The sequence below is a fragment of the Lepeophtheirus salmonis genome, chromosome 4, assembly GCF_016086655.4.
Source record: "Lepeophtheirus salmonis chromosome 4, UVic_Lsal_1.4, whole genome shotgun sequence".
Lineage (NCBI taxonomy): Eukaryota > Metazoa > Arthropoda > Copepoda > Siphonostomatoida > Caligidae > Lepeophtheirus > Lepeophtheirus salmonis.
Window position 1 is genome coordinate 21,920,933 of NC_052134.2, and position 72,089 is coordinate 21,993,021.

Genomic DNA, 72,089 nt, shown 5'->3' on the forward strand with positions numbered 1-72,089 from the left:
CAACTATGTGTTGACCAAAGATGGTGCACCCTCACACACATCGGCCAAATACAAAAAGTTATGTACCGACAACATGGCGGATTTTTGGCCCAAGGACATGTGGCCATCATCTTCGCCGGATTTGAACCCGTTTGACTTTGCTGTGTGGGGCACTTTGGAGAGGGAGGCTAGCCAGACATTTCATCCGAACGTGGACTCCCTGAAGGCTGCCATTGTGAAGGAGTGGAACAACTTGTCCGAGAAGTTCATCATCAACTCCTGCAAGGCTTTCCGCCGCTGTGTGGAGGCTGTAATTGCTGCTTAGTGCGGCCATATTGAGTGAACATGTTCACAAAGGTCGTGTCTCAAAATTTTGTTAAAAATATTTCAATATTATTTATCAAAAAATAAAATTATTCACATTTTTCTAAAATCAGTAATTCCATCCATGTTGTGCTTCCAAACCCTGTATATGTATTTTTTTGTTGAAATTATCACAAAATATATTTTATTGTAAGTTTAGTAAGGTCCATTTATTGTTTTTACAAAAGATCTTTAATTTGGTGTATATGGACAGTATTTAAGCAAATACTCAGTCTTTTCTTTAAAAATGTAAATTTTCAAAACTTTAAGGGACATTGAGCTACCTCTAAATATTTTTCAAAACAGTTCAATCTTTGATTAAATGTTTTTTGTAAAATTAAGAACCATTTTTTAATCTAAATCATTTACTTTTCCAAAAAATGATATTATTTTAGCCGTAATTCTCATGTACTTTTCAATAGATATCATTTTAACATTTAACAGTGTAATATTGTTAAAAATTTAGGAAATGATGTTAATCTATTTAATGTTGCTCTAATGAGAAGTGAGAATATTTGTACTTCATATCTTAATAATACATAGTCAAACTTATAAGATATTAGCAGTTATACCTGGCATAGACCGATGTCATTTGGAGATGGCTAAAATACTAATTTTGCTTATATAGTAAAGAAGATTCAAGGAATCTATAGATTTACTCTATGTTTTTAATGAGCACAATTACCCTTAACTACTCAATACTTATACAAATTCAAAGGACGTGTTTTTCCCTCAAGAATTAAAAAATAGTAAAAAGAGAAGGAATAAATGTAACACTATAATGTTTATTTATACTCAATCAGTGGAACTCTATCTGACGAATTAATGGAACATTAAAAAAAATACCGATATACATTATTAAGCTAATAGAATAACGCGGAGTTTTTAATGTATAATTTTCAAGTGAGTAAGTTATGCAGATGGACAAATGAAATTTTTATGATTATAATTTTTGAACACACCACTATTCAGCTAATAATTATTTGATAATACCTTTTAGGTGGGTCAATCTACTTGAAAGAAAATTAAGAACAAAACCAAATCCATCTCAAGTGTGTCTCTTTTGAAGTTGAAAGTTGATGGATAACTCCATTTTAAGGATCATAAATCAAAACCCAAAACTTATGAACACATTATAAAATATATTCAACGAATTTTATTACATGAAACACATTCAATAAATATTTAAGACTATTTAAATTTGTTATATTTGCACTCATAAATATCAGTTAAAATTCTAAAAATACTTGCTTGAGTTAAAGAAAAGGAGAAAAACAATATTTTTAGAATGAATCTTAATAACATGAGCTTGGGATATCCACATTTTTAAAACATTACATGTTTTTGGAGGAGTTAGCCATTTCGAGAGAGTTAAAGTTAGTATTAAGTTACAATGTTTATAATTTAGTGAACAATATGATAATGTTTATCTCACGAGGAGTTTAGCTTGTGCTGTTATAAAACAAATTTGTATGGACGAAGTGGGTATAAAGGAGAGAGAAGATAAAATAGACTACATTTGCCGATGTGAAGACTTAAATCACGATTTCTACAATTTAAAATTTATTTATCAAACGTTCGATTACAAAATTAATCATATCATCTCCCCTTCTTTGCTCTCTTCTCAGTATAAATGAGTACTAATACCATCTGGAGGAGCAAAAACTCAAATCACATAATGAAAAACATCATTTCTAATTATAAATTCGACTTGGCGAACTAATACAAACTTTCTACAGTTATAAAGCTATAATATTTGTTGTAGTTGTTTATTTATTAACATCACAGGGTATTTTAAGCAACTCTTCCAAAGGGTTTTCTAGAGTAAACTTTAAAAATATTATTAAAATAATCATTTAAACTGACAAATTTTCCATTCAAAAATAAAGTGTTAATTTCAAATCGGGTTTGTACAAGATTATGTGGTTAGTTTAATTTAAATACTATAAAATATTATATCCTCAATTGCTCTTAGAATAATAATGCATTAGTTCATAACGATGATTATGTATTTATGTATTAGTTGTCGAACAGAAAGGGATAGAAAACTTCATACAAACTACATCGAATACTAATATACCCAATTCATGAGTTTAGAAGGATCAAAATAATGTAATTTTAAGTAATTACATTTAGTTGAGCCAAGAGTTAGTAAAGTTGCATATATTTACGCAAAAATTTGAATGGATATGGAATTAGAATAAGTTTTATTAAAATAATATGAAATATTCCCCCATTCATGTTGTATTAATAATGTAATTAATTTATTGGGAAAAACGGGATTCTTACATTTGGTGCCGAAATAGAAACAATTGCAAACATCAGTCACACTGTATCGATATTCGATATCCTTATTCATGAACTTAAAAAGATTAAAATAATGTAATTGTTAGTAAATAGGTACCATAGTTAACTTCGTCAAGCCAGACAAGACAAAATCATTTCGTCAACGAACCTTTTTTTCCATGACGAAGACAAAAATCTGACAAAAATCATGACGAAGACGAAACTGACGAAGAAGGGACGAAGACAAAATAAAAGATAACGAGGACGAAACAATGACGATGTCTTACGAAGAAAATATTATGACACTGACGAAACTCTGACAATAACTTATGACTTACGATTTCAAAGACAAAAAATATCAATGCTATTTCTGATGGTTAGTGCAACATACCCCCATGGTCTTATAACAAACTCATAACACAATACTTTTCTTAAAACGGTTAAAATTTAATTAATAATTAAGTATCGGTGTGCATTTATGTATTTCATCAGCCCTCAGGTTGTACAATATACCAGCGGGGCACGTAGTGGGCTAATATCCCAACGCCAATACACTATTTTTTATATGACCTCTAGAGTATAATTAAAAGTTTTACTTATATGATCCATTTGACTTCCTACTGGGGTTGCAAAGGCGGTCAGCATCCAAAATGGGCGCCCAGGCGCAGAAACTTTTAAGAGTCATAACTATAAATTGCAAAATAGCGTTTGTTGAAGTTAAAAAGTGTTGTGTATTTAAATATGATTTTATTGATATTTTATGTTGCTAAAAATTGTTACTGAATTTTAAATTTCCCACACTCGTCATAAGTTGTATTTTCTAAAATATACGAAGTATATTAGAGGGGTTAGGCGATTTCTTACCAGTCAAGACATTTACTTAATTAATTTTGTACCCCCTCTTTAACCTTCAGAAAGAGTAAATCCACGCCATGATCAATGTAAAATATTTATAACTTTTTGGTAAATATATATCCGGCGTATGTTAATTAAGTCAGTTTTCATTTGGTTTTTTTATAATTATTTACAGAGTGGGGACCCAAAACTTGTTAAAGGAATTTAATTATGAGATTTGTTACCCAACAAAACGACATCTGAAACAAAAATAAACAAGTCTAGTTTTTATACCATGTCCCTATATGTAATAATGTCGGGTCAACAACAAAAATGTAGCACTTGTGCGATCTTCTTCACACCGGTGGCATGACCATCGGCATATCTGTCCGGACTGTTTACAAATCAAGAAGGTCATTACAAATCCATACACTCTCATATACTAAGGACAACCAAAACTTATGTATCAACAAAGTGGCTGACTTCTGGTCTCGCTCTTTTTGGTCCACCTCCACCCCTGACCTCACCCCTTGAACTTTGCAGTTTCGACTGTCATGGAGAAAAATGTTGCTGCACCTCTCATCTAACTTGAATTCGCTCCAAGTTGACATCATTACAGTGTGGTACACCATGGACACCGTCTTCATTTTCAAAGGCTGTCAATCTATTCGAAGGCGTGTTGATGCTGTTTATGCTTGTCAAGGAGGACATATATAATAAAAAATATAGCTTAATATAATATTCAAACATATCACAAATTTGTTTTGTTTTGTCTTTTCTTGATTCCATAAAAATCACGTTTTTCGTAGTTTCGTCATAAGTCTTGGACCAAAACTCTGTAAATGAAATTTTTTCCCATCTTTAAAAAGTCCATCAACTTTCAACTTATCAATAGACAAACTTAAGACGAGTTTAGGGTTGGGATTTGCCAAAAATGTATATTTAATGATATTACATTTAAACAAATATGAAACATTTCAAATTAATCTCACTCTCTCGCGCCACTTATTGCATTTGAAACGTATTAACAATCAAAACCGTTCAAACTATTTTATTAAGAACTACGATGTTTGAAAAAGAAGCCATTAATTCCTATCATTCTGATGACAAAATGAGCCAGGATCCTGGAAGAAACGGTAATACTGAGAAGCAAAAGCCATTATCCATATGAAATATCTCTGAACAACTTGGAAACAAATTTTGAGCAAGAAATAAGATACTCTTTGTGAAACAAAATTACATAACACAAATTTAATTGACGAATTTGAACGCTTTTGGTGAAATTGAATATTATTTACAGCTCAATTCAACTCAGATCACACAAAACTTGCTTTTATTCCTCAAATTTATAATAAATGCACCTCCCATTATGTGCAGCTGTACCAGTTATTGTACCTATATTATTATTTAGCAGGATATTTCGATTACAATTAACCCTAAGTTACACACTGTCCAAAGGGTTAATTACAATAATTATATAGTAGAAATTGTGAAACATTATATTAAAAATAATTAACTTAAATCGACTAAATTTTAAGAAAAAAAATCATATGTTGTTTCCTTGTATTTGCCTCAGACATGAAGAAGATATAGGTAGCAGGACAAAGTTATACCAAACGTGTGGCAAGAGCAAAACGTCGAAAATCTGTTTGTTCTATAAAGATTGCTGCGTAATGTCAAAACCATAGTAGAAGAGAACAAAAAAACTCTGGTTTGGCAACTGGGACGAAGGAGTGGACCTGGACCGAGATGGTACCCCGTTTCATATATGTAGCACAGTCCAAGATTATTTGAAGAGGAGGTAGGAGTCTAAGGAATTTTGGTCAAAGAACTTTAGCCACAATCAAGCCCGACCCTGAACTCTCCATACCCTTTCGTGTAGAAGCATGTGGAGAAGAATGCCTGAGCGAGCAATCCAACAACCTAATAGGGAGTCTCCAGGAACAGTAGTTGATCTCAACTGGAACAATATTTCTGCCAATAAGCCTGAAGTCCACTAGCTATTCTTCCATTACCGTCTTGAGGATTGTATCAATGATAATGGGGAAATCTTTAAGCAATAAATAGATGGGACACATGTCTTATCTTTGTTTTTTCTGGATACTGTTATTTTATCACACACCAAATTTAATAAAATATATTTAAAACTTTTTAAAATAGATTTTAATACCGTTTCCAACATTAAAAGGTTCCTGAATCACTTGCAGAATGAATGCAAATTTTGTTGTTGGAAAACAATATTTTCCTGAAACCATTCGCAATTTTTATCAAGTTTTGGTTAATTCAATTACTTTGTTCACTTTTATGTCGTTGTTTTGCTTAGTCTATTTCTCTTCTTTCAATTAAAGTACATTTTTACAATCAAAAGTTTGTTGTCGAATGAGTAAATTATAATTTTTTTTTTGTACATATGTATAACTTTATTTTTGATCTATTTTTAATGCAGGCAGGTCATCCTAAAAACAATTTGGAAGAAAAAATAAAACCACAACAGTATCAAACTACACAAAAATGAAGGTCATTTTTCAATAAAATAGATATTAATATTCAACCATCCATATCAACTAATTGTTGTTTATGTTAGTCTTCGTTGACCGAATAAGTGTATTTTGACTATCAAAAGTTACTATCGAAAATAAAATTATAATATTTCAACTATAATAATCACAAATTATATCTTGTTGATACCCAAATCTAATGTTCTTATGATTGGTATCTGCAGTTTTTTATTCTATGCCTTTGTGTATCAAGAAATATAATTCTCTTAATATTTGGACTAACGTCTACCTAATGTATGTGCCAAAAAGAATGTTCACTCGCCAAGGATAAAAAAAAGTGTGCTACATATTTTGGGACATTCAGTATATGTTGATATTACATCCTTGATTCCTCGTTAATATTGTTTAAAAGGTACAAATATTTTTGGCTTGCTTTTGTGTTGACATGCCACATATGTATATTGAGAATATATTCAAATCCTAGATCCCTCTTTATATTGCTAATCAAAGTACATAGATTTGACCCAAAGATATATTATAAAGAGGATATATAACACGAAATATTTAATTTGTTTTGAGAAAAGGTTTTCTATTCCTGAAGGGAATTGTCTGATTTACTGCTTTAAGGAAAAGAAGAATATGAAGGCCCTTCGACACCAGAAGGTTAATAGGTTGATGTATGTATTCTATAGCCGTATCGATAGGAACGAGTGAGAGATTCGTATAACATAATACTAATAAAGAGAGATCTTCTTTTTTTTTTAAGAGTGAAATTTTTTGTATCTTTTTTTTATTTTTTTGACAATCATTTTGTAAATAGATATAGAGAAGTTACTTATTATTATGACGGCATGATTTTCAAATTAAAGGTGAAATAGATTCATTTTCTATTTGTGTGATTTTAGTGTTAGTAGTGAATGATTCTATATATATTCATTTCATATAATATAAAGTTGTGATAGCGATACTCTGTTTCTCTGATTGTTTAACACTGATCAATACACATATATATAACTGAACTTGATTCGATGAGTGATTCCAAGAATCCATCTCCAACTTCACTCTCATCCTCTGATTTGGAAGTGTACGAAGAAGGAGAAACCCCACCTCCCATAAAGAAGACTCCCATTCGGAAAAGACGACTCGTTATGCTATGTAACACAATTGGTTTTTGCATTGTGTTGACTGTAAGTTGATTCATTTGGTGTTGGGATTTTTGTATTGCACAGCCAGAGTTTGCAAAAAATTTGTATTCCATGCAAATAAATTGGAAAATTTATGTGCTAGATGCGGGTGCATGACTTATATCGGTTTCAGTCTCTGTTCAAACTAGAGATGTGAATTGCTGATCTTCACCCTTACATTAGCTCCTGATTAGTCAATAGTCGTGTTGGCTGGATACCTATATTTTCTTTCCTCTACAAATATACTTAGGATTTGATATTTTGGTATATTTCGATACTTTTTCGGCTAAAATGATGTTTAAAAAAATGACATAAACGGCAATTGATGGGAGAGTTTATATATTTTTTCTTTGATGTAAGGGCTAGCTCAAAATTTGAGTACTTTGTCTTTATATAATTTTTTTTATTCCTACTTTTTTGTATGAATAACTAATGTGTTCAGGGTGTGTCAATTTTTAAAAGATGTAGCAGGGCTTTAAATACAAGTTTCGATATCAGTATAGTACTGTGAAAATACGTCAGTACGCTTGTAATAAAATATTACCTTTATATTGAAAAACACTTGTCAATAATCAATATTATAGGGTTAGTATATTATAATTTTTTGTGGGATAACTAATTTTTGCCCTAATATCTGGGACTACGATTCCTTAAAAAATCTTTTTATTATTTTAAGATAAATATATTTATAAACATAATCTTGTTTCATTTTAAAACTCAAAGTGTTCAGATTTTAATGGACCACATTATAGACTAAAAATATTCAAGGTTGAATCCGATACAGGCTTATTATTTCTATCGATTCCATGTTTCTGCTCCATTTTTATTACTCCTATCTTGGTTCTACAATTGGTTTGATGTGAGGTGCTATCCTACAACCTTTCATTTGCTCCTACCGGTTAATGAATAAGTATATCACCACCTCTTTTTGACTGTATTTTTGAGAACTGTAGAGAGTTTCAATAACAAATTTGCATCAAGAAAGAAGCCCCTCAACCGGTGTACCTCCTCAAAGGTGGTCAAAAATGATCTGATGAATTCGAAGAAGTTTGAAAGAAGGGTATTCTTGACTCAAAAGCATCAAAAATTATGTATCAAACGTTGTAAGAGTCTTCTTAATTAATTTGTAGACACAGCAATAGTAATCAACAGTCGTTATCTTAGTCGTGATAGAGGATAATTTATTTTGGGCAAACAAATATTTAGGACTACAATATTTTAGAGAGCTTTTTTTAATGACGTTCGAAGTGACTGGTGCTATCTTGATACCAACAATATCTTACCAGTTTCTACATTAATATGGTCTCTGTATTTTTATTTATTTTTGATAATTTTCCGACTAAATATATATCAAACAAAATTGTAGTTTAGAGAAAATGACATGTACTCATATCTGCAAGATTTTTTTACTTTTTTTTTTGGGGTGGGGTTTAATTAATTAATTAATTAAATTTTTATATAATACCTACTCCTACTATTTCATAATTATTTTTGTGGTACGAAATTTGAAAAATTGCGTTATTGGAGGGGTTAACTTTTTTATGTCAAAGTGGGACTACAATTAATGGTTCGAATGTCAGTAAAGTATAGGAAAGTTTTAAATAAGTCAGTACCCTGGAAACACTCAGCATAGTTATATTCAACACCTCTAAAATCAACAAAACTGTCAAACCAATACAGGTATAACCTTGAAAAAATCTTATTATCTTTAAATAAATCGGCTGGAATTCAAAGGAAGTATCGGTTTGAAGTTATTTATTATAGGAAAAAATTATTTAGAAGTCGACTGGAGACACTTCTTTCCTGCCAAATAGGAGATGATAGACAGACAGGGCGACATCTTATGGCAAAATAATAAAACTCCCTAAAAATATGTTTATCAAATAGAGGGCCCTCTGAAAATTCTTCTCAGTATACAACATTCTTTAAAGCTACAGACTGGCATACCACCTTTCAGATTAAATATATATTTTTTTACTTTGTTCATCTTCTATGCGAGTCCATTTCAAGAGTTATACCTAACCTAATACAATTTTGAATATAATATTGTTGCTTGATTATGAATACGACTTTTTTATCTCAGTCATAACATTTACGAAAACGTAACATTTTGCAATTCCTGATATGTAGAGATTCTATGATGGAGAATAGATTGTGTCCTTAATTTGGACTTATTAAGCATCTACGACTTAATAATTCCACTGAAAAGGTATTAGAAAATGTACAAATACACACATATACATTTTTGTAATTGATGACATTTGGATTTTTCCATTAAAAACAATGCATGAAGATCCATTAAGTAGAAGTCAATATCATTTTATATACTCGAACAAGCAATTTTTATTACAATTTATTTATGAAAACTTGTCATAATTACATCATATTAAAAAAAGATGAAAGAAAGGTTTTAACAAGGAATAATTACCTTGCTAAATTATTTGAGATGATTTATTTTCCAAAATTTTGAATACATCTTTCTAATTTATTAGGAAGTATGGCCATGTACATCTAAGTTCGTGGTGTGAGGAAAAATAAATAAAATTTAGGAAAATAGCACAGTTCTTTTAAGCTGACGTACATACACATGGTCATAAGAAAACACATTACTTTATTGTCACCTTAAGAGACTCCAGCGAAAAGAGGGACGTGGTCGGTTTTGTTTTTGTTTCTGTATCCCTGGTTTTATAAAAGGAAACAGTACAAAGTTGTTTTACTCTCTTCTATGCTATCTCTCAAATAAGCATAATTTGAAGAAAAAAAATCATAAGAATATTGAATCAGGCACGAAATATTCATGTGGACAGGATTTCGTAATAAGATAGCTGATGTCTTGATAACAAGTTACCCGTATTACAGGATTACTGATGTAGATATTTGTTAAAGGTGTCAACAAATAGTGATTCCTTGTATACATAGTGGGGATCCAAAACTTGCAGTAGCAGGACTCAATTATGAAAAACGTAATTTTTATGGAATAAAGAAAAGACAACTAAAAACAAGTTTTTGATATGTTTATATACTTTATTTAGCTATATTTTGTGTTAAATAAGTCCTTCTTCACAGAGAATAATAGCCTTGATAACTCCGGTTAACAGATTGGCATCACTGGACGATGAAGGCCGTGTTGATGGCGCACCACGCTGTCATGGTGGCGGCTCAGAGCAAAACCAAATGAGAAGTACTACAAACAAGTTCCCTTGCCTTCAGTTTTTTTTTTAATTTTCTTTACATAACTACTTAATACATCAGTACTTTGTGTATCTGAAATCTAATACCCATAACCAAGAAATATGCTAAATTATATTAATTTGTCTTTAAGTTGCCACCCTTGATTTTGCTCAAAAATACAAAACAGATCAGTTGTGCTTATGAAGAAGTTAAATTATATTTATAATGGAATTGTATATCCCCTAGTTAGTTACATATGTAATACTAGCAAAGTGTTGCACGGCATTGCTCGGCCAAGGAGGGAGCTGGAAAATGGTCTTATATATATAAATAATATAATGTTTTTTTAATTGGTTAGATAGAGTTGCACTGATTTAGTATAAGTAAACATTATAGTATTACAATTACTCCATCTAACCTAGGAATATTTTTGGGAAATCCATATACATACGTAAAGTATTATATATTTATTTCTCTTGGAATCACCTGGGATCGAATGCACATTGAGTTCAAGAGAAATTTATCTCCCGAGCGCGAAAATGGTATATTCTATTTCTTCTTTATATTTAGACCCGTATATTATATGAAATGTATTATTATGAATCTAAAAAAAAATGGTGTTATAAACTTTAATTAACATACCAACATGTAAACATGCACAAATTAGTCGTAATTTGCGAAGAAAGTAGCAAAAAAAACACGTTTTAATATTAATAGCATTGATTGCAATTATAATCAGGGACACAAACCTATAAAAAATTTTACTTGCAAAAATAAAAAAGTAATGGAGAATTATGTATTCGAAAATATAACAACGATAACTGCTTCATCTTTGCAAATATTGCAATATTTCGGAAATTGAAAGTATTATAATGTTTGTAGAATTAAGGCTTATACTTTTATGTCCAAAATGCATCGTTTTGTGTGATTTCTTCTTAAAATTTAAAAATTTACGATTGATGAAAGAAAGAGAAAATAAATGGAAAAAATTAAAAAGTTATTCAGAAAATGAAAGATATTTCAGTTAAACATCAATTTTTGAAAAACATATACATAAATCAATCATATTGACATTAAATATATATGCAATAGAATCTTTACAAACTTTATTACAATATTCCATTAGAAATCAATTTTTTTTTCACAAGAAAATAGAACGAAAATGCATTTTTCAGTCTCCCAGGCCACCCAGTATGGGCACTTATAAAAGAACCATACAAACGGTATTATATACAGATCATAACTGTGGGCTTTTGAGCTACATATATAATATACCACAGAATATTTACTATTTACTAATTAGTAACTTCCATTAAAAAATTTAAATGACGCCATTAATGTATCGGTAGTCCATGGAATATTCTATTATTACAATATCTTCAAATTCTTCTTTTAGAATTGTTCATTTAAATTATTTTGGTTGCAACTTGTAATTGGCATATATACTCCAAAATAATACATGGATTAAGTTTATTTGTAGTATGTGAGCCTTTTCGGGATACTTTGCTAAACATAGGCTCCTTATTTTTGTGATCTAAGAACCAAGGCGTCATTGGAACGTTGTTATACACATTACTTCTACTTTGGTACTTTTAAAGAAACAGAGCTATTAAGGAAAAAATGTTTTTCCTATAGTATTTGGAACTTATAGACGATTTTTATGTATTACAAAACTCTTTTTCGCATATATGTATGTAAAAATAATGATAAAGCCAGCAATTAAATAGAATAATTCTTCCTTTTACGTGGAGTTAAACGGATACGCATACACAATGAAAATGATATTTGCGGTCCAATTACTTTTTATATGGACAATGAAATATTTCTCTTTATTACTTAGCATTGCATTGCAAATTCACGGAAGGATACATGACTTTACAAAGTCCTATGAATGAAAATATAAAAGTAGAAAACACCGAGGACAGTTGCAGCATTGCTTTCTATTTGCTCAGTTACTCAAAGCTAGTTTGACTCAGACCTGCCAAAATTTAACGGAAATCATACCACATATGTTTGCCATAATTTGAAGCCATTTAAAGATTATAAAAGTCCATTGTTTTTCAACAAATTACATTGCAATGCTTGTAATATGAGTAATAACACCTTTTTGTAAGGCATCAATGGAAATGTCAAGCATTTTTTATTTGAATGTGATCTTATAACTAATTTTTTGGATCACTTAAGTTTTTTTTTTTAACTTTAAAATATTATTAACTATTAGATCTTAGATATTTTGAATTGGTCCTAATCAAAAAGAAATTAATTTTCTTTTTACAACAAAATTGTAAAAGCATCTTCTTCAAATTCAGATCCATTAGAACGCTATTCTGTGATAAAGACGTCCAAATGATTGGTTGAGGTATAAAATGATTTTTATAGGAATGTGATTTCCCTATTTTGAGTGTATGCATCCTGTCATGTTTTAAATGGGAGTTACTTCCACATTGTATTTGATTCAAAATGCAATAATAAGTTAAAATATTGTTGTTATTGGGTGCAAAAAAATAAATTATATTTAGTACTGATAATGACTTCAGTTTCTTTTTTGAGTAACTGAATAGAGGAAAACATAGTCCGATTAACGGATAAAATATTTAAACACTGTTCAATTCTTCACTCATTTGTAATTCTTCTTAAACGAGATCTATTATTCAAAGCCAAAGCTAAACTAAGTGCCAAAACGACGACCACGTTATTGTGCAGAGGCCATCATGAACTAATTTAAAACTAACTAAGCAACCTCTTGCAACAAACACGGGGAATTCCTGTCTGAAAATGGGGGGAGCATATGTTATGAGGAAAACTGATAAAGAAACTTCATCGTTAGTACCTCAAAAGTGACATCTTGATAGTAAAAAGGTATTTTTAGGTAACTCCATTTGAATAAAAATTGCGCATGTTATGATCGTTTAATTTGCAATGATGAACAGAACGAAATTAACGAATGAAACCATAAACAGAACTTTTCAGAAACGAATGAGTGAACAGAAATAATGTTAACAGATGCCTGACTTATACCTAGGACTGGGCATATGGTGAGCGGAAGGAGAGGAATGGAGTGAGGCATGTGGTAGTATTGATTATAGTATATTATTTGAATGCTGTCTATTATGTTATGATGATGGAGGTGAAGGATAAAATATGACTTATTTCTGCTCTAGAAATAAGAAAATTCTATTTTTCAAATAATACTGGGGAAGACTTAGTAGGAAAATAGTTTTTTTTAGGATTATTTAAGAAAGTAATAATGAGTTAAATACCAGTAATATATAATAATAAATTGGAATTGGAATTGCTAAATAAACATTATTTTCCTGATTCTTATTCTTTAATATTTTCAATAATAGTTAAGAAATACTATTTTGCTATTTGGGCCATACACAGGATTATATTAGAGGGGGGATTTTTTTTTTTTTTTAAATTCAATTCAATTTCAATTATAAAATTGTTTTTTAAAAATTTCATATTAAAGCTTCATATTTAAACTTTTTAAAAGAAATTTTCAAATAATAAATTTTCTGGTAATAAGCAAAAAATCCTTAGTTTGGGGACGGCTATTTTTTTTTTTTTTTTTTTTTTTTTGAATACTTAAAAAAGTAATAATTATTTAAATACCAGTAATATGTAATAATAAATTGGAATTGCTAATTAAACGGTATTTTCCCGATGCTAATGCCCCGATTCCAGATTCCAATTAATTGCCCCAGCACTATTATTTTATTACACAAAGGTTGGTGGGAAACATTAGATTCCTTACTAGAGGCTGACGTTATCCTAACAATGACTCGACAAAAAATGAATAAAAATAAATAAGAGTAAACTCAAAAACTATTTTTCCTTTTTTGATCTTAAAGTAGTAATTTATCCATACTTTTTGTAGAGCTATACTTATACCTGATTGAAAGATGACGAACTGATTACTTAGGCCCGGATGAATCAACTCGAATAAAATTAAAATTTGAAATTTTGATGTCAATACATTTAACCTTTCATAATTTAAGCTGGGCTTAATGTTAAGTCTGGTTGGTGCCACTGGGCCTTAGTCTAACTATTCTATAAATTTTAAATCTTTGTTGAATCAATGACAGATGGTTGGCTACCTATGAAGATAAATGTACAGTACATAAATAAAATCTTGTTCATCGTGTTAGATTTCAATGTATGATGATGGCATAATCTCAATTACAATGAAATTGATAAAAGTGAAAATACTTTTACTCGTTAGATACTTGTGTGTCTAACTCATAATAAATCAATGTTCAAAAAGAACCATCTGGTATCCATAAAATACAAAAAAATAAAAGCCCACCTTTTTAGAAGACTATTAAATCTATTTTTATAAATGTTTATCTAAGGAATATGGTTAAAATCTTTAAATATTTGGTAACGGATGTTTATCAAGGGTTAAATTACAATGTATTTTTTTGTCAGGTGTCAATTTTTGGATTACCAATTTAATCAGTGTTATTAACGTTGATTGGTTGAAATATAAGGGGGGGGGGAGGGGGATCTGCAGGATTATATAAATATATATATTTTTTTTTTTGAAAAATTGAATTTCAAATATTAAACTTTTTCGAAAAAACTTCAAAAATCCATAGCTATATTCAAAAAAAAATTTTTTTTAGAAAAATAAATTTAAGAAGGGCAGCTGTTCACAAAAAAAAATTCTTTGGGAAAAAAATTCACAAATCTATTGCTGTTTATAAAAAATTTCCAATTATGAAAGGTTAAATGTATTGACGTCAAAATTTCAAATTTTAATTTTATTCGAGTTGAGACATCCGGGCCTAAGTGATCAGTTCGTCATTTTTTAAGTAGGAATAAAAATATATAGCTATTAACAATAAATTGCATTTTTTGGAATTGAAAATTGAAAAATTAAACAAGATTTCAAATATTATTATTTATTTTTTTTTAAATCAAATATAAAATTTTCTAGTAAAAAGCAAAAATTCTTTAATTTGGGGGTAGGTGCTACAGTCCTTCTAGCCCACACCCTGTGGACGCCCCGGAAGATAAGTATCTCTTGTTAAGCCTTGAATAATTATCGACTGTAATTGAATAATAAATTCATAGTTGAAAACAATGGGGTAATTACTGGTATTGGATTTTGGTCTGAAAATCCTAGAACACTTTGAGACTTCTATAAATTAAAATAATTGCAACTAGTGTTGTATCAGTCCTTATTTTGGACTGAAAACTGGAATTCATTCCATTTGACTCTTGGTCTGGTCCAGTCCAGTACAGCATATCAGTCCTAAAAACTAATAAAGGTGATGACGTCAATCAGGTTTATTTTTTACTCTTTTAATCAATTCTGGAACTGAAAGTCCTATGGACGGATAGGAACTGGTTCTAAGACTGGGCTGAACCGAATAAATAAGGACAGATACAATAGTAATTTAAAAAAAATTCCATTTTGACCAGTCCCTTCGTAAAGTTTATTAGTAATACACATATAAATGACGAAAATATTTCGTTTCTAAAATGTTCTTTAGATATTATCATGGGTTACTTCCCTAACACAAAAATTTGCTCTGTTTTTTGTTGTCACCTGTTTATTTTTCTGCTTCCCTAAGGAATGTTATGAACACTGATCTGTACGAAATATCTCATTAAATATGATTCCCTAGTTTGGAAGAATTTGATGACTAACAACTGATTTCGAGGGCATTTTTTGTTTGTTTATTTTTGGAGGAATGATTACAGGATACAATAAAAGTAACGACATGTTAAAAAGCTATTTTGGATCATCATCTGTCATTGTTAATGTTTTTTTGTCCCTAATAAGTTTTTTAAACGATGAATTAGACAGTTATAAAATAACTGGGAGTAGTAACCAGCATTGTCCGGAGTAATTAGACGTTAACGAATATACAAACTTTGCAATAATAATATGGAAGATAACTCCCCAAAAAATCCTTAGTGTTACTCTCTGTTTTTCGTGAACATATATAGTTGACACTCTCTCAATACTTAAACGTGCTCTCCTCAATAAAAAAAAAATAATAATGACAGTTTGAGAAAGAAATAATATGATATGATGAGCTCTTTGTTAAACCTGTTATGGAGTTACGTTCATTTAAAAAAAAATTATATTAAGTACTTCTTGTCTTTAGTTGAACTTAACGCAATTGATCCCTGTATATTTATACTTATATATTTTTCTTTATACTTAATAAATATATGGTATACATCTGGGACTACTTTATACAGTGTAACCTCTGACAGCTTTTCATACATACAAAGATTCATATATGTATAGAGATAAGCTAGCTTTATTAATATAGTTGGAGAGCTGCATTGTACTAATTACCTACGCCAACGAAATTAAACGGAGGTTATGTATTTGTCCCTGTTTGTTTGTTACTCGCCAGGATTACGGATTGTGCAGTCTGTTAAATTCAATAAATCGGCATATAGAGTTCATCATATTTGTTCTAACCATAAAATATTAAAAGGAAAAACTTTTCACATGACTTTATAATGAATGAAATCAAATGAAATATCTATTCATTAAAAACTCTAATGATGATGAAGAATTTATCAGTTAATTGTGGATGTTTCTGTTGGTTGGTTGAACTATAATTATCTCTCGGTTGTCAGGGCAATCCTTTTATGTATAAGGTTTTTTTAGCATTATGTACCTTCAACCTTTTAAGCAATCATGTTTATACATTTTATCTTGTAACTCCCTTTTTACCCGTGGGTCGGATCACTCCATTGAGTTGAAGCTCCTGTATTATTTACCCTGTTTAGGTAAGACCCCAAGAATATCTTCTTAAGCGTCAAACAATACTCAACAATTATTGTCGTATTGGACCTTATTTATTGGGTAGAGTGCATTCCAGTCTTAGAACCGGTCCTATCGGCCTTTGTAACTGGTCCTTCGGAACTTCAGTTCTAGAACTGATTAAGTAAAGAACAAATAAAGTTGAGTGACGCCATCAAGGACCGAACTTTATAAGTTTTTTGGACAGATATACAGGACTGAACTGGACCGGGATGAGACGGACCTGTAAAGGAACTAGAGTCTTTGTACCTAAATAAGGATAAAAACAACACTACCAACAATTATTTATTAATAATTTCATATTTGGAAAGAATAGGGCATGGGCATACCAAAAAAAATATAAATTATCCGCATGGTGTTGCGACTGTATATATATACCGGGTGTCCGGAAAGTCCTGACTGATTTCTAACTTCCAACTTCATTAAGATCTACAAGGACTAAAAGTAGAGATACAGAGAATTGTTTTTAATAAAAAAACTTCGCTTGGTTGTAATCTATATGTTTTTAACAATTTGGCCTTTAGCTTCCATAACAGCCACAACACAGGGACAGAAGGAGGAGCAGGTGTTCTTGATGTAGGTGGGGTCCATCTTGGCCCAGGCCTTGGTGATACTGGCCTTGAGAGCTCTGGTATTGCTGTGGCGTTTTTTGGAAGTCTGCCTCTCAATGTGCGCCCAGATGCTGAAATCCAAGGGGTTCAGGTCGGGGGAAGAGTGGGGCCAGAAGTCCTTAGGTCAGAATTCCATATTCTCCTTTAACCACTTCTGGGTGTTCTTGGCTGTGTGTGCAGGTGCCCCATCCTGCTGGAAACACACCCTCTTGCCAGGATACTCCTTCCTGATCCATGGGACCACCTTGGTCTTGAGCACCTTGATGTAGTCCTCCGAGGTGAGCCTGTAGCCCTCTCGGAAGAAGACTGGAGGCATGGCTTTACCATCTGAGTCAACAACTCCAAACATCATGATGCTGGTTGGGTGCATGGTCATGGACACATATTTCTCAGATCCCACATAACCATTAAGGTTAATGTAGCGATCATTTTTGCGGTTGAAGACTGGATCTACTGTAAAAGTTTTCTCATCGGAAAAAGGAGAATTCTGTCCCCATTGCTTTTTATGTTGTTCAAAATCTCCTTCCGGGGGACACCCGGTAAATATATATAATAAATATAGTATACGTTGTAAAATAAAAGCCGATACAATTAAAGTATTCGGGATTGCGTTGATTTTTTAAATTTGTTCCGGCAGATTAAAATTAATATTATGTCGTGGGTGTTATTCAATGAAGAAAAAACACTTTAATAACGTAAACATTACATTTTTTTATTGAACCCTTGTGGTATATGTATTCAATTTAGTAATAAACAAATCACAAAATAGCCACCTTTGACAACCACCAAGTTGACATTCACTATTATAAAATAGAAAAAGAAATGAAATATAAAACCTTCCTTCACAAATATCGAGATTCTTATACGTTATCCGTACTACCAAATCCACTTTGGGAAGGAATATACAATGGATGAGATATTGAAGGAATCTATTGTCTAATTACAAACTGATTGTGTGGGGGCTTGGGTTGATGTTTTCAGAGAAAATGGGTTGTGAGATACTTAAAATAAAGGTAACGACATATATGTACAATCAATGTTTCATGATTTTTCTTTATTTTTTTAAATAGTACATTCTCAAATAAATTTAATATGAATTCATTTTTATTGCAGGTAATTACAATTTCATTAAGTTTGTCCTCATCTGAGGAAACAAATCTTGGTTCTGAGATCTACAATCAATCCAGCTTTGATAATGAAACAGCTGATCATTTACCAACTCCAGAGGCAAGATACTCAAAGAGGAAATTTGTTGCATTCATGCCCATTTCTGTAAAGTTAGTTCTGTTATTTATCTATTTTTTGCGTTATTTCAACATGCATTAATATATTTGTAGTCACGACGATATTGATTCTTTCTCAAGACTTGATTACTATGATAATGAGGAGGACTATTTTGAAGATATTGAGGAAGACAGATTTGGTTCACATGGCATAAATCATAGATTACATAGACGTCCCAGCCGTCGAAGGAAACCTTATCGCAAAAAGCACCTTACTTCTGTAATGTCTTTACCACGAGTAAGACTTTCCATATTATTTTAATTTGTGTAGGATTGGTTTGTTGGGGGCAACCCGTCTCAGGACGATTTGCTTTAAACATTTTTGCATTAGATAATAATGACGTGAATACTACTATTAAGGATCGATATACCCTCTTTAAGACAGAACTTAAGAAATCAATCTATCTTTAGAGGCAGAAGGTCAAATCACGGAAAGACAAAATGTCAGGCGACAGAACGTCGACCGACAAAATGTTGAATTGACAAGCCATCGACCGACAGAACGTCGACCGGAAAATGTTACATTTCAAAATATAAAAAACAGTATCCCGCCCGAGATATTTACGCCGCCATCCCTACATAAACTAAAAGTAAAGAACCCTCACAAACTCCCATTTATATCTCGAAATTCGGGGTTATTTTGGGTACCGCTGTACCAATGAATAGAAACCCACTGCTGTTTTTTAAATTACTTTTAATGGCCCCTCTAAACACCCCAATTTATTCCACAAAAATTAATAGTATACGTTAATACATATCAAATATTCTTATTTACTCTTTTCTTTTCTTATACATATAAAATAGACCTCTCCCTTACATAAACAACAGTTATGGTCCATCCATCCCCTCGATTGATGGCGTTGTTGGGATGTTTTCATGTATCTCGGGTCCCAAATAGGGATAAAACCAACCAACTTTGAAGTTACCTTCAAGGGCCACTCTCAAAATATCAATTTATATCCAGGGAGTTAAAGCTGCTTTCGGGTACCACGGTTTCCAAAACAAAATGTAACCAAAAACAGCCTCAAATTATGGGCTTATGAGGTGCAAATGGAGGGTAAATATACGTAGCGGCAGTGGGTATCATCCCATTTTGGGATCCGTCTTCACCCCAAAACAGTTCTGACATTTGAGGTGTAAATGAGGGGTTTGAAGAGGATCTTAGTGATTGCTTAAATATTAACGGTGGGTTTAATCCTATTTTGGGAAAGGGTGGTATCCGAAAACAGCCCCAATATTCGGCTTCTATAAGGGGTTTGGGAGGGGATCTTACAAGTAGTATATGTAGGAGTGGTGGTAGGGGTATGTTTCAGGCGGGAAATGTTGAATGAGAGATTTTGCAGCACCCCTTGGAGGAGCCCCTTATTTTATTTTCTACGGTTGATGTTCTGTCGGTCGACGTTTTGTCTATTCTACGTTTTGACGGTTGACGTTTTGTCCAGCCACCATCTTTACATATTATTAGATTTATATTTGCACTTTCTTGTAGACCATAGAGTCAAACATTACAAACAGGTTCGTATAACATACAACTGCCCCCCCCCACAAAAAAAAAATAATCTAATAATATATATATGTAATAATTATTATTATCCAGTTTGGTTATATGAAGAACGTTTTTGTCAACAATAGGAGGCCTTTAACTCAATGATAAAAAATAAGTCATGCTTTTGGTACCGAAAGAAAAAACTAAATACAATCATACAAATTGCAAATTCCACAAAAACGGTTCATTAATAATCACAATCGTGCAACGTATTAAAATCAATACATCGAAAGCTTAACAATATTAAACACCCAACGACTACTTAAATATAACAGATCCATTTCTGGGTTCCATTCAATGATATTTCAATATTAATGTAAAAAAGGGTAATTTTTATCAAAATAGGAACTCAGTCTCAAAATTTCGATAAAATGAAAGCAAGTATAAAGTCAACTAATGTTGTATGTATATTTTTACCAACGTAGTTCTGTTATTAACCCTTCAATTGTGCTTCTCTGTACATCGATAGTTATTTATTTAGTTAGTTTTTGACTAAATAATATACATACCGACCCGTTTCTTTCTCAAAAGGGCATGAAGAGATATTTAAATATTTACTGGATATTTAAGGGTTATATATAACAAAATAAAAACATATATAGGAGGCATTGCCCTCAGCAAACTTTGTACATATAATAGACTCAAAAGATTGCAAGATAATTTACTCACAAGGCACAGGAAAGCTGAAATGAAGGGACGATAAGAAAAATACAGCTTTCAAATCTACCTACAACTGTAGTTAAATAAATTTCATTGATTAAATACATCTAATATTGAAATATTATGAAAAGTGGACCCGAAAATAAATCAATTATAAGTAGTATTGTGGTTTATATTATTCAAGGCGACAACCCTTTTGGCAAACCTACTAGAGACTACCCCATCCCCTACTATTCAAATGGATGTACTTCACTTTTTCATAGATCACGAAGGAAGTGGTTGACGTTTTTAAGAGTTGTATAGTTTATCCTTATCTAAAGACTCTTACTTCATTATGATAATATAGTTAATATAGAAGATGAGCGTCGTTTACTGATATTAGTTTGTAAACAAAGCGACAGAGAGTGGCACCATCTCGCAGTAAAATAATACAAATCCCTTGATGATAATATTATTTAATATAAAATATAGGTGTATGTTACTCACATAGAGGTCTACAAACCGTCCCATTACCTTGTGGATAATATATTTTTGTAAGTTTGACTATGTTTAAGCCTAACCTTTTGTGTAAAAGCCCATTAAAAAAAGAATATTTAATATATAATGTGATTTGTTGTCTAACCTAATTTATTTAGGATCAACCCTGATAGCTCTTGTCACCATATTGTATTGAATGAGGGCATAGAAACAGCTCCACTTTATATTTTTGTTTGAATGTTAGGAACTTTAATTTGGGTGCATAAATCTTCATTAATAAATATTTTGGAGCATATAATGTCCGAAAAACATAGAATCACTTAAATATATTTTATGAAACTGATACAGTTATAAATAATATACAATGAGATAGATTTATGTGTTACATCTTGAAAGTGACGAGTTAGGAAGAGAAATTAAAATACACTCATTTTACCCCACACCTATTTAATCTTACACTTGCCTACATAATAAAATAATTCAACCTTATTTTTTCAGATAAGAAACCGGGCAACAATAGATAATAATAATTCGTATAAAAAGAAAAATCGCCGAGTAACCTCTCCCAAAAAGTATTCGAATGTCCCTGATCTTCATAAAAGACCGGGACCTCCATACCAGAGTACGTATAATCGTCCCAACTCTCCCCTCAAGAGAGTTTCTAAACCTCGATCTGAGAAAAAGAAGACTCCGTCCACTCTTATTATAATTGACAAGAGAAAGCAAAAGAAGAAAAAGAACAGGTCCCCGATTCCGAAATATGACTATGAGACTCCGTATAAGAATCCATACATGAAAAAAAAGTTTAAAAATGGTAAAAGACGTCGAAAAGTAAAGGAGGAGTCCTACACAAATAATCGATTTAATAATGAAGATCGTCGCAAGTATGATGATTACGATGCACATTATGACTATGGTGAGTTTTCTAAGCTTTAAAGATGAGTCCGAGTACTACTCCTAACCGGATCATCAATGTTAAAAATATTCGTGTATTACGCGCAAAAACAAGTAGCCTGCGGGTAATTACTCGTCCGACGTAAAGTTTTAAAAAAGTTTTCAAATTTTTATTTATTTGCAAGTGCCCTTTTTTACTCGGGTACAGATCATATATCTAATATTATTATTGAAAGGTACATTCGACTACATTCCCTTATTGAAGATATGTTGCAAAATATCAAAAGTAGCCTAATTAAGTGCTTTAATAAGTTCCTCGAATGTATATATTTTGTGTGGCCTTATTTAGTACCCTGGTCCAGTCTAGTCTAGTCCCGATTGTTGGTCTTTCAAGACGGAAATACATCACTCGTGACGTCATTGAAAATGTGTTTTTCCTTTTTATGGTCATTCTGGTTATATAATTAAGGGATTTGTGTAAAGAAAAATTTCAGTATAGCGGTTAGTAGTGGGGTTATTAACATTTCCCTTTAAAAGAAGAATGATCACCTATCTTTGGTGTAAAGTGCATATTAAGAAGGTAAGTATATATGAATTTAAATACAACTATAATAAATTCATAATACTTATCTATTTTAAATTTAGAAAGATATCTTTCTTATACCAATAGTTCATTTGCTTACCCTAAATCAAATAACAAGCAGCTGATATTAACAAGGGTCTACCTTTAGTAGTACCAAATATCTCGCTCTCGCCTTTTCCTTGCGCTCTTACACAAATCCCATGTCTAATCTAAGCCAATCTCTACTAAATATAATATAATTGAATAATTTACTTTCTTTATTAGATATCAAGAGTGATAAAGAAAAAAAAATCAAACCTATTCGATCCTATATTCGACGACCACCACCCAAACATCCAGGAGTTCGTATTCCAGGTGTACGCTATCCCCCCAATTCTGGAAACATAAGAGATATCATTGACTCCATGCATTCCAAGACGCACGAAGAGAGAGAATTAGTATCAAATGCAGCTGGCTTTCATCACACAGCACATAAAGGACATTATTATACATCTAGAAATCCACCCAAAAATTCAACATGGAAAGCGTACTATATGAACTCGAACGAACAAGGAGGAGATCAAATTAGATACGTGCAAAATAACCAACAGCCCCAAAAAGTGAAAGCAATTAGCCATAATCCATCCAATTATTTCAATCCAGATAAATATAATTATGTCTTCTTACCCACGCCAAAACCAAAAACAACCCGACCCAAAATAAAAATAAGTAGTACTCCGAAGATCTCCAAGGTGGTTGATCGCCATATTAAGATACCACAAGGATATCCCGTTCACTCGTAAGTATAATAATTTATGATAAACACGCAGGGGAATTAAGGATTTTTTTATTCATACTAGAAAATTTAATATTTCATTTTTTTTTTTAAATTAATAATTGAAATTTTTCTGTTGAAATTTAACATTTGAAATATAGCTTGTAAATTTAATATTTGAAATTTTTCTTATAAAATTTAATATTTGAAATTTTTCTTATAAAATTTAATATTTGAAAATTTTCTTTTAAAATTTAATCTAATTTTTCTAATTTTTTGCAAAAATTTAATTGTCCGTGAATAGCTATTGTTTTTAGAAATTTTTCTCCGAAAAATTTAATATTTGAATTTTTTTTCCCAAAAATATAAGTTTTCACCTCTTGATTTTTGAAATTATTTTCGAAAAAATTTAATTTTTTGTGAACTACTATAGATTTTTGAAATTTTTCTCTGAAAAATTTTATATTTGAAATTAAATTTTTTTGAGAATAGCCATGGATTTTTAAAGTTTTTTCGAAAAATTTAATTTTTAATTTGTTTTTCTAGTTTTTGGAGTTTATTTTTACAAACAAATTCCAAAAACTAAAAATTATCCCCCCCAAAAAAAAAAAAAACTAAAAAAAAAACAAAGAGGAGATTAAATTAGATACGTGCAAAATAACCAACAGCCGCAAGAAATGAAAGCAATTAGCTATAATCAAAACTCCAATTGAAATATCAATTTTTTTTTGAAAAAATTTAATTAAAACGATTTTGGGGTGGGTATAATCCAACCCCCCCAAAACCAAAAAAAAAAAAAAAAAAAACTATAACAGACCCCTGTAAATGCACATTTATTTAGTTTTTTTCGGTATATCAGTTCATTTTATAAAACAAAACAACGACACCCGTGAATTATGAAGTAGTTCCTAGAATCCCTTGCGGATAAAAAAGTATTATCGCAGGCAATTAAATTAATTGAAAACTTGATCACGTGGTCGTCTTCTCGCCACTTGCTTTTAGCTTTGTTCCAAAGATAATTGCTGTCTTTAGATAACATTACCAAAAGAGGGTTTGAAAAAACGAAGTTTTTTCCTATAATCTTTCTTCTTTTTTTTTCGTTTAGGCGCTTAGGCAGAAAAATAACAGAAAGTATGTCTGTTATTCATTTTTCATGCAATATATTAAATTATTAAAAAAACCACTAAAAAGTCTTAAAATTAATATTATCCTCCCCCTCTCAGTCTAGGTTTTGATCCTACTCGTCCAGATGGTCCAGACTACACTGAAGTCACTTCGATAAAGAAGTCCTCAGTTCCACTTAGCATTGGACTTGATGTGTATCCCATCGGAGCTAATGGGCATTCCAAATCATCTTCAAGCTTTTCAAATCGTCATGGAGCTAATAAACAGGAAGTTCTTCTCCATCTTAATCTTTTCTCAAACAAACCTCAAGTTTCAAAGATCAGCTCCTCACAGCGTCCTGTAGTCACTTCCGTACCAAAACTGCATCTCTCGAAAAAGCCTCATCTCCCAACCTCTTATTATTACTTTAGCACGTACGTTATGATATCTTAATTATTGATAGATAAAAAAAAGGCCTTGACTCGACTTACCACCAGATAGAGTAATCCAAAGGATTCAGATTGGGGATCTGGGGAGGCCGGAAGTTTTTGGGTCAAACCTCCATGTTCTCTTCCATCTAGGATTACACTACGTTGGTTGTGTGGGCGTGTGATCCATCCTGCTGGAAGATGTAGTACGCTTTTCCCGACTTCTTGGTGATTTTGAGGACCTACGGGAGAACCTTGGTCTTCAAGATCTCCAAGTAGTCGGACAAGGCGTCCTACGTCTTCCAGAAGTAAGGGGCATCCGCCCTCCCGTCTTGGACATGTGGAGGAGGTCTTCAAAGCAAACAAGCCAATTGTTCTGCTTGTTCAAGATAGGGTCTACTTTTAATGTTTTTTCATTCGAGAAGAAGATCACACGGTTGTTATGATGCTTCAGGTCGTTTAGGAGGCGTTTGGCCCACTCCAAACGGGCATCTTGTAGCCGTCGAGTAATTAATTGTCTTTCCAAGTATCTCTTGGACTTTCCCCGGTGGATTTGATCGCCTTGGACACAGAGGAGGAAGCCACTGACTTCTTTAGGGCAAATTTGGCCATGGACATAGTAGGCTTGGCCTCATACCCTTTCTTGTCCACTTCTGGGGTCAGTTTTGTCGGCTTTCCACAACTGGGTTCCATTTTAAGGCTTTCTCCCCCTTTAATGAGCTTTCTGCCCCTGAAGACAGTGTGTCTCTCAATCCCAACAATCTTGACAATTTTAGGTGTGCAGTGGCAGGCGCAGCCACAATCTGATTTCTTTTTGCATCCATTTTGTTTACAGAAATAATAGAGGCCAATACAAGAGCTCATTCAAAAGCTAAAAAAGTATGTTGTCGCGTGAAACATTGGAAATTTATGCATTAAAATAACTATACCTCGACCCGTTATGAACTTCCTGTATCTTTAAAAAAAAAAAGATATCAAATATTAACTTGGCCATCCTGGCAATTTGAAGAATGTTTTGGAGGAGAACAGCTATAATGACGTTTAATTAGATTAAGAGCGAGCAAAAATCTCACTGTCTTTTGTTGTCTGCTGTCGATATTGTTGCTCCCCCCTGTAATCGTTGTTTGGATCATCCATTGATAAACAGCTTTTAACATTTATTGAATATTAATTCCATAGTTTTGAAGAGTTATATATCCTAATAAAAGTTCTAACTTATACTCTTGATTAAGTTATATTTAGATTTAATATATTATGTAGTTATTTAATTGACCGTATGCTTCTGTCAATAATTATTTTTGAATACTTTAGGCCAGGAAGCAATAACTACCATAGAGACAACATGTACCATCCTGCTCAAAGTAGCTCATTGGTGAGCACTCATAAGGATTTAAATAGAAAGCCAAACAACGATCGAGTCGACTCAGGTCCAAGTCCGGAGGATATTCTTTCATATCTGGCGTCTGGTATTAACGAGGGAAATTTTAGAATAGGTGAGTTTGTTCAAATATTGAACAGTGGAAATTGATATATTGAATATTATAGGAAATCATGAAATAAAAATATCTACGAACATTCAAAACACTTCTACTCTCATGGATCATCATCGATTAAACAGTTATTTAAAGGAAAGAACAGACGATGATATTATTAAGACCAGAAAGTTTGAGGACGATAAATTAGAGGCTCAAGAGAGTAGTAGTCATAACGACAGTGACAATGACGTTTCAACAACAAGGGTTGTTGAAACCTATGAAAAACCTGTAGTTGAAAGCGAGATCCAACCCATAACAAGTACATCCTCTCCTATTCAGATTGATAATCAAACGGAGAATGGAGATTTTGAGTACTATTATCAGTACTATTATGACTATGTGTATCCAGAAGAAATTCCTCTGGATGAGGGTAACAGCAACCGGACTAAGACAACTGTTCAATAGTTATATTTGGATTCTATTGTGTGAATGCTTCGAGTTCAAATAATAACACTATGTAACAAAATTCAGATCTTGTAGCACCCACAGACATAAATCCACTTTTTTATTCTCTATTAAGCCATACAATACGAAAATGACCATCAAAAATATTGAAAGGATAAACAAAGTGTTTCTTTTCCAGCTTTTTTTTAATAAAATCAAGCTTTTAAAGTATAATTCAGAGGCATAAATCAAATTGAAACAACTATATAGATGCTCATCAAAGAGAATAATAATTGCAACATATGAAAAATTAATGATTTACTACTTTATCTGGAGTACAATTCCTAGAATAAATCTTTATTTTTTTTAGTTAAATGAAGGATCTTATTTGGAAGTTTTTTTGTTTTTTTTTAGTTGTACGTCAAAATATAGCTCTGAATTCTAGTTTAAGAACTTGATTTTTTTAAAAAGACTAGAGGGCAAACCATAGATAAAGAAATAAATGGAAGGGACAAGATGATTGAGTAAAGATATCAGTAGACTTAAGGACTATAACGTCTAATCGGTTCGTGTTTCTTACATAAATATATTAGGTTAAGAATTATATTGATATATTTATCGCCCATTCCAAAGAGAGAAATAAACTTTGATACTTATCCAATCAACATATGTCATTTAATAAGCTTAGACATAAGAATTTAATTCATTTCTGGAGCGATGTTGTTAGTTCCAGCATTTTATACCAAAAGAAATAAGTAAGAACAAATTTACTTTGAAGCCGATGCCTCCTCCCATAGCCAAGGCAAACAGAATGTATCTCAATATATTACTAGTACATTGGGATACTCATATCCCAAGGCATTACTGCATTTCTTCTTATACCCATGAATAGTTGAGGTTATCGTTGCAAACTGAAGATTTAAATATAATACAGCCTTACTATACGGAGCAGCCAATCGCAATCCCTTTGTTGTCAATATATATTTCTTTTTCTATGGTCAAAACATATATTCGTTGAAGATTAAATGGTCCTTTTTGTGTTTTACGGCTTAAATAGACATAATAATAAATGGGGATTTCAGGCCTTGGGGAAAAATGTTGTTATTGTTAATTGTTGATACTGTATCAAAATTTGGGTATATTAATTAATTATTTAGTGCAATGATATTATTTTCTGTTTTTTCTTTTTCTCATATTTCAATTGTGATATTTTCTAAATGTATATGTGTATAATTATATTGTGTTAATACTATTATATATATTAAATACGGCATTAGTTGCAATCGCCATTTTTAAATGCATAATCACATTATTACTTTAATTAAAATCTGACTTTATTCATCCTCACAAGTGAATTAATTGATATAACGATTTATTATTAATAAAATATGTTATTCCATGTACGTAAAATTAGGCAGTGGCAAACAAATTTCATTCCTTGGATTGAAATTAAAATCATTGTGAAGATTTTTTTTACATGCACATATAAAGAAGAAATGTTAAATCAGTTAAGAGGTTTTGTTCATTTTTCCAAATGTTGCGAGAATTTAAGAAAGTTAACTACAAATTAGATATCTTATACTGGCACTCTTATGCATTGTTATCTTTAACATACCATACAGCCTTTCACCTAAAAAGAAAAAAATCAATCCGTTTTTATTAGTTAGTCAATTATTCCAACTATAAAAGTATTATTAAATGACTGTTGAGATGTGTTCAAAACTTAATAATGACTAATTAAAATGCACTTGATTCGCTATATTGTACCCTGCAACCTTTCTTCGAAAAAAAAAACAGAAACAAAGGTCCAAAATCAATTCATAGATGGCCAATTCTGCGCCAGTTTAAAAAAAAAAGCGAATTATTATTCACTAATTGTTCGAAACTGTTCACAGCTTAACAATAGCGAATTCGAATTTAACCAATCAAAGTTCAAAACACTGATAGCAGTTAAAGAAACAGAAACATTGACCAGCCAAACACAAAACAAAGGGTTAATAATTGCATTAGAGGGATTATGTCCTTATGTGTACATAATTGACTGATTCAAATTATTAATGACTCGACCAATAATGATCAACATGATTCAACGATTTTTGCTCGGCACAAGTGCTGGTGAGTGGATTTTCAAATTTGAATAAACCTAAGTCAAATTCAAGGTTAATAGAAATACAAGGATAGAACATCATGTAATCGGGCATGCTAGAATTTTCAATCTGATGTATTGTACCGACTGCAGGGCAAGAAGGTCATATTTTGACAAAACACGCAACCACACATAGTCTATGAGGTCAATATTGCTAGAATTTTTAATTTAATGTATCACACCAAGTACTGGGGAAGAAAAACAGATTTTGAGCAAACACGCAACCACTCATCTACTATGATGTCAATATTAAAAGCGTGGTGGAAGTCAAATAACACTCGTACAAGCGTAAATGTATGACTTTGTATTTCAATTAACCTTGAGTTAGATTCATATGATAATGAGTCGTCTTGATTTTTACAGCTGAACCTCGTATAATGTTGTTTGAAGTTTTCTGATACTGTCCTCCCTAAGGGATTTTCAGCAGAAAAATCAACAGCTGACAAGAAAATACACAACAATTATTTGTTGTGTTGTTGTAATGCCATGTCAGAGCCACCGATCTGGCACTAATAAAAGGGGGGACTGATCACTTATTTTGATGATCTTCTTCTTGGAGCCGAAAGATGAATAGCTGCATCTATTTTCCCTACATTTAGTCTCTACGTCACTAAAACAACAAATAGCTATTTCATAGTTAGGCAAATGTATGATAGAATGACGTCATCACACAATCGCAACTAAAATTTTTGCCAATTTTAAAAAGTGGAAGAAATACCCACTTTGTGTTGTGCTCCGTGATGTGGATCAGGCTATTCTAATGAAGGCAAATATAATCATATTATTTTTCAGCGGTTCCCCTTTAAAATGAAGAACTTCTTCATAGTTAGGTTCGTCCTATACCAAGAATAACTAGGAAGCGAACAAAAATTCAATATTATGATGCAAATATTTCAAAAAAGGAGACTATAAGGAGGGGAGGACTGATTCCAATCCTTTCCGTCATCGTTACCTTAAGCATCATGCTATTCCATCTGTGGTTGAGAACATTCCTTCTCTATTAATAAAATCCCGTCCAGCTCCGAGAAGTACAACCTCAACTGCAGATTCGAGGTCAAATTATTTGTTTCTTTGATTTCTCAAGTCTTTTGAAATGACCTATTTACAACTCAAGAACTCTTAGAGTTGATGTCTCCCTCTTACGTGTTCATTTATATTGTTTCTATGTATTCTTTCAAATGCATATTAGGACTCTTATATAATACTCAATTATTATTTTCCAGATATAAAAGAAGTTTGGAGCGTCAAAAAGAATTGGAAATGAGTTATTTTGAAGAAAACAAAGTTTCGTCATTACGTCAGCTTAAAAATAAGTTAGACTTGTCTTCTTTGCCATCTAACATCCATCTTATAGAAGGAACAGCAACCTACTTTTTTGCGCTATTCATGGACTACCCTCTCCAATTCAATATTCACTCCAAATTTTCCACGGTCTCACCTTTAAATTATGCTATCGTGATTCCATAGTTGCTCATAATAAATTTCAGCATATATGTTCCTGTAATAAAATTCAAACTCTTTCTCAAGTCAGAAATTTGCTTGCTTTTGTGGAAGTACTTTCAACTAAAAAATTTCTACAGGCAAGAATAGAATACTGCATCACAATTCTTAACAATCTTGGATATGAAGAAAAGGAAGATTAGAAGGGAGTGAATTTTATTTTTGAGCAACTAAAATTATTAACAAGTCTAATGAAAGGGAGACGTTACTCAATGAAGTTGCTTGTTATCTGCATGCTGTGGGAAACATGTAATCCTTTTTTTATAGAACCATTGTAAAATATGTCTTAATGAATTCTTCAAATCCTAGAAGGCTCTTGCTGAAAACATTTGTCAACATATTATAATGTGGAGAATGTATAATTCCTACTGAATGAAAGTGCAATAAAGGAAATCATTTTATGGATTATGCCGCACAAGTTGCTATGGAATTTTGTAAGTTTTTTAGTAAATGGAAAAAATAGCTACATAACCCAATTTAAAAAACGCTCACTGCCAAATTGTCCTACAGGTAGAAAAACTACTAAGTTGACTTCAAAATCTTGGATTTCTCTTTTGCTCCCCATTTAATAAATAAGATATTTGTTAATTGTTAACTAGTGTTTTATTTCATTACTAGCCATATTTTTTAAAACATCACATCATATTGTGTCTGGAATTATTGTGTTCATTTGTTCTACTGGAATGCATAACATGATATTGAATATTGATTGATTGTGCCTGAGAATTTCATGCTACTTAATAATTTATTGTATTATTCTTATAGTGGAATATATATTAAAGAAATATTGAACAAGACAGAAGTCATGCAAGTAATGTTCCAGCAATAGGAACTTAAGTAATGTAATATACCTACAACTACTATTCCATCTTCTCGGCTCCAACTGTAGAGAGGTTTAAGTGATTGAAATAAGGGATCAGTCCCTCCTTTTATTAGTCCCAGTACCGACCTACATAATAACTGGATGCACAACCTATTGAATAAAAGGGGTAAAAGAGTTGGTTCTCTTTTTCTTTGTCTAATGCATTTCCAGTTATTATATAGGTCGGTGATCAGAACACTGATATGGAGGAAAAGAAGCAAAAAAATGGACAGATGACAGCGTAATATTATTATATCAATTGTTGTTGTGAAAGAAGGTTTTGTTAGCTTTTTGAAATGTTGCGTTAACTTTATTACTAAATAGGTACTAGTATTTTGTATTTTTGAACGAACCAATAATGATGGCCCATAATTATTATATTTATGTACACAATTATATTATATTATTAACTAATAAGCAATACATTTTATACCAACGTCATGGTCAATCCCATAATAATGGTATTTAGTAATGAAACAATATCATCTTATCTTCATATCCCCATCAACTAGGATCCACACCTTTTGTGTAGACATTAGTAATCATTTAAAGTATTTCAAATATAAAATAACTCTTCTTAATAACTGATCTTCTTCATAATTTATTCTTCGATTTGTATAGTTTTCTCATAAACAGAGAAGCACATTCTCATACAAATTCCTTCTTACCCATGGATGATATATTTTCATTTCTATCAATGAAAATTATAAAACACTTCTTTTACTTGAAGAAATTATCCCAGAAACATTACTTAATAAGATAACTTGAATTTAATACTACAGACTTGCTAAGAAATTGATTTGATAGTTCAATTTTTCCAATGTGCACAAAATTATATTATATAAATCTTTGAACGTTTTAGGACCTTTATCTTGATAGAAACGGATCCGAAAACATAAAAAAATGCTTATGATATATTCTAGATTATATATCTATGTAGTCTACTAAATAATGAAAGCTTACAAAAATCATCCAAATAGTCAGAAACTTTTGTGGTAAAGTTGTGTAAAGAGACAATTACAAACTACACAGCTACTCAATTGCGGAGGTGGAGAACCTCAACTCACGTCTATCCGCGTTGGGAAAGGGCTCAACTAAAAACGATGTGGACCTAAATAACACGACAAGACGGCATAAATAACGTCATAGTGTGAAAAAATAGAAAAAGGATCTCCCTTTCTCTTGTTGAAAAAAAAAGTCCAGTTTAATTGATTTTATTTTTTAACTTGACTTTTTTTTTTAATTAATCCGCACCCTATTAAAACAATAAGAGTCGATATTATTGATTATAAAATCAGAAAAGCATCTTATCAGATTATTACTTACCTATATAAATTATAAATAATTCAAAAACCTCGACTAGATGTTGATTTTTTATTCTCCTTCATATATGAAGGCACAAATTGTTTTACTTTTTTAAATGAAGGTAAGCATTTGTTATTATAATATAAAATAAAACGTATAAAAATGACAATTAAACAATTAAAACCAAGTACTGTTATATATCAAAGCTAATGAGACATTAAAAACATATTTGAATTGCTTAGTTAAAGAATGAAAAATAAACAATAAGCAAGTACTTTTCAACACATGTATATATCACCAATACTTCTGTATAGAGTATATAAAAAAACTGAAAATGAACGTGGTAACCCTGACAGAAATATTGGAAAGAAGAGCTGCTTAGCCATTAAGACGTTTTATTAGATTAGCTGTAAGTAGATATCCAAAGAATGGCCTAAACACAAATTCCACTCCGTATCAAGCAAGGACATATCAGATAGGTAGATATGAGATTTGTGTAAAAGTGGGAGGAGGAAGGTGGAGCGAGATATATGATACACCTGAGTTAAGATTCTTGTTGATATCCGCTGCCTGTTTTATGATTTTGAAGGGAGAAAATGCATTACTGACATAAAATCTTCTACAGTTAAAATAGCATTAGTACAAAGAAAAAATTATAATAAGGTTTAAATTTACATATATTATTTTAATTATACTTTTTTAATCAATTGCCACCCCAGATAGGCGATAATTATTATTTTATTAAGGAAAAATTAACACCGTCACGACTTATTAAAAATGATCAAAAAAGAAGAAAATGGACACGGAACAACCGTTTTTCCTGTTCTAATTCATATATTTTACACGTAGTTAGGCTGAAGTAGATTGTAATGAAAAAAAAAAGTGGAAGGAGATGGCCGGATCGATTAAATTGTTATATATACTTCCGCTTGTTCCGATTTTGGTAATCCTCAACCTACAGAAAAGCCACGTCAGGAGTCAAATATATCCGAGGAAGAACACCCGAACATAATTAGTGATTTACATGAGACTCTGACATCTCTCTCGATTCAGGAGTGGTTGGAGGGCAAGTAAGAAAATCCATTGCATTGGCACTCCCAAGAACTCTTTTAGCACTATATCAAAAAGAGACCGTCCCGATCTAGATCTGGATCAAACTCAAAAAGAACATTATTAGGTTCCCAACCGTCACCTAGTACGTCATGTACAAGACAACAAAAGAAAGAATGAATTTATCCGGCTTATTACTCAAATGCCAATTCATTACAAAGTCTGAGTCGAAAATACGCCTTAGCAAGACTAATAGACTATGTTAAATTACCAGACATTGTAATTCTATGTGATACTTGATGTAACTTGGAGAACCCCTTCTATATCCCCCATGGATATGGGTCATTTTCATCCTTCCACAATAAGAATCCTCACTCAAAGCGTGGAGTAAGTTTATTCATAAAAGCGGACCTAAGCCCCAAAGCCACCTTCCGTTATGCTGAAGGTAACTTAATATAAGCAATTTGTCTCTACCGAGACTCAACTTTGGGCGTAAATGGTTTATATGGACCGAATATTGATGATCCAAATTTTTTTTCCAAGCAAAGTATTACCAATTATTTCCCACAGGCCTACAATAATAGGAGGCAATTTCAATGTGAAGCTTAAAATGATTATAGACACAACTAGCAAGTCCTCAAACTCCCATCCTCCGTGTACAAAGATATTGTCCACGATAACATCTTCTATTGGTTTCACAGACGTTGACTGAAAAATGAAAAATCACAATCATACCTTCTTCTCAATAGACAAAAACTATGCTCCAGTAGGATTTTCGAAGGATTCAATTATCTCATATGACCTTATTAAAAATAAATTATCAAACCATAAGGATATCCAGCTTATATTCAATCCCCCGTTGAAAGAGTTAAGAAATTAGAGTATGTGGATTCTTAATTCAAGCATAGTAGACGATCCCGGAGTTAATGAAGCGATAATATCCATAATTCTAGAAATACATTACATGGTAAAAAATGGAAGAGACCCTTTTCTGCTGGTTGAATCAATGGTTCAAAAAATTAGTGTAACAAATTAAAATCGATCTCAAATAGCATATTGTCAGAAGAAGAAAAGAAAACTAAATTATACAAGATTTACAGAAAGGATGATCTGAATTACAGAACCAAACTTAAAATTAATCAAGTAGGCGATTTATCACAATGTATTTTGCAGTGTATGAGACAGTACAGATCGAGAAACAGAACAAAAAAATTAAAATTAACTGATGGCAACAGCCTGATATCGGACGACCCAAAATACATATGTGAAGAAATCCACAAGTTTTACTCTAAGCTATACTCTTGTTACGATTGCCAAAAATATAAAAAGTGATCGAGATGCGAAACAAATACGGCTTCATTTTGTGAAAACCTTAGGGCTGAACCAAATGATCAGTTCAAGATATCAGAAATGGACAAAGATAAGACTGAAAGGCATCTATCATTTTCAGAAATTGAAGACGCTATTCTTAAAAACGCTAAACCAAATAAATCTCCAGGGCCTTCAGACTTCACTTAAGAATTTTATAAGAAATATGTTAAATACGTGGTCCCAGTTCTTCTCAATTTTTATAAAAAAAGGTTTCTTTCCTGATTTTGCTTCTGAAGGCAAAATAGTCTTGATCATCCCAAAAGGTAATAAAGTTCTTAGATATATTGAGAACTATAGACCATTAACCATGCAAAACTTTCTTTATAAAATTTATTCATATGTAATTGCAAACAGATTCAATCATATCACTAACACCTACATTCATCCTTCTCAATATGACTTTCGAAAGGGTAAACTGATGGCCAACATCCCCTTTTCTGTACAAACGATACTTGAATCACGGAATGACACGATGATAATGGTCATTGGTTTTGCCAAAGCTTTTGACTCTCCAGCACAGGAACACATTGTTCGTTCTCTATATCAGAAAGGATCTGGTGACTTTATGATAAGGGTGGTTGGAGCAATTCTAGCAGGTTCCCGTACTGTCGTCAAATATGGAAAAATAAGAGACATTAACTAAGAACAAAAGGGGAGTCCGATAGGGTGACCCATTATCTTTAATTCTCTTCCATATCGGCATTGATGGAATTCTGCAAGAAATTCATCGAGATAGTCAAATTTTTGGTATGTCATCGATTCCTAACAAACCTCGATGTCTATGTTACGCTGATGACTTGACTTTAATTGTGTGTGAGAGTCCCCTCGACACCATTAAGTTAATTTAAGAAGCCTTAACTCTTCTGCAAGGACTTGTCCTTTCCTTAGGATTAAAAATGAGTCTAGAGAAACCAAAAATTTTGAGTTCTTAAGAAAATCTAATAAGAAAAGGCTGGCCATATTTCCGAATATCTACGGAAATCAGACTCCTAGGGTCTTGGGTTGGGCAAATGGATGCCAGAAGAACAACACAGAGATTCTTAAGACTATTGAGCGATCATGCACCCTTGCACCCTCTCCAGGAACTTGAATCTGAACGTTTGGGATAACACCATAGCATGGAACACCTATGTTGTTCCTAGAGTGATAAATCTTTTAAGAGTAGTACCATTCACTGAGAAAACCTTTCAAAAAATAACTCTTATTAAAGATTCGTTAACCAAAATGTACATGAAAAATAATATTTTCTATGACAGACTCCATGCCCCATTGAGGAGTGGAAGACTTTCCTTGATGGACCTAGGTGAAATGTGGAATGTTCAAAACTTTCCTTGGATCAGAAAGATGTGGAAATGCAAGGAGTCCTGGTTCTATGTCTTCGATAATTTTCTGAAAGAAAGGCAAGGCCACTTTATGAATAATCCTTGAGCAGGTTACCAAAAGGTATTGCAAACTCTTGAATGCTTCTCCAACCAAATAGAAATTTATGTAGAGCAAGCAGGCATGTATCAATGCATGCTGAATTTTCACCCTTATGGGAAATGCCAATTCGTGAGCTACTTAGCTTCCTAGAAGTAAGAACTCTCTCAGCTGAGATTGCCCCGGACGTCGATTTTTCGAGCCTCCTCATAGACAAGATGGCTAAGCAATACTTCAAAACTATTCTTGACCATTATAGAGTTGTCCAAAGACCTTTTATATCTTTCAGGATGAGAACCTCAAAAGCTACCACTCAATAAATTCAAATGTGTACCCAAAAAAATGTATGAAACCGTTCATAGACTATTAAGTCAGAAGAGGCAAAGTAAAAAGTCCATAAAATAGCATCAAAGCTATTAAAAATAAATTTATGTCGTCCGCTGACCAGTGGCTTAAGTATCGACTTCTTTCTAGAACTTTGGAAGTGGGAGCAAAAAAATTTGCGACCAAAGAAGTGGAATTGTGCTTATCTAAAGGAACTAATGACGGGAGCTCCTACGAATTACTTCGGAGTTTTTGAGCTACGCTCGGTAGAGATGAAACACTTGCTCGCTACAATGGGAAGGGAAGAAATAAGGTTAATGCCATAATTACCAAAACTCAGCAGCTGATCCCAGCGATCGAATCATTAACTAAAGTTTTAAAAAAGATAAGTTAATTTGTGTTTTGTTTTGATTTTATCTTCGGATGTTGTTATTTTATTTGCGGTATTGTGTGTGTATAAGTATTCCTTTTTTATTTATGTTAACTGCGTCCATTTTAGTATAAATATTGTTGAGGCTAGGTTTTTCTCTAATTGTTTTACCATTTCAATTTTTTTATAATTTTTGATCACTATTAAGACTACACAAGCTACAGACTGTAAAACCACCTTGCAGACAATATATATTTTTTAGTATGATTATGCGCTATATCAGCAAATACATTTGCTCAATCATTGGCAGACATTATCGCCTCTATTTATTTGATATTATTTCTCTATGGATGAGAAGTTTAATACTGTATTTATTTTTTTGAATATTTAATTTTTTTTTTTTGACATAAATACAATTTATTTCTTATACAATTAAGTCTTATGTTTTTAAATCCTTCCAATATATTATATTTAATAGAGGTAGAATGGCTGACTTCCTTTTCCTACTTTTTAAACAATAGTCTTCATTTTTCACTTGATGGCTTTTACGAGATTTGATCAAAAAATGTATCACAATGGTATCTCTAATACATAAAAACTTTTATACTTTTGTATTTCAGCTGTTTATCTGTCTACTAATCTTCAAACCCCTTCACGCCTTTTATGTCATTACCTTCACTGTATCTCGCAATCTTTTATCCAAAGAGAGAGAGAAAAAAATACTTGATATCATATGTGGCCCGTCAGTACAAAAGCCATCTAGAAGGATTTTCTCAAAATGAAGTTTTGATTATATTTGTATTTTGTAAAATTATTAGCGAATTTTATCAACTAACTACGATTATTATCTTTCAAAGGAGCTGTCAATTCCACAGAAAGCCGCAAAAAAATTATATGTTATAATAAAATAATGAAAAATTAATAGATTTTATTTCTTAACCCTCCGTTAGCGAGCTGGGCAATATACACGTTAAAATTTATAAATATACTTCTTATTCCTTTTTTAGATTGAATAAGAACAATGTGAGGAAATGTAAAATTGTACCCATTTTTTTCGAAATACACGCAACCTCATCAAAATATTTCTGTCCTAAATCGATTCCTTTCCATAAACTTATGATCATTTTAAAGAAATATTCATACTAGAAAAAATTTTAATAGTTTCACTATAAAAATTTAAAACTATATCACTGTCCTGGTGTTTTTATGATTATTTTAAAATAAGGATTAATTTTTTCTCAATGTCTTATTTTATACCATTTTTTTAAAGTATATTGATATATTTGATAGAATAGTTAAAAAAATGATGTATTTATTATTATTCAACTGTAAAATCATGTAATTCAATACATTTTACTGTTGGTGTTTCTTTTTTCGCAGTTCACTAAGGGATTTAAAAATGAATGTCTACTAACGGAGAGTTAAATAAAATAAAGATTATGAACTCTAGCCAAATTTTTGGGGTATTTAAACTCATCCCACAAATCCGAATAATGAGTTTTCAGGGACCAACAGATAAATCCGAAGAAAGTTTGACTTCATTAAGATCAATAACGATAGTAATATGATCAAGGACTACGACATTTATTCCTCGATCCTGTACCTAAAGCTGGAAGAGACGTTTCTTCGCATTCATGGAGGATTGTGAGTTAACACAAAGCTTACCCTCTAACTCTACCTAGACGTAAAAGTCCAAGGGGTTCATATCGAGAAAGCTAGTACATTTCTTGGAGCCAATCATGGACAACTTTTGCGTCATGTAGCGGCGCAGAGCCCTTTAATAACAAGTACTGGCGTCTGTTCCCCTCCTTGTTCATTCACAAAATGACAGTCTTCTTCAGGAAGTTTCAGCCTCGAGTAATAATTATATAGAGATCATCTGTGTTAACCTAAGTTCATTAGATAGAGCCCTTGAATATATGAAGTAAAAAATATATTTGGAAGTCATCCTTTTCTTGACTTGTTTACAAGAGTGTTTTTATGTTGACGCACTACATATTTAAGATCTGTTAGCTGTACATGTTGATGTAGATATTTTTGTAGTTTGATATGTCAGATATGAGCCCTCCATTATCATCAAATTTAACGGTCCTCTTTTTCTTTTGAAAATATATTTGTATGTTCTCACCAAGTTCTAATTTATATATTTACGTATTCATGCTTGAATGATTTAATACTTGAAAAATAAAACACTGGATGGCGTGAACTTTCGGGAAGTGAAAATCCAATTCATGAAAATAATTTATGACATACTACATGTACTTATTAGTTTATGTATATATAAATAGTTTTGTGTTGTAATGTTACGAAACATTGGATGAAATTATATACCTAGGGTTATATGACCATAAATATACCACTTGATAAATTTTCAATAAGTCAAGTATGAAATATTAATTCTTATTCCCCGTCTGTAAAAGAGTAAGACAAATAACTAGGATAAAATATATGCGAGGCTTGTTGAATTTAATTTACTGTTTTGATTAATATATATTAGGGTATATATCGGTCTCAAAATTTTGACAAACCGTCCAATACCGCCTTAAATTTTTGAGGATATATCCGAATTAGATCCAAAAGCTCTCCTATAGAAAATCTTTGATAAATGACGTCATCATAGATATCTACTTCTGACATTATGATAAATCTATATTTTAAAATTTTAATAAGCCTTTGCAAACTTTAGTAAGTCTTAAATTAAGAATAATGTAGAAATGATACAATTAAAATAGATATTGTTTGGTAGTTGACCAATGACGTCATTCTCTCCAGCTCTTGGTCATTTATTCATTTTGCAGTAAATAATTGATAGTTGAACAAGATTCAACTTGATTTCCATAAATGTAAGATTAAAAAAAAAAAAATTTAAATTTAATTTTGGAAAAAAAAATTCAAAAATCCATAGCTATTCACACATTTCAAATATTAATATTGAAATAGGTAACCTTTGAGACATGGATTGCCCACTTCAACACTTTTAATCAATGTGTGCACCACTATCAACATTGCCTCTGTGTATCAGTAGTGGCACGCGTGCCATAGATTGCCGACCCCTTCTATAAACACAAAATTGATTTTTTTGAAAAAAAAGTTCAAAATCCAAAACTGTTCACAAAAAAAAAATATTAAATAATACAATCTACATGCAGTAAAAAGGTAATTACAAGATATCCCTTTTGAGACACCACAGATGACGTTACTTAATCATTTTTCTTCGTGATGAATGCAATTTTCTCTTCACTTAGCAAAAGCCACTTTCGCAATTTAATTAAAAAGGGGAATTCATAGAGATTGCATAGTTATTTATAGAGTCATTCATAGTATTTTAGCACTGCTAATGGACATAAAAAAGTATTTTTATAGGCAATTAAATTCAGACAAAAATTGGCCACGTGGGCATTGTTTCGCCCCCTGGTCTATAGCATAATCAAAAAAGGTTATGTGTAAAGAAAAAACTTAGTTTAGATATTAGAAAAGGTAAAGTTAGTTTTTTAATAGGTCGTGGAGTGTGTTAACTTTTGACACTGAAGAAAGCATTCTCGCCTATCTTTGGTTTAAATTATTTTGAAAATGCATGTATATATGAATTTAAATATAATTGTAATACTTTTACTTTACAAATTATATTTTAAATGTAGAAGGTTCTGCTCTTCAAAGGACTAATTCATTTTCTCCCCCCAAATCATTTAACAGGCAACTGATATTAACAAGGATCTTAATTCAGTAATGTTATATGACTTGCTCCCCCTCCTTTTCTTCACGCTATTACAAACATCTTATCACTATACATCATTGCCTTAAATTAGACCTGTTTTAGAGGGTAGAAGGACAGGGACTAAAGTTGCCTAGTGGTAAAGTTCATGGTATTTATAAAGGGTATTGATGTACAAGAACCATTTGAGTCACTTACATTTTGATTGTTTGAAATCAAATTAACTCTCGTGACATGTTATATACAATTTTCTAGTATAATATTAAGAATAGTCCCGGAGTTAGTATGAATTATCCAAGTACCAACTCCGATTTTGGGAATGGTTTCTTACTTTTTTTAGGAAAGGCTGAGAGATATAATAAAGATCTCATCGTATATAGAAAAAAGACGGGCTCGTATCTTACCTGAAATGATTTGTATTTTTTATTATTTCTTTGTATTTTTATCTGTACAAATATTACGTTTCTTTTCTTTTCACCTCCATTACCTGCTGAGTCATGGTTTGCAATGCGGATATGATTTGTAATATATTATGTGAGCCTTTTACTATTTTTTTTTCGTTTGTACAATCTAATTATCATTCTCTTGTCCTGTAATTATTTGTTTTCGTTAATTAATTATTTTGAAAAATTTGCATGTTATTTTGAAAATATCAGAGGTGGGGACTTGGACTTGAGACATGCGGCCCGACCTTGCCCATAGAAATAAAATACATAGAGTGAGATAAATACACATAGAAAATGTGAGGGAAATTTTTTGAAACCGAAAATTAGTTGACTAAACCAACGGAAAACATAACTATTTATACATGCATCACTACCGATCTTCCAAACTATACTTCTATAAGAACCTTAGAGCTATAAAAAAATATAATCAAATTTAAAACTAGAATAGGCACTCATATTATATACTCTTTACGTTTTGTATTACATTGATCTCACAATATTTAATGGGCTTTTATTGTGAACAAAATTGATCTTTAACTTTTGGTCTTATCCTAAAACTCACTGAAAACAAACAAACTGTGGAAAAAATATTACCTCCGCTCAACTTCTTTGGCAGATATAATAAACACAGTGAAGAACATAAAAATAATTAAACTGCCCTATATCGGGTGCTCCATTGAAATTTTAACCCTTACTAATTCAATAACTAAGAGAGGTTGAGTGATTGAAATTAATTCATATTTCGATATATTAAAGTATGAAAAACTAGCTACAAAAGAAAATTGTCATTTTAACATGATCGACGAATTTCCATTCGTGCACTCCAAGCAGTTGGGTGTCTCAAGAACCACTGTCTACGCCGTTAGCATTCCTGAAACGTTGGGGAGGAATAAGGACTCTGTCAAAAGGGCAAACTATACCCCGAGGAGTGAAATAAAATCCCCTCAAGTCCATGCGCGCCCAAGTAAGACATTTCGTGGTTTCACACCTAACTGTCCAGTGAGCTTTCAAAAAAGGGTGTGAAAAGAGCCTGGAAGGTGGAGAGGCCACTTTTGACACCAACAATAATAATAGAAACACATCTCCTTTGTTGGAAGACACTTTTGAATGAGTCTTTTGAGCTCTTTTGACTTCAGGGACAGTCATCCAAATACTGAGGACTTCAAGACCACTTTTAGCCAGCACTGGAATCCCATGTCAGTGTACTACATCTGCAGTGGGTACCAGGCCTTCCTCCGCTGCCCGGAAGCCATTATTGCCGGTAAGGGTGGCTACATTAAGTATTAAGAGAGCTCGGACACAGATCTATTTATAGCGTTAATTTTGTTGAAATTATATTGTTAATTAATAAATTATATCTTGTTGAATTTTAAAATTCAATGTGTTTAGATTTTAATGGACCACTCGGTATACATAATTATTTATTTATACTATAATTTGTATGTTCTGGTAAGCTACGACGGTGTCGACTTCTTCTTGACGTTATCAATCCATATTTTTTTATCAATATAACTTGATAGAACAAAAGCCATGGTCTAATTGGTAAAACTAAGACCTCGTGATCAATATTCGTATAAATTAGTCCAATAAAATCATTGAATCACTGTCCAACAGAAAAAATGGTACAAAGACATTATACGCTTGATTTAATACAATTTGATCCCCTGATTCATAATATGGCCTTGTTTTTTTTCTCAGAGCCACGTGGCCTTCAAAAAAAGGCCTTACATTTTTTTTCTATGTTTCGCTATTTTTAAGGTTTAAAGCTTTTGTGTGCGCTTGGTGTTAAAAATAAAGATATATTATCTGAATATATTTTAAAGCCCAATGTTTAAAAATTCTAAAACTATTTTTAAAACAACCTGTATTATGCGTATATCTCACGTTATCATTGTTTGAAGTTGAAAATAGCTTCTTTTTATTCAGATCCTCTCCTATATCGTCGTCAATTTGAGATGAGGACACAACAATATTTCAATTTAAAACTCATTTTTGAATAGATCTCATAATAAAAGTCCATATTTTGGAAAGTTGAATTTTACTCGATAAAAATAATCAAGGATTCAAAATGAACTTTAGAAATGAAAATGTTGAAGGGCTTTTAAGCAAAGACGTGAGACTGGATTTGGACTTGCAGTAAACCTCTGGAAAATATTAAATCAAAATTATAAAAGAAATGATAATTTCACTTTTGTAGAACATTAGTAAAGCTATAAAATTCATTGGACCATCAACTATTATTATTTGATATCATTAAGTCATTATGATTAACGACAGGCAATAAAGTATACATAATCATAGACGATATAATATATGTAGACTTAATTACGAAAAATATTATCAAGTAATTATTCTCCCAAACTGAGTATAGTTCCTTGATATAATTATTAACGCGTAAACACAAAAGCAATCTTTCAAAAAATTAGAAAACTTCGCAATTTATCATATAATCTAATATTTCATGGATATACTTAAATCAATTCGATATTTTATTATACTATTAATAATTATTATAGTCGTGAAAAATATATCCTTATACGAGTACGAAACTTTTTGTAGATACAATTTAAAAAGGTTTTTTTTTTTTTCCATAGCTCTTATAATTATTATTTATTTCTTGAGGAGGTTAGATCTAAGTATAAAGTGTTGAGCTCATTACTAATGGAGAGTAACACTGATGATTTATCCAAACGTTACAAGTGGATTTGAGGATGGATATCGTAGTAATTTCTAAATATATCCTTCCCAGAATCGGAGTTGCATATGTGTATACTTTCGTAATCGGACGATTGATTCAAAGTAATCTGATAAAACGTCATGACAATTATACTGTTCTCCTTTCAAATTGTCAGTGTGATCACGCTAATTTTCAAATATTATTGTAAAATTGTTAAGTTTAGAACTATTGCACCAAAATTAACCCCCCCCCCCCCCGTTCCCCACCCAAAAAAAAATGCACCTGGTCAAGATTTGTTTCAAAGTAAAAAAATGAAAACGAAAATTGACATGTTTTTAATTCCGGAAAAAAGATAATAATAACAACTGCTAAGGAAAATAAAATTCCTTCTACATATTACCAGCTCCAAAAAACGGGCCAGCTAAAAAATACAACGGATTTTCATCACTGCTTATAACTATTCATCAAATCTTCAGTTTCCTCCAATATCCATGAGATCACGTACTTTATATTTACTTTTTTTCCACCATAATAGTTAATGAGTAATGATAATATATTTCGAAAATTAAAAAACTCTGTTCAGGATGTAACTACAAAAAGTGTCGCACACTTCACAGGTCATATTTTTTACAACATTAATAATAATTGTATATCCATGTTAAACTTAGAAATTTAATTCTTACTTATGTTTTAGTAAGATGTGGAATCGTATATTTCATCCCATAGCTGCTCTCAAGCTAATCTAATACAACTTAATGACAGCTAAGCAGCATTTCTCCCTAAAATTATTCAAATTGACAAGTTTACCATATCATTTTTCAGTTTATTTTTTAACAATTCTCTAAATATTATCTTACGACTCTATTTTGTCCTGAAAGATCTTAATAGATTGTATATTTTTGACGTGACAATACTATATGACTTTTCATTAAGTCTTTACACCCTTAGGTTATAATGATATTTCTATTCGATTGCATTATTTAAAGATGAAAAAAACTAGTTTTGGAAATGATTTTAACATATACCAATATGTGCATTTTTTGTCGATTGAAGTCATGCATGTAGGTTTGCTTAAGAATCTTGTTTTAAATGCAATATCCCGAACAAATAGTTAATCATTGTACAATTTACCAACAAATCTGCATGTCTATAACTAGTATAAAATTTAATTCAGTATATATATTTGAATTGTTTACTGTTATGAATTGTATCAGAGGATCTTTTATTGATATAAATGTGTCATATCACTACCTTTTTATTTTAAGTATGACGTGTTGAGCTTTCGCTACACAAACTCGCTCCAATGATGTTATTCCTGTTCTAAGATAGTAAGCGAAAACTCAAAAAAGAGAACTGGACTGACGAACTAATTTTGTTTTATATATATAAATTTAGAGCATATTAGAGCCTTATTTTAAAGAAAATTGAATGAAATTTTTTGTATAGAATTCAAAAAAATATTCATATTTTCAATCAGATATACTAAAAGATTTTTTTTCTTAGTACCTCCGTCTTGCATTAAAATATTTCAACCCTTTTTACTATCAACTCTTCAGCATTCTACGTATGACAAACCATGGTTTGTTTTATTTTTAGATATGAGGAGCTAAGTCTTAGCTGCACACGCTCGTTGCCACATTGTTATTTCTTTAATCATATAGTAACACTAAAAAATGAGATATCGACAAAAATGCAGAAAATATTGGCTTTACTTATGTGGATTAGAAATAAAAAGTTTGTCACTTCTTATATGCTAATACCAGGCTTGGATATTGAGCGGAAAATGAGTGCTGTTAATACCTTCAGTTTAATTTTGAACACCTTAGTGCTTATATCGAAAAAATTAAGTCAATTAACGTAGCTCAGTTGACAACGCACTCTGGAATAATTATTCTCTTGAACTCAATGAATGGTAGTTTGATTCACAAACGCTCCTACAGAAATAAATATACATTACGTAAATTGACATTGAAGACAATTAAATGTAATCTAAGTAAGATTGAATATTATACTACAATGTTAACTTATAATTAATCATTGCAACTCCATCTCACTAATTAAAATAACATTTTAAGGAAATTGAATGATTAACAGAAAATTATTCTAACAGCGTTCATTTCTTTGCTCCTTTTTTACTGTTCCCCAAAGACATATTTTATGCCAAGAACAAAGCTATCAACAAGTAGCAAAACGAAGAACACATGATCCATTTTTTGGCTACGACAATACTTTTTTGTCCGCTAGGAGTGCTGAAGTTATCATCAATTTACTATATAACTAACATCAAGATATTCACCGACGTCAAATAATTAAGTAACGGCATTTATAATATCTCAAAACGGACAACTCACGAGGAAAAAGTTTTATCGTGGGCAACTAATTTGTACAACAAATGGTCTCGTGATCGCTGTTTTGGCATAAAAAAAATAATTTAACAAATGAAGGAAAATAAATTAAGGGATTAGGACTTTAACATGACTTCTTTTTTTTTCTTTTTGAAGTGAACGGATAAAAAAATAAAAAAAAGGTGTGAACAGGTCAAAGTAATATAAATTAAGAGGTTAGACAATCATGGCAGCATCTGTCTTCTAGGAAAGTATAACTTTTTTTTGAGAAAGTATCAAGATCTCCAAGTACCACTATTATGAGCTAACCGAGTATACATTAGGGAAGGCTTAACCTATTTATGGCATCATTTCATGTACCATTTGAGGTAATTGGTATACCATAGTTTAAGAGGCACTGTTCTAGGGGTTGGAATGTGAAATGATTTCCTACAACCCTGAAATTTCCTGGGATATGCTTCGGAGATTCCTACATAATTAAATAATTGACATTCTTTGTTGAAATATTTTGTTCATCATATGTCATGTACTTTAACATATTTATTTACTTTAATTGAAGTTTGTGTTCTTCTTCCTTAACGTCACTGGTTCACAAGAAATACCTTCCTTTCCGAATTATATATTATTTGCCAAAATGTTCTGAAACTATTTCATCTGCAATTGGTCTATAATAGTCCATATTGTAATTAGCTTTGAGCAAAATCTGGATTTTTAGACAAAATGTTTTTAAAAAAAACATGGCCTAAAAAAAATAGATGCTACTATCATCTTTTTACTTAGGTCAAAAAAATATTAGTATTAGTTAGTTAAAATGTACTGCCGTTTACCGTAGACATACATGTGAAAATTATATATATGTATGTATATATACTAAGCTAAAGAACACGGCCACACATTGGGATATTTGTGCCATTGCAGATTATTATTTGAGCATTGAAATTTTTATATATGGATAAACGATACCTCGGAAGATTATCAATATCATACCAAGTGTTCCGTAGGAAATGCCTTGTTCTCAATCTTGACTTCATTTACTTGTGTTTGTATGGAGAAGTCAAAGGGGAGTGAGGCCCAATAGAGACTTTATTCCTACAGGCAGTGTTCATTGAAAGGGTGTGATTCCTTCCCATGAGTGCCTTCCTTTGAATGATATTTAATTTCTTTATTCCACCTATCTTTGTACTGATGGCATTTCCCTAAGAAATACACCCATAGATGTGTTATTAATGTTGTCGTAAAAAAAAAAAAAAATCCCCCCATTCCAAACATTCATTTATATTCAAATCAAGAAACATAAATTAACGTATAAAAATATTCAATAATAAATGATGAATTTAAAAACTTTACTTACGATGAGTTTTGATAGAACATTCACTGCTAATTAACAAGAATTAGTACGAGTTAAAAAAATCAACAAATTACAATCTTGGGGGATCAATGTTTATTTTTTTATTTTTTTTAGAAATAAAATAGACAAGTGACGAATAAATTTTTGCGGTCAAAATGTCATTTGAACGTGACCAACGAGTTCCTGTCCGTGCAATTTTGGACACAGGCAAGAAACCAATAGAGGAGAAGTTGTTATCATGGGTCCAGACCAGCTACCTGGACATGAACGTGTTGTTCCACAAGGATGGTGCGCCTAGACACACGTCCAAAAATTCCCAAAAGTTTTTGGAGGACAACTTACCTTTCTGGTGATAGAAAAGGGGGACCCCCTACTCACCAGATGTAAATACATTGGGCTTCATTGTTTGGGTGCATGTTGAATCCAAAGGCCTGCACTGTTCGTCACCCAAATATCAACAACCTCAAGGACAGTGTCAAACAATAATGGGATGTCATGTCTGAGGACTACATCTGCAATGGATGCAAGGCATTCCGTGACCGCCTGGAAGCCATTATTGCTCCCAAGGGGGGCTACATTGATGATTAGGATAACCAATACATCACATTAGTTTTATTTTATTGACATACCGTATTACTACTGATTACTTAAATAGATCTTGATGAAGTTATAAATTGAAAGTTTAAAGATTTTTCACTGCACCTGGTATAATGCAACCTTTTTGTTGGTATTTATTAAATTTTTAGTATTGATAGAATTAATATTTAATTATTGTAGATTACAATTTACCGTTTAAAAAATTCATTCCAATTCAGCCAATCAACATATAGAACACTGATTAGGAGAAGCAAAAATATCGATAGCTGATAACAAAATATATTGTATATTTTTGTATGAGTCAGGTAGCATGTTAATATGGAACAAAACTGACAACTGACAAAAATACACAGAAGTTACTGATGGTTTGGGTATAGACTAAAGAGATATAAAATGGAAAATCGTACTCTTGTCGTAATTGCAACCTGACCAAAACTTTTTATTTTCTAAATATATTATCGTTATTATTTTTTTCTCGAACAAAGAATATAAATATAAAGTAAGCATTAGTGAATGAACGACGGAGCTTAACACTCTGGATTTGCCACGGAGTTATAAGTCTAAGTCCTTGTTGGACTCGAAGTAGAATTGAGGATCGACATCGTACTGATTACTATATGTATCATTGCTAGATACTGAGTTGCATTTGTGTTTATTTCTCACATCTCATAGCTTTTTGCTGCTACTGTTATCCAACACCATGTTTTCCTCTAAAACATTATTCAAATTGTCAGGGTGACCACGTTAATTTTCAGTTTTTTTTAACATTCCGGAAGTTCCTAACGTTTGAATCTATGAGTATGGGCATAGCATTGTGGTAGATATAGAAACCATCAAAATTTGGTGGATCGATCATGTTCAAACCAAAATAAATAAATGTATGAAGAAGTATGTAAAAAATATAATCATTATTTTGTCAAAAATAATTATAAAAATTGAGTAATTAATGACTTCTATAAATATACATTATGAATATTTGATAGTTAATGTCGGCTCAACAGATCTTCCAGGTAATGTGGTCACGAACAATTATATTTAACTTTTTGATATGCGTCTTATACATATTTCTTCCTATTATGAAGAATTATCTTATCATACTAATTGCTTGATTATAATATGTGTGAGTAATCAAAAGAACAAATATACCGGGTGTCAATAACATAATGACACACATTATTAAAATGTATTTTTAAAAGTATGATGAAACGCAACCCAAAAGTTTGGTAAATAATGTACTCATTTTCTTTGTAATGTACTCAATATAGGTTGGGGTTTTTAAATCTCGAAAATGTAAAAATAATGTGCATTACAAGTCGATCACTCATACCAACCACAGCCTCCAACCTGGCACAGGTCTTGATGAGGAACTCACTCCAAGATCATGTTGGACACTGTGTTGTGAATGGAAACTACAAGTAGTCAACAGTGTTATGTGCACGTTTATTGGACTCTCTCTTAAAGACACTCCACAAAAAATACTCCAAGGGTTTCGTAACCGGTGAGCTGTAAGTCCACATTTCCTTTGCCCTATATATAAAAAATATTGGGGTTTCTGGAATAAATCTAATTACCCGATTAGGAATAACCGTATCAATTTAAAATTCTACCGTCATAAAATGAATTTTAATCCTTTTTGCATTTTTATCACAAGAGCTCGTTACGGAAGCGCAAAATAATTCCCACTCTCAGTTCGTATTCTGAAGACATCTAAAGGATTTTATATTTGTCTTATACAATTTTGTCAGCAGAACCTGATGAGCACACTTTCATTAACATACATCTTAGGGCTAACAAGAAATAAGTTCTAAACTTGTTCCGGATTTAAAGTCCCCCCTGTATGATATGTTTTCACCTTAGTTTGTTTTTAAAAACCATTAATACTGAAAAAGTTACAAATCGATCTTGGTGAAATATTGTAAGAAGGTTATATAGGTTAAAAGTACAACCCAATTACATTTTGAAGGTTCAAGGTCACACAAAACGTTATTTTTTATATTTAAAGGAGGATTACGGATAAAGTTAGAATTCGATTTTAGGGAAACTTTATAGGAAGGTTATTTGTTATATTAATATAAAGAGGCCATTAAATTTTGAGGGGTCAATACATCAATGGTCTAGCACACACACAAATTGTTAAAAATGCAAATTTGACCATAAATGTTGAGAAAAAAGAAATAAACAACTAATACAAAATTTAGTTAAGTTAAGGTCATACAAGACAGAATTTTATGTCATCTGTTGTTCATTTTCATGGAAAATGATTTTCGACCGCCGTTTGCATTCTATCAAGTGGCCACAGTAGTTATTTTTCTGCACTTACAAAAACAATAGTTTTAAAATATTTATCCACATTTGAGAGATGTCATACGAAGCATCTGATCTAAGGCATGATGGGCAATAATGCCCAAGTGTAGGAAAATTTGTAAGGAATTGAACGTGCACCAAAAATACCTCATTAGTTGTCACAATAAAAAAAAGTGAATAATATGTTTTTCAATTTTTCTAACAAGGGAATATTTAATTCACAGAGTACAGAGTTCTCACATTTAGATGATGGATAATCAATCAATATGAATCCATTTATAAATAATTATGTTGTACTTAAAGAGAGTACGCCAGAAAGTATTCTTCCCTGTTCATTACATTAGGTAAAAAAAGTACAAGGTAAGATGAATTCATTACCAAGATATTTCAAGTTTGTCTTTCATAATTATTGTTCTCTACTTTTAAAACTATCATCGTGCTAATATTACTCAAACAGGATCAATTTGATGAATCTGTGCTTCATGATTGGAATATTTTTTTTGCTTAATAGAATTTGTCTTCGACGAGTTGAAGTCATTATTTTCTTTTTTCTTCGGAGATAAAAATCATCCGATCCATCATGTTTGAGGTCGTTCAGAATCCATGCAGAATAGCTCATACTTTTGAATCAACAATAGTCACTCCTTATACCTATTTGACTTCCCTTAAGCATCCTTGTCTATATTTCACATGGTAAACCGGTCAAGGAACTTATTTTTTTGGGAAATTTGATCCATCTTTGTCCAGAATGAAGATATATTTCTTTGGAGTATCTTGTTTGAAAGATAACCCAAACAGCTTCCCATTAATTTGCACAATTTTATGATTGAAACTTTCTAGATATTACAAAAATACAGTTAAAGAAGTGATGTAAAATTTTTTTACAGAGATCCTAATTGGTACAATTTTGGGCATATTTAAGAAAAAAAGAAACCGAAAATCAACAAAGTAATCCATGCACTTTGAAAAAACGTTTTGGCAGGGAGCAACTTAGGTTTCAGGACGTGTCATTAGATTAGCTTCATGCAGCTACAATAGAAACAAAAAGAACACAATTCCACTCCATATATGGTAAGGAATTATTTCTCGAATATTGACTTTCCATTTTACTCTGAATCGAATCCTCATAATTCCCCAACAAATCCTTAAAGCTAATCTCCGTCATTCATAAGCACACACAGTTGGCTGTACTTCATCCTAATGTATTCATTTCTCAACTCTGAAAGAATAATAATTTCACCCTTGGAAAATTCAAAACACTGTTCAGGTTGACCATTACTTAAAAAAATCGCACGTTAAATAATGCCTATAATTTACAACCCTATGTATACTACTGAGAAAAACTCGTGTAGTAAAAGTTATTTATTCAACCAGTGCTTTATTTTTCAATGTGCCATTCTCAATTATGATAGTGTATTCTATTGATACACAATAGTTTGTTATCTGTTGTTGTTTTTTTAAATTTCAATTCGAATCACCAAAAATCTCACTGATCAGTAAAAACCAGTAAAAAACTGTTTCAAATTATATAGTAGTAATGTTGATATTATATTGACACAATAATCTTAATGGGTAGGGGCATCACTAGTGATTTTCAAAGGGGCGGAGACATGCACCCCCATCAGACCCATTCAAAAAAAAAAAAAAAAAAAAAATGATATGTATCCACATTTTTCCCATGCTTTAAGACGTTAGAAGCTTAAAAATCATATTTTTTAGGGATCTAAGTATGGTCTATACCCTGCTTCATTGCCCTTAAAGTTTTTCCAAAATGCCTTTTATGATAATTTTGCGTAGTTTTTGAACGAGAAGTATAAATAAAACACAGCATTGAATGCCAAAAAGACATTAAACTAAAATAGAAACATTTCTGCATAAAACTATATATATATTTTATTATCTAAGTATCAAGATTGCCCAGTAAAATGAAGGTAAAGAGAAACATCTAGGTGCACAGACTGCAGTACTGAAATTGTACACTCCCATCTATCGATGTTACTTTTTACGTAAAAGATATTAATATTTTCGAAAGATTATACAGTTAACTCAATTTCTTATTTTTGATTAATTTTTCTAGTACCAATTTGAAAATCAAAATTATATGCATTTCATAAATGTTCTTAGACTTCTATAAATAAAAACAAAAAAGTGATTGTATTTATTATACATTTTTTTATTGTAGACATTCTTGTTTAAGCAATCAAATCATTGCCTATTATATTCTACGGCTTGAAGGAGTTACTCTCTCTCTCTGCTTGAGATTTTTAGTCATTATGTTCGCATAGTCAGTCATCATTTTTATTCCTCTATCTGCAATACCCAATGCCTTCATGAGCCTATTGCATCATGTAGTTTTCATTTCCTGCCCATGATACAACAGGCTTGTGAAGGTATTGGGTATCCTGACCCTATATTCAGTATGGCTAAAAATAGGATTCTGGACCAATAAGATAATTTAGTTTTTTCAATTATAATCTAAAATAAAGGTTTGCCTGGCCTAAAGCTGTCAGGTTTTTGTTGAATATAATTTCAAGGCTATATTCCTCTTTTGAGCGTTCTCAAAAAACAACGCTGAATAGAGTGAAGGAACCATCTCCTATGTCAAATACCACATGTGATTTTGAAGCTTTTTCATGACAATCTCTGCTAAATAATTGTCAATTCTTCTAAACAGTAACATGTCTGGTACATTTCAAGTCATTTACAGGAGAATTCGCTGCAAATGCTGAAGTAATCCACTTGCGGCTCCCTTGCGAAGTCAACTATTCCTAGAGGTAGTGTCAAAAACCAGGGCAATAATCCTACCCGTGAATTTTAATGTCTCTAATAGATCTATTAGTGCCTTAGCATTCTCCTGTTGAGCTACAAATCAATAGCACTCCCAGCAGTTTTCCTCCACATTTTGATATCCCAATGTAGTTCAGCAGTGGGAGGAGGATCTCCAATGAATAATGACATATATTTAATTAATATTTCGACTAGAGATCATCCTGTTTCGACAAGTAGTTAATATAGTTGAAGTCAGCCCTGCCGTATTTTTGCACATGGAAAAAACAACGGCTGTCAATAGTCCTAAATTATCAACAGTATTACATATTAAGTTATTTGCAGTCTAAATCACATATCAAAATTAAAAAAACCTATATTTTTTGAATAGGTCTAGCCCCTCCATATATATATATGTATGTAAAAAATAAACATAATTATATAAGTCATTATTGTGGATAATTTGCGTAGCTACGCCCTCTCAAATGATGAAAGCTTGCAACACCCTTAGTACTCGGGTACTGACACATTTAAACTGTATTATACTAAATTGGTATTTTATTGGTACATATGTATTGCTCAAACACGCCATTTCAATAATTAGATGAAAAAGTTGGGAAGTGGACAAGGAAATAAACAAATATATAGGCAATAATGCCTATGATGCGGATCCTCAATTCTATTCTGAATCCAACAAGGGCTTACAATTATAAATGCTCAAATACCTTAGGGTTACTTTCCTTCTTTTATGAGCACGCGCAAATATTCAATCTGAGTTCGTATATATGATGGTTCTAGGGAAATTTGCGAAAGGACATTTCGACGGAGGACAATTTTCCGAATGTACGTTTTGCCAAAAGACCATTTCAGACATTTGGACGAAAAAGTATATTTAATACATTGATATATGCTATTGCATATCTTAATTCAAATTGATAGTATGATAAATAGATATTGTACATATGCCATATGCGGTATATAGGTAAATTAATTCGGTTTTTGTTTTTGTTTTTTTTAAATATGTTTTAAATTACACTCATTAACGCTCATTATATAAATGCAGTAGCATGTGATTAAACAATGTATTTCGAGTCTATAAAGGTGAACGCAACCATAGGTACTAAGATTAACTAAATTTGAATATTACTTGCGATGTGGCATAAATTTTTTATAGCCGTTTCTTTAGTCATACAATAGGTAGATACATTTATGAAACAATTTCAGTAAGGATTCTCCTCCGGTGTTTATATAACGATCATTAATGAATATCATTTCAAAAAATATATATTTTTCTGAACCATAACACTAATTAATTTACGTATATGACATATTTAACATATGATTAATACCTATTTATCATATCATCGTTTTACATTAAATTCAAATATGCAATAGCATATCAATAGATTAAATATCATTTTTTCAGTCTTTCGGCAAATTGTATGCTTGGAAAATTGTGCTTCTTCGAAATGTATGTTCTAGAAAAATGACCTCACTCCTCATAAATTAAATAATAATGATATCAGCTTAGGAAAAGAAAAGTCACTCTTCTGGTTGCTAACTCCATGAAAAACAAACAGGGAAGCTTAAAAAATGCAACCAATTAGCGTCACTTCTTATTTAACTACCCTGTATATATATGTACATACAATTAGAGGGCATACGAATTACGAATGTATTCATTTAGTAACTTTTGTAATTATGATGACTTTCATATTTATATTAAGGAAGTTCATATATCTTTTTTGGTAATCATTATTAGTATTACGTAATTACTATAGATGTAATATTTACATCAATGGACTCTTTGCTATCATTATATAGGAGCACAAGGATATTTCATTTCTTGTGTAGGAGTAAGTTTCTTACAAATGTTATATATATTTATGTTTATGAGATATGATTATGGCTTGTTGTATTACAAAAGTGGATTCCTTCTTAATTGCAGGAAGGGTTTAAAAAAATGTATTTAGTATACAGAGTGCGGAAGGTAATTTTTCTACTGAGGTTTATTTGGTTTTATCGCACGGTTTTTATCGGTGTTACCTTGCTAACAAAACAATATACCATGTATTTGGTTGTCAGCTGCTCTGCTTCTTTTCTCATAATCAGTGTTCTGAGCGCTGATTGCTTGAATTAGTTTCAGCTAGTGATAAGCTGCAAATAATTCAAAACAATCATTGAACAATAATTCCGTATTGGGGATGAATTAGCTAACTACCAATTTATTTCCAAGTTATTTTATGTTTATTTTTGGAATTTTCAGCTTATAGATGACGGTTGTCTGATCTTGTGGATACTTAAATATTTTGAAGCAAGAAGATATTCACTTTGGTCCAGATCCAGTGTGGCGAAAATAATAAATTCATTGCAAGATCCCCCAAAGGGACCTTAAGAACAAAATATTCAGGAAAAAGTGTATGTTGAGGCCTATTGTAACCCTTGCCAAAGTTTACATGATATTACCCATAGGGAAATCATACATTAACTCAGGATTGGGCTCCATACCATACATTTTCCAAGGCACAAAAAGTTTTACCAATACAAATTGGCCTTTTTTAGGGAAATTCATTCTGGCGCCATCCTCATCTGATCTTAATCATCTCGTGTGGGAAGCATTTTGAAGGTCAAAGTTATTACAGCATCTTACTGCAATGTGGACCAATAGTTAAAGACCAGCATCACGGAGCCCTAGGACCAGATGTCCAAGAAATACAAACGGGAAGACTTATGCCAGGTTTTGTTCACATGCTTTGAATGGGATTGTTGTAGAAATATGTTGTCTCATTGAGTGATGCTAGTCATTATATACAAAGTAGGAACCCAAAACATGCTGTAGCATTTAATGACGATTTTATAAATTACATTTTTAAACGTATTACAAATTAGTTCTGAGTTTTCAATTCTTGATTCCATACAAATCACGTTTTTCATAATTTAGTCATACCACTGCATGTTTTGGGGGCCCACTCTATTGATGATCATTTTTATATACACCAATTAAGTTGAACAGATGTTATGTTTTGCCCTTGTTTGTTTGTTAGTGTGTTAGTCACCAAGGTTATGGCAAAAGTCATGTTTCGCCTTTGATCAAACTTGATACGAAGATTATACATGTTCAAAGTAAGAGGCTATTAAATTTTGAAAAGTCAGGATTAAAGATCAAGGTAACACAAAACGTAAAAAATGCATAATCGACCGTAAGTTTGATACAAATTGAAATGCATAACTCAAGTTGATTTAGGACAGAGATTTTACGCTCTACAGAGTGTCGGTTCTAGTTTGTAAAAATAGTTTTTCACTAATAAGTATTTTATTTATATCTTGCAATATATTTTTTTAAATATTTACATCTCGGAAGAATTGTCTCCTGCACCCTATATGTACTTTGAAACACTTTAAATAAAACAAAAATAATAAATGTAACGACTTTTATAACAGGTAAAAAATGAAGGTCTTATTGTTTGTACAAAAGATATACGAGTATATCTTCAAATCCTATCAAACTCCCTAAGTAAGTATATAATATAATATATATCGCCTACATATTATATGACAAAGATTCTTGGTATGCGAATTAAAAATTCAACAGGTCAAAATCGAGTATAGAAAAACAGAGGTGTATGTTAGAGTCGTCCATGAAACCTCCCATCATTTTACGTTTTGAATGGATTTTCTCACATTTTTTCTCCAATGTAACACTTGGGGATAGATACAAACATACAAAAATCAGCCAAAACAGAGGTGTTCCTGAGTTGGCTATCGAGAGGTAATACATAGGGGTTTTAAATTTTGTTTTTATTAAATCTAGAGTTATAACAATTTTGGGTATTTAAGGAAATAAACCGAAAATTAATACGGTAGCCTTGACAATTTGAAGAATGTTTTAAAGGAGAGAACATTAGCTGTCATCATGAAGCAATAAATTAGCTGCTTGTAGCAGGAAGATAAAGGGAATAAACAAGGGATGAACCGATACCAAATTTTCAGCCGATTCCAATACTGATTCCTTATTAAGTAGAAGGGAATTTCATAAATAAATAACAAAACTATTTACTGTTTTTAATGTTTAACTTTTTATTAATTACTGATAATAAAAAATAAATTAATTAATCAATCATAGTTAGTTGTTAATAGGTATAAAATGTAAAAATTAAAAGACTCTCCGTGCGTATGAGTCAATTAATTCATTTTTCGTTGGCTCATATTAGGGAGTTTGATGCCCCCACCCCCTTTGTTAAATATATAAAGTCAACCCCCCTCAGCCTTTGGTCAAATTTAAAAGGCTTCGCAGATTTAAAAATACTTGTGAGAATGACAATAGGCTATTTTCAATTATATTACTAGTTCCGCTTACATGAGGTCTTGAACTGGCTCCTGTTCCTAACTGAGTTTTATGTCTTTGCCCTAGGAATTGGAATATGTATATACCAGTGCTCAAGTCCGGCCTCGTGTCTTTTTTAAGGGACCCGGGCGTATACTGATGACTTCAACTTGACTTAGAAAATATGGACTCGACTTCAGTTCTGTTATAAGCAATATTATTCAACAAACATACAAAAAATAAATATTTTGTGGAAAAGTTAGTTAATTGCCTCATAGTAAATGGTTCAACCCAGCTTCTACCGTTACGGATTATTTGAACGACTCATTATATAATTCAAATGTGGTTATTTCGAAATTGTAGAAGTCAAACACAAGTCCCACCCCATATGAAGCCAGGACATAGGCAGGATTCAATCTGCTTTTGATCACCAATTCCACTCTGAGGGATTCCAACAGGGACTTAAACTTAACTTATACTACCCATGTCCGGCAAACCAATGTATCTGCAAAGCTTTTATCTTACAGTTTTTGACATAAATTAGATTTTCTTTAGAAGCTCTATAATTTCGAAAAATATTTTGTAAAACAAATCATTGTATACAATGTTTTTACTGGTGAAACAATGCATCTACAGAAATAGTAATGCCCCTACTTGTCTTCATCTCCTATGTAACATGGTGAGTTAAAAAACTAAATTCGTACGCACCATTTCATAGAAGATTACCTGAACCACACCATGGACCCCTCCAATATAAGAATAGATGCAATTTAACATTGATCCCATTAAAATAAAGGAGAAATTATCATTTTTATGCATAGTCTAAGCAATAGCAAAAATAGCATAATCAAAAAATCTTGTGCTTAAGAGCAAAAAGAATAAGGATAAGAGCTTAAGAAAATAAAAAAACACTGTTCCGAACAAAAAACTTTGGCAAGGTAAAAAATACATAGAACTTTCAACACTAATTATATATGTAAATTGTACATGGGCCATAACATAAAAAGCATTAACTTTCTTATGGTTTCCTAGAAGCTATGGACATTAATAACACAACTATAAACATATTATGCAGGAATATAAAACAAAACATGGTTTAATGAAAATGAAGTTCTGTCAATTATTATTTTAGTATATTTATGCCAAAAATACTGTTCTTTACATAGTAAAGAAACTAAATCTAAAAAATGAAAAACATTTCAGTAATTATTGAGTCATCAATATATAGACATATTGTATTTGTAGACTAACTATTTGTAAAATTGATTGAAATCCTAAATAAAAAAATTGTATTCCTCTATACCAGGGATGACAAATTTTTTTGCAGTGTCCGGACAAAAGTTGAACTAAAAAATATCAAGGGATATTTTTAAATTAATAAATATAAATAAATTATCCTTGGCGAGTTTTATTTACAACAAGTAGCATTCTAGAAGAACTTGCGATTTAGGGTTTTCTAAGTAAATGAAGAAATCTTCCGTTCCTAATAATTATTAGAAACAAATTTATATAGAGCTTTTTTTTAAAGGTAATAAAATGTTCTAAAGATATCAATTTGAAAAAATAAAGAAACAATCTGTGTGAAAATATGTTTTTGTTAAAAACATAAAAGTCACTTATATAAAAAACCATGTATTTGAAATTTATTTTGATAAAAAGTAATTATTCGACATTGACTTCAAATTTAAAAAAGAAATGGGGATTGCACTTTTAGCTTTAGAGATGTAAAAAAAACGAAAATTGCACGATGTCCCTTACTATTTGAAGAAGGATTATGAGGGGAGCAACTTAGTTAACATCACGTTTTAGATCATTAGATCAGCTGCAAAAAGCTATGAGAAAAAGCAAAAATACCCTAACCCAACTCCGTATATAGAAGTGGCATTTAGAGGAATTACTTAGACGTAGCAGCTGATGTAAATTTTAACAAGAAGTTCAACAAGTCTAGGACTATATATTTTTATTTTTATTTTGGGGGGTAGTTTGTTGATTTTTTTTCCCAAAACTTTAATATTTGAAACTTAATTTTTTTTTTTTTTTTTTTTTTTTAATAGCTATAAATTTTTTAACTTTTATTCTAAAAATTGAATATTTGAAATTTAATTTTCAAATTGGTTTCAAAAATTTTTTTTGTGAATTACTTTGGATTAAAAAAAAAAATCCAAAAGTTTTAATTTTTTGTGAATACTATAGATTTTCATATTTACCCTGCATAAACTGTATTTGAACCATCATGCCTTTTTATTTGATTTTTTTTTCTTAAAAATACTTGATTATATTATTAATTTTTTGATACAGAACTATCAAATTTAGTCAAACACCTGCTCTAAAAAATGCAGAAGATCCAATTAAATAGAAAGATAAAATAGAATGATTTTTATTTTTGTATAAAACACGCTTACAGTCATTCAATAACAAGATTGATGGTAATGAAATTGTAAACATGCATTGTAATCCCTCATTAATTAAGTTTCCACTCTAGGCTAAGTTAAATATATTGTGTCCTCGTCAAAAATTATCATTGATCACATAGCTTTCACCAAAGGAGATACAATGAGTCAGGATTAAAGCCGTTCACACTTTTTCCGTTTCTTTAGAGATTTCTAAAAAATCTTTGATAAGGTGCTCAATCATTAATTTATTTTCGTTCATACTTTATTCTTAACGAAACGGCGACCACGTGATCAATCTTTATCAGAGTTAAATCCGCTCACATTTTTTCCGTTCATCCTTGCATTTCTGAAAAAATCCGTTCTTTAACTTTTTGAGTCTGATAATTGATTTATTATCAGAAACTGCGACTATGTCAATCAATATTTGTCCAAATAGAGTTGCCAAAAAATGTATTCCTCCAAAGTTATTCAGTTTAAGGTATCCCAAATGACGTCACTTTATCATTTTTCCTTGTACCGTATGCAAAAGTTATAGAATAATTCATGATACCTTCAACGCACTCTAGCAAACAATAAAAATTGGTTTAAATTTATTTTGCTTACATATTTTTTAAGTTAATTATTCAATTTTGTAGGTTGATTCTTCAATTTTTTTGTTTCAGCGCTCAAAAATGACTGAACTGCATACAAAGTGCTCATTTATTACTCAATATCACACCCTACAAAAAGTTTATTTGCCAAACACCTCTTGAAATGATCTTCCTGATGACTCATTATAGAACAAATATATTTGATATAAATATGTATGTATTTATTCAATATGAGGAATATATTTCCAAATCTATTTATTAACATATTTTTGAAACTATCAGTGGTACTACATTTATTTTTACAATATGATGACATAGGTACATAGGAAAAATTTATTTTCTCTATGTCACCTTTTTTTAAATAATATACTGAGTAAATTCATGATTTATTCCAAAACCAGTTTATTCCGTTCGAGTTTCATTCCAAAAGCAATTTATTCTAGATTTGAGGTTCTATTAGTTAAAATTAGGAAGCCAACTTTCTAATTTGCTCACCAAATTATTCATTTTAGTTGTATTTATTAGAGTCAAATCCAGCTATTTTCATGGATAAACATATTCAGTTCCAATTTTTTTTCCAAGAAAATTAATTTTTGTGGATAGCTATGTATTTTTGAAATTTTTTTCTACAAAATTAAATTTTTGAAATTAATTTTTTTGAAATTTAATATTTGAAGTTTATTTTTAAAAAAAAAATTTTTGTGTGAAAAATTATGAAAATTTAGAAATTTTTTTCCAAAAAAATTTAATATTTAAAATTTTCTCCCAAAAAATATTTTATTTTTTACAATTTTGTTCCAAAAAAAAGTAATTTAATGGGAATAGCTATTGATGTGATAATTTTTTTTACAAAAAAATTTAATAATTGGATAAATTTTTAGAAAAAATCCGAACCCCCCTCCCATCCAAATATACATATATATATATAAGTATATGTAATCCTGTGGACAACCCTGACAGCCCCATACAACCAAGAGGAACAAAAGTTAGAGCAGCAAAAATATGCCTAACTTCTGGTATGTGTCCCTCCTCTACCCATGACCTCAAACACTTGGACTTTGCAATTTGGGATGTCATGAAGAAAGTTTTATATCACACCTCTCATGTTGATGCTGTTGTTGTTCGTGAAGGTGGACGTATTAAACTATATTTATATCTAAATATAGTATTTTAACTTATCAAAAATTGGTTTTGAGTTGTTGTTTTTTTATTCCATAAAAATCGCATTTATCGTTATTTATCCCACACTCAGTAGAATTCACATGTTAGACACCTTTTGGAATGGCTAAGTAGTTTTAAAATATTGAATACATTTACTTGATAATAGACTTTTCCTAAAAAAGTGGGAATAACTTGTTTTGGAAATGAACTTCTCAGTCATGTACAATCTACAAAGATAAAATCAGCCATTTGTAACTTTTGGATTTCTTGTATTATTATCAAGGAAATAATAACATCATTCGGCAGTGCATTAGCATTGAAAGGTTCGTTTATTTTATATGAAATTGTATCATCTTTTTTTACGATTAAATCGTGACAACAAGCAACTTATTTCTTAAAAGTGTATGCATGTATTTTCAAAAAATAAAAACCCGACTTATATAAGATAGATTAAACATTTGTATAAAGAGATACATGATATTCTCTACATTATAAGATTAAAATAGAAGGAAACTAACAGGAAGTTATTCGAATAGAGTAAAGAGTATTCTGACTTGAACATAAATAATATGGTTCCTGTTGAGATTGGGGGTTAACGAGGAGTATTTTATTACTTTGTATACTGATGGTAATATACTACCGAAAACAACTCGTAAAAGGATGTACAAATATCATGGAATTATTCCATTAACACAGTACTATACTCTCAACTGTCGATTTGTCTACTTATTTTCCTTATATGAGTGTTTGGAAAATTGTTTATTGTTTGAATTCGAAATAGTTCTTATTAAAACTTTAAACAAGTAGCGAAATAAATATCACTTGAACAATACTTGTACAAGGTAGAGGTTAAATATATAACTTTTTTTTTGTCCACAAGGAGGGTTGAATATTAGTCCAAAACTAAATACGGAGCCTCCATTAATTTACATTTTTAACTGAGTTTATAAGGTACCGGGTGGTCGATTGAAAGCTGAATACTCACTAATTCAAGGCTTACTATTCAAATTACTAATTAAGGTAAAGTGATATAAATTAATTTATATTCTGTTATATTAAAGCATAAATAATTAGTTACAAAAAAAAAACCTGAGCTCTCTAGGTTATGTAAAAATAAGGAAAATGACACTTCAATCTGAACGACGAATTACCATTTACGTAGTTGGGTGTCTCCAAGACCCCCCGTATACGTCTTCAGCAAGTCTGACACGTTGGAGGAGAAGAAAGGCTCTGTATAAAAGGCAAAACTGGGCAGGTAAGAGTTAAAGAAAACAGCCAAGCCCTCAAGTCCATGATGGTCCATGCTATGGATATCGGGGTTTAATACCAGATTGTCCAGAGAGCTATCAAAAAGTGAGTGGAAATACCCTTGTGAAGGTGGAGAGGCCCCTTTTAAAACAAGCAATAAAAGAAACCCATCTCTATCATTGCAACACTCTTTTGAATTGGTCTTTTGACTTATTTTGACCTCTTTTTTGATACTTTTGCCTCCCCCAGCTCTGATGCCGACCCCTTTGGCTAAACTTTTTGGGTTCATGTCACAGAGAAGGGCTGCAGTACCTGTCATCCAAGCAACAAGCTCTTCAGAGCCACTATCAGCCAGCATTGTTACGCCATGATAGAGGAATATATCCACAGCGGGTGCCAGGCCTTCCGAAGCCGCCTAGGAGCCATAATTGCCACTAAGTATGGTTACATTAATTATTAAAAGAGCTCAAACACATATCTATTTAGAGTTTTCATTTTTTGTTGAAATCAAAAATGTTAAAAAATAAATTATACCTTGTTAAAGTTTAAAATTCAATGTGTTCAGATTTTAATTGGACCACCCGGGATATTATGAGAACTGAAGAAAATATTTTAAAATGAGCAAAAAAAATTATGACGTCATCTGTGGTATGACTAAAAGTGACATCGTAGGGAGGTTACAAGATACCATTGCTACCAGAAGTCTATTGAAGCTATCTGTCGTATTTTGTCACGTTTTCTTAAAGTGTTGAAATATATTAAAGCTTCAAAACAATGCTGTTTAAACAAAGATAAAAACAAAGATGAGTGTTGAATATTATTCCAAAGTCAATTGAATTCGCCATTATAACTGGTAAACCCGGCTCAGGGAAGAAAAACTACAAAACGAAAAAAAATGATAAAGTAACGTCATCTGTGATACATTAAGAAGCGACATCTTGCCTCCAAAAAACTCAATTGAAATTTTTTTATGTTTTCAGCTGATGATTTTTCTACTTATTTCCCCTTTATTCGTGCTCTGAACGTCGTTCATTTGTTGAATTCGAATCAATTCCTGTTAAGCCGTGGACATTTCATAAATATTATTGAATAACGTCATCAAGGACTGAATTATCGAACATTTGGTATCGATATGTACATGTATTTGAGACAGGAAGAGACTGCAATCGTCAGTCATAAATTTTGACAGACACAATACTACTCATAATATGTCGTTAGTTAAATTATTATGAGTCTTGGTAAAAGTGGACGAGAGAAAAGGATTAATTTAATCGATACTAGTACAACTCATGCTAAAGTATTGACAAAATTACCATTATGGCATTTAAAATGACATTTAAAGATGTTGCTTCAGCCTCCCTTGGAACATAATGGAAAGAAAATTTGTCAAACATATGTTGATCTTCTTGACCTATCACAAACATGTGGAAAGGTAAAAATGAGGTCCCTCACTTTTGTCAAAGAGGATAGGAAATTTACGACTCAGTTCCAAACTTGTATGAATTGTATTCACTTCAACTCACCTTGCAAGGACTGTGGGAATATTTTTACTCAATCATCCGTGCATTTGCAAGATGCCCAGCATTACCTGCTCTTTGATACTTCTTCGAGCTGAATATTATTTTTATTTATTTGAATGACTACCTTTCTCAGGACATTTTAGCTTATATTCTTTCTGGAATGCTCAAAGGGAAGGAAAAGTTTGCCAAAGAAACTAAGGTTGTCTGCTTTGCTTTAGTCAGCTCTAAAGCATACATACCTCACTTCTGGCTGTTCAATAAGCTTTTACTCTCTAAGGAAACTTTTAATTGCTTCAACAGCAAGACACAAATGGACATACGTTGCAAACATTGTTAAGTTTTTTCAACAATGGTCATATAAGATCTACTCAACCCTGAAATATTAGGTAAGTCGATACCTGATGATAAAGAAAAGAAAATGAAGATATAGTTGTTGTTTGTTTGTCTGTTTTTGTTTTTTTGTTTTATGTATCTGTTTTTTGTAGTGGTATACTTTAGTATATTTTTATATAGTCTGTAAAAAATATAAGTAGTAAATTATAAAAGGTTAAGGACTAATCTAGGCGGTTCATTTTAGACTATAACGTTTATTTATAGTTAATTTTATTGCAATCTCTCTCAATGTATTTCATTATTATTTTAGTCTTTATTTTATTCTATCTATTATATTGAATTTTAATAAAAGGTCAATTAAAAAAAAATAATAATAATAATTTATTTATCTACATATTCGTGTATAAAGTATGCATTTTGCAAATGACCCACTTTGAATTGTTTTACGCCTTGATCGTTATACATTTTCTACCTCTTTAAATAGTACTATAATATAACTTGCTACTTGCACGATTATCAAGTCAAAAATTGTAATATTCAAGCAAAAAGTCCAAATTTTATCGGAAATTATATTTCCTTGAAATGTTATCGCTGGGTTTGTTCGAACCTTTAATTATAGGTAGAAACTAGTTTTGAGTCTAGGTTCAGCACTGAATCTTTTATTCGGTTCGGTCTTAAGTGATTTAATCTAGAACATACACTGTATAAATATAAAATTCCGAATAATTCAGAATCTCTCCATCCATATATTACAATTTTAAACCCTAACCATAAAAATAAAATATATAACAATTTGAAATTTAGATATACATACATTGAATTGGGCAATTGCTAAGAGCTATGATCCTTCTTAGTTCATTAAGACCAGATTAAGTGGACACTTGTGTTGGTCATGACTTAGAACCAAAGGAAGAAAAAAGATTAAAATGGATATATTTTAACTTGCTCATCTATCTCAAGAGATGCTTGATGTGGAGTTCCATATTCCAGGAGGAATAACGGAAGGAAATTTTGCTCAAAACTATATCTCTGATTCAACTTCGTATGACGTCATTGTATTGTATTCATAATTCAAAAATCCATATGACGTCATTCACCATTTATATATAAAATCAGTATAGAGCGAACTTTAAATAAAACCGATTTAATTTTGTTTTGACCGAACGAGACAAATTGTTTCATTGAACCAGTATAGATCTTACTTTTCTATGAGACTAATATATACCAAACTTTTTCTAAGGACCGAATTTGTTCGACACAATAAAAATCACAACGTTCTCAGACTGGTCTAGGATTTCCAGACCGAAATCCAAAACGAATAGAAACGCTAAGTAATTATTTTTTTGGTAGTAATGTAGGTAGTAGCGGGCAAAGCTATAAAATCAGATTTAGGTGGCTGTGTTAATACTTTTTAAGTACTAAAAGTTCCACGAATTACTTCCTTACTAACCACGCAACCTCCATGAATTTATCCTATTCATTGAATGAACATGGTAAATTTCTAAAAGAAAATAAATAATTGCTTAACTCAAACATAATGAAACATTATCACTATGAAATTAATTGTCAAAACGGGAAAGAAAATGTAATTAATCTTATTGATCAGTATAGAGAAAATCACAACCAGGACAAGGTTTATTGTGAACTGGCCCTGGGTTAAAATTAAACAGTGATACTAATCGATTGCATTTTTTAGCTAGCCTGTTTTTAATATTTTGGCCACCTGAAGAATGAATTTTATTTTCCGAAGCTGTAATCATTATTAATTAATTCCTAAGGAATTAATCTTTCTTTTAGGCTACATACAATTAAAAGCTATCATTGAAATATACGAAACAGGATATAAAATGTATCCCTACTTATAAGTAGGGATGAAAATCGATTGCACTTTTTAGCTCTTTTTTTTTTTTTTTTTTTTTTTTTTGATTTGGCAAACTTAGGAGTGAATTTTCTTTTCCTGAGCATTCGTCATTATTATTTAATTCCTGAGAAGAGAACTTCCTGTCCTACTAGATTCAATTATATTCAAACCCATATTGAGCCTTTGAACTAATTATTGTTCCTAAATATTTTTTCCGTTCTCGAATAATTTTGTACTTTTTTACAGTTCTGGAGCACATTTTGGTCGGTTATTAAGGTATCACTCATTCTTAATATAAAATATATTAAACAATATGCTTTTGTTATACTAAAGGTCAAATAACAAGGTCGAGGTCGACTTTGTTTATTATAATAGCATATAATAAAAAAAAAAAATAATTCGTCAAAGCAAAGAATTTATAGACTAGATATGAAATCCTAAGGGAATTGGGTCTATTTCTATCTAGACAACATCCCATTACCATGATGAAAAAATAAAAGAGTCCAGTTGGCAATAAATTAGATAGCATGTAGAGTTGATATTAACCCTCTGGTCGTGAATATCCATTTTATGACATGTTAAAGTGAATTGGGTATAAATAAATATGATAAACAGTTGAATGATTTTAATAATTGTGATTTTTTTACATTCTTTTTTACTCCTTCCTTTATTTTGAGCTTGGAAATATTTAAAAAATTAATCCTTATTGAAAATAATATAAACAGCTTAAGTTTGGGGTCTTAACAAAATATATATTCTTTGATTCTAAAAGTATTGTATACATTATATACAATATTCAAAAACTTTATGCAAATTTTGGGATTCAAAATTAGTATCCATAATTTTTCACAGAAGTTGTATGTGTTTTATAAAAAAATAGCTATATCATTATAATTTTGTAGATCCAGTTCGTTTGATAAAGTGATAAACAAAACTTCAATGAAAATTTAAAAATCATTTTGGAAATGTTGAATTGATAAACTTTTCCTGCATTCATGCACTCAATGGACAATTAGTTTTATGTTCATTAAATGTTTCAATTAATTCAGGAAAATTTCAAAAATCATAGAAGACTGCTAAAGGAAATAATGCTTTTCTACATTAGTTTTCCATAAATCCAGACCTTCAATAATTATGAAAAGACTTCTACTCCGATTTAAAATGATAAATTGCGAAATAAAATTGAAAAGAGCCCCGTCAATACTCTAACTAGAAGAAAAGTAAAGAAGCTTTAAGCCAGTCGATGATGGTGCTCCAAATAATATGTATATCATTTAAGTTATTTTGATTATATGTATATATAAATTATTAATAGATTCCCATGAAATGAATTTAATTCTACACTGAAACAATATATGAATACAAACAAGAATACGGAAAGAAAAGTTTGAAAAATAGGAAATCAGAAAAACCAATTACTGTCCGACGATTTAGTAGCTGAGTAAGTCTAAGTCACGCCAACTTGGAGTATTTGAGCAAAAAACAAAGGGTGTATCGTGAACAATTATTTTGCAGGGAAAAACGTCGAATACTATTTGAACGGATTACAGAGATGGAAGCATCCCTCGGAGAAGTTTGTATAGATACAAGGAGACTATGTTGCCGAATAAAAAAGAAACAATTTATTGTATCACTGCTGGGTTGGAAACTTTTCATACCACCTAAGGGAAAGAAAAAAATAAATAATAATAGCTTAATAAAATATGATAATTTACGAAACTGTTGGTAAATAATTGAGCATTGTTATTTCTATGAAAAGTGTGTCATAATTAGGGATGGGAAAATGAGCGCTTTTTCACTATTTTACAATCAACTTGTACCAATTGTAGATAGTCATTGGAAAATTCTACGAAATAAGAGGATGAGTTAATTTTTATACGTCGAATGGTCTCATTTTCAGTTCTCTAGTTATAATTGAATTTACACCCTGTATGACGTTTCATGAAATGAAATAAGTTCATGCATAGAACCCAACAAAGATTTTTCATCCCATGACCCACATATATCCCCCCTTTTTTATGTATCTACCTACCTACATAATGTATTCGAAAAATTGTTGATCATAATGAAAAATGATTCAATAAACATCAAGGTCAAAAATAGAACATTCCAATTGTAATAAATATAAAGTATATGTATATTAAAGATTGAGAGCGATATAGAAAAAAAATCATTAGCCTTGATTAAAATCAAGCTTCATAGTTTTGTTTGATCAAAGATTATACTTTTAGGTTGTTTCTGTTGAAAGAACTCGTACAATAAAGTTACTCTGTGAGTAAAATAAATCCAAACATAAACTGATGGAGTGCTCAGTTGAAATTGCTCCAGTCACACTCTTTCCATTCATCCTTTTTTAATTTATTCAACAAAACGACAAAGTCATGATCAATTTTTTCCCAAGTTTAGTTGGCTACGAACAAACTTTATTCTACTATATATATCTGTCTATTTAAAATTGCTTGTAAAAATTAGAAAAGGAAAAACAGTTGTTGCCTGTGCCTTTTCTTCATTTTTGTTCATTTTTTCATAGGTCGTTGTAGTGTTAACTTCTCTCCCTGAAGTATGCATTCTCCCCTATCTTTGGTGTAAATTAATTTAAAAATGTATAATAAAATTAATATATATGAATTTAAATATAATTATAATATTTTCCATCTATTAATACTATTTTAAATGTAGAGGGATCTCCTAATTTATTATAGCAGTAATTCATTTTCTCCACCCAAAATCATTTAACAGGTAGCTGATATTAACAAAGGTCTTAACTTAGGTGTACCATATGTCTCGCTCTCGTCTTCTCCTCGTTCTCTTTTTTTCATAACAAACTCCTGAAGTCTATTTATATATAGAGTTAGGCTTAGTTCCCAAAAATTATCAACATCGTAATATAATTATTGATGTATATGATAATAATATTTGGCTCAAACCCCCCCTCACCCCCCCCCTTGGGATTAGTGACATTACTGGTGATCTTTTTAAAATTATATATTTGTAAAAGTAAACACACAAGGTTGATAAATTTAGAGTAGGGGATATACGTTATGATTAGTAGTAGTATTAACTGAATAGGGAAATGGCCAAACTTCAGAGTGTATATACCGGGGATTAGCCAGGGTTGATAGATCAATTTTGGGTGTTTTAGGACTCAAATAGACTGTCTCCATATTTGGGAGGAGCCTCAAGCTAACGTGGATTTAATACATCTCCCTACTGTAAGTAATAAAGATTAATAGTTTTGAAGATTGTGGTTGAAGGATCAGTGAAGAGACGACTGGAAAATCTTGATGATATTTCGTAAAAAATGTGTCATCGAATCATTTATGTCAACCCCTACACAACTTGTATGTAAAAATGGTAACGGTATTGTACACAGAAATCAAACAAAGAAAACATTCTCTGCTTCTTTAGTGAAAACTCTGTAAAAATCTGAATATGTGAATATGATTATAAAAATGGTTGATAACTATCTCCCAAGGACTGGTTCATATTGCACTCTATTGGAGGAAAAGTAGAATACAAAGTGGATGCAACAGTTGCTAAAATTCTTTGGCGAATCTTCACCTGCAGATCTAAAGAAACTACCATTTTAATTGGACTCGAGTAGAGGAAAGTGCATTTCATGAACTTTATAGACTAACGAATATTATTTTAATAAAAATTTTACTTGTGTCTTTTAACAAGATAGGAAACTCAAAAATTTAATATATTTTATATTCAACTATAACTCCTTTATAGCAAATCCTTGTCTTTTTTATTAAAGGGATATCTTGTAGTTTTTCAATTAATTATAATTATCATTTTAAATAGTTTTATACAAGTTAATATTCTTGTGTACTATGTAGACAGATGCTTATATTTATTTAATGATAATAGTAAAAAAGAAGATTGACGTAATTTAATTGTTACTGCGTAATTTTGACTTTTTTTCTTTTGTAAGAAGGAAAAATTGATAAACGGATTGAAAACTACTACATGACCAGACTTGGATGTGAAAGTGACTAAATTTTGATTCATGGTTCATCATTCATTCTGCGCCATTCAAGATCCTTAATGACGCATTGAAAATGGCAAAATCTTAGACGTTGGAAAGGGGGTACATCGATTGTTAGGGGGCGCTGCAGTCGACTGGGGATCTTAGGCTTTAACAGAGGTCCATAAACAGTATTGGGCAACTCTTTTACTTCCTATGAACAAAAGTAGTTGCGATATCGAATGGCTACACCATCACTCTTCACTAATAAGTCAGCAGGGGGGAATAAATACTGCACTTTCTGTGTCTTGGTAATTGAAAATTCCGAACACCTCTTCTTCCTATATCCGTCCGTGTGGCAATTAATTAACAGAATGGAGAAGATAATACAGAAAAAAATGGAACTGGAGAATCACGAAGTAAGTTTGATTGGTTAATGTCAACAACGTGAAGTGACCCAGAAAAATTCAAAAAAGAAGCCTTGATTGCCAAAATACAATTAGTCATGTACGTAGAAAGACTAATAAAAAGGCAATACATCAAAGGATGGAGAAAATGGCGATCAGATCAATTATCAATGATGGAGAGTTTGGATGAGAATGGAACTCTGGTGAAATATATGTAAAGAAGTAGTGTTTGAAATTTGTGTATTAAAATTTTTTATTTCGTTAATTTTTTTTTTTTTATAGTGATCCTATGAACATTTTTATGAGTTGAAAAGTATTGTTGGATCATTTTTAACTACTGCTTTTGTAATGTGTATTTTACATAAATAAA

At 31.3% G+C, this 72,089-nt stretch overlaps 1 protein-coding gene across 1 annotated transcript; it reads left to right on the forward strand.

The window, feature by feature from the left end:
• Nucleotides 1-6,892: 6,892 nt before the first annotated feature.
• LOC121115666 (uncharacterized) lies at nt 6,893-28,725 on the forward strand. Its single transcript, XM_040709768.2, has 8 exons — nt 6,893-7,147; nt 18,836-18,999; nt 19,060-19,243; nt 22,187-22,604; nt 23,430-23,943; nt 25,143-25,457; nt 26,763-26,944; nt 26,997-28,725. Exons 1-8 carry the CDS (start codon nt 6,989-6,991, stop codon nt 27,389-27,391), a joined length of 2,331 nt encoding a protein of 776 aa, XP_040565702.1. The 5' UTR covers nt 6,893-6,988; the 3' UTR covers nt 27,392-28,725.
• Nucleotides 28,726-72,089: the final 43,364 nt, after the last annotated feature.

Excerpts from the sequence above, each read along its gene's own strand:
- LOC121115666 (XM_040709768.2), top strand. The coding sequence starts at position 6,989 with ATGAGTGATTCCAAGAATCCATCTCCAACTTCACTCTCATCCTCTGAT. Across the intron at positions 22,605-23,429 it reads CGATGCACATTATGACTATG|ATATCAAGAGTGATAAAGAA; the intron begins GTGAGTTTTCTA and ends TTTCTTTATTAG. Across the intron at positions 23,944-25,142 it reads CAAGGATATCCCGTTCACTC|TCTAGGTTTTGATCCTACTC; the intron begins GTAAGTATAATA and ends TCCCCCTCTCAG.